The sequence below is a fragment of the Podarcis pityusensis genome (assembly GCF_964106645.2).
Source record: "Podarcis pityusensis genome assembly, chromosome: 12".
NCBI lineage: Eukaryota > Metazoa > Chordata > Lepidosauria > Squamata > Lacertidae > Podarcis > Podarcis pityusensis.
The window spans coordinates 4106745-4162826 of NC_138037.1; the positions used below are offsets into that span (position 1 = coordinate 4106745).

General features: G+C 46.6%; 2 protein-coding genes across 4 annotated transcripts; one reads left to right on the plus strand and one right to left on the minus strand.

Moving 5' to 3' along the window:
• The first annotated feature begins 11802 nt into the window (after nucleotides 1–11802).
• LOC308459059 (zinc finger protein 646-like) lies at nucleotides 11803–21879 on the plus strand. The gene is made up of 4 exons (XM_080974117.1): nucleotides 11803–12093; nucleotides 15718–15844; nucleotides 17469–17582; nucleotides 19077–21879. Exons 1-4 carry the CDS (start codon nucleotides 12058–12060, stop codon nucleotides 21005–21007), a joined length of 2208 nt encoding a protein of 735 aa, XP_080830243.1. The 5' UTR covers nucleotides 11803–12057; the 3' UTR covers nucleotides 21008–21879.
• Nucleotides 21880–27545: 5666 nt separating this feature from the next.
• Nucleotides 27546–40149, minus strand: LOC308459066 (uncharacterized protein). Of its 3 annotated transcripts, none has more exons than XM_080974133.1 (4): nucleotides 39988–40149; nucleotides 33579–34237; nucleotides 30977–31183; nucleotides 27546–29556 (listed from the first exon to the last, which is right to left on the minus strand). In XM_080974133.1, the coding sequence occupies exons 2-4, from the start codon at nucleotides 34045–34047 to the stop codon at nucleotides 28478–28480; spliced, it is 1755 nt and encodes a 584-aa protein (XP_080830259.1). In that variant the 5' UTR covers nucleotides 34048–34237; nucleotides 39988–40149; the 3' UTR covers nucleotides 27546–28477. The 3 variants fall into 3 exon arrangements, with proteins under 3 accessions (XP_080830259.1, XP_080830261.1, XP_080830260.1); XM_080974135.1 differs by lacking the exon at nucleotides 39988–40149 and adding an exon at nucleotides 39688–39881; XM_080974134.1 differs by lacking the exon at nucleotides 39988–40149 and adding an exon at nucleotides 39572–39670.
• Between the last annotated feature and the right edge of the window lie 15933 nt (nucleotides 40150–56082).

Sequence of the window (56082 nt, forward strand, 5' to 3'; positions counted from 1 at the left end):
TCTTCATCAGCTAACTTTTAAGGGGTCGTGTAAGTTTAAAGAATCCGTATAAATATATCCTGTTATTTTCTACGTTTCTCAGAGATAACAACTAAGTGTGGGTAGATCAACGTGTATCTTGAGCTTTTCTGTGCGTTTTCCAAGGTACACGTTGATCTACCCACACTTAGTTGTTATCTCTGAGAAAGGCAGAAAATAACAGGATATATTTATACGAATAAAGCAGAGACATCACCTTGCCAAAAAAGGTCCGTATAGTTCAAGCTATGGTTTTCCCAGTAGGGATGTATGGAAGTGAGAGCTGGACCATAAAGAAGGCTGATCGCCGAAGAATGGATGCTTTGAATTCTGGTGCTGGAGGAGACTTTTGAGAGTCCCATGGACTGTAAGAAGATCAAACCAATCCATTCTGAAGGAAATCAGCCCTGAGTGCTCACTGGAAGGACAGATCCTGAAGCTGAGGCTCCAAGACTTTGGCCACCTCATGAGAAGAGAAGACTCCCTGGGAAAGACCCTGATGTTGGGAAAGATGGAGGGCACAAGGAGAAGGGGACGCCAGAGGACGAGATGATGGGACAGTGTTCTCGAAGCTACCAGCATGAGTTTGACCAAACTGCAGGAGGCAGTGGAAGACAGGAGTGCCTGGCATGCTTTGGTCCAGGGGGTCACGAAGAGTCGGACCCGACGACTAAACGACTAAACAACAACAACAATTTATACGAATTCTTCTAACTTACATGACCCCTTAACAATTAGCTGATGAAGGTGAATACGTCGGAACAGGGCCCTGTCACTATTGATTTGCGAGTAGGGACCACTCCCACTACTGAAACTTACATTGGCCAGAGTATTTGGTGTGTTTTTTTTGTCTTGGTATATTTCATAACAAGAACTCCAACTTATTTGACGGTGGAAGCTTGCAGGGGGTGATGGGAAGGCAAACAACGGATGCAGCAGGCAAAGGTTCAGTGGGTTGGGAGTAGACCCATCTCCTGCAATGTCATCATCCCAAAAGCTACACCACAGCTGTGACAAAATAAAACATCAGGGGTAAATATTGAATATCGGGTGGGGGGGGGAGGCAACTAATAACATTGGGAATGGAAAGTGGGCAGATGTTGAGATGGTGCAGAAAACCCCAAACCTTTTCGCTGCCTCACACCCACCACCCACGCCACCACCCCAAGATGACGGCTGAAGAATTCCCTTTGATGGATCCTGGAAAAACAGCCCGGTCCTCTGGTTTCTGAGCCTTTGTTTTCAGTCCGTGTTTTCAGTCTGGTCTCAGCCACCAAGGGGACTAGCGGCTTGCTTTCCAATGAAACGGAGATCCTCAAGGTTCCCTCTAGGGCAGCAGGATCCCTGTGGGGTGTGTGTGTGATGCACTTGTAGGTTAAATTCCAGTTCTGATTATCTGGGTAAAGCTACAGAAGGGTCAGGCCTCATCTGCAGAATAAATCTGAAGCGCTCTCGGGCCACTTTAATAGCAGTGCCAGACCACTGAATAGTTCTGACTCCCCCCCCAAAAAAAAACCCCTCAGCACCCTTAAGAAACTACACTTCCCATGATTCTTTGGGGAGGGGGGAAATGTGGTGTAAGAATGCTTTAAAGCAGTGGTGTCCAAACGTTTTTCAAAGAGGGCCAGATTTGATGAGGTGAAGGGCCGACCAAAGTTTTTGACCTTTTTTTAGGGTTGAAGGGTTTTTTTAAGGATTTTTACCCCAGGAAATATACTACCACAGGCGCGCCAAATTTGGCCCACAAAATGAACTTTGGACATGCCTGCTTTAAATGTAATAATGCAGATGGGAGCTTTTACCTTGCCTTAAATGAGTTTACACAAAGTTCAAATGATGAAAAAAGCATTGTGCTCATCTGCTATGACTGAAAGGAATGCGGGTGGCACTGTGGTCTAAACCACTGAGCCTCTTGGGCTTTCCGATTAGAAGGTCGGCGGTTCAAATCCCTGCAACGGGGTGAGCTCCTGTTGCTCGGTCCCTGCTCCTGCCAACCTAGCAGTTCGAAAGCAAGCCAGTGCAAGTAGATAAATAGGTATCGCTCCGGCGGGAAGGTAAACGGCATTTCCATGCGCTCTGGTTTCTGTCACAGTGTACTGTTGCGCCAGAGGCGGTTTAGTCCTGCTGGCCACAGGACCCGGAAAGCTGTCTGTGAAGGAAATAAGCAGCTATCTTCTCTTTAAAAGACATCTGAAGGCAGCCCTGTTTAGGGAAGTTTTTAATATTTAATGCTGTGTTGTTTTTAACACTCGATTGGAAGTTGCCCAGAACTCAGCCAGATAGATGGGTGGGGTATAAATAAATTATTATTATTATTATTATTATTATTATTATTATTATTATTATTACAGACTGAGCAATACCAGACAACAAGTCTGGCTCCCTCAGCCTGAAAGCAAGATGAGCGCTGCAACCCCATAGTCACCTTTGATTGGACTTTACCGTCCAGGGGTCCTTTACCTTTTTATAAGAAAGAAGTGTTTATGAGTTGCTGCATTCATGTATGCTGCTGAGGTGAGGGAAACAAGGAAATGATGCACAATTTGTCCCAGTTTGGAAGCCTTTGCTGTTTTAGGTTGTTCTCCTAAAACCAATCTAGTTCACTTATACAGTGGTACCTCGGGTTAAGAACTTAATTCGTTCCGGAGGTCCGTTCTTAACCTGAAACTGTTCTTAACCTGAAGCACCACTTTAGCTAATGGGGCCTCCTGCTGCCGCTGCGCCGCCGGAGCACGATTTCTGTTCTCATCCTGAAGCAAAGTTCTTAACCTGAAGCACTATTTCTGGGTTAGCGGAGTATGTAACCTGAAGCGTATGTAACATGAAGCGTATGTAATCCAAGGTACCACTGTAGTAACACAGCAGGGCACATGGTTATACAGACTTTCTCTTGTTCTGCTGTCTGCCTCTAACCCCCAAATAATAACTTCTGTTTATTAAAAGTCCCATTGATATCACATGTTTAACAGCACAGCCCTATATATAGGACTACTTAGTGATCAGTCCCATTGGGCTCAGTGGGGCTTGCTGCCAGGTAAGTGGGTACAGAATTGCTGCCTTAATTATCCCTCTATTGAAATTAAAAAGCTCGCTCTAAAATAAAACGTCACTTTAAAAGCTGCTGCAGAGAATCCGTATAACATCTTGAGCCTCTGACTCTGCCTGCGCCTCAAAGAATTCTGGGCACTGTAGTTTGTTAATGGAATTATAGTTTGCTGGGGATTGTAACTCTGTGAGAGGTGAACTAGAGTTCCCAGAAGTCTTTCAGGGTGGTGGGAGAACGTGCTTCAAATGTGCAGTGTGTACACGGCCACTTAACTCCAACCCGAAGTCCTCAAATGTTCCGGCCTGAAACTCCACCCGGCCAGCACATCTCCGGTGGGCAAAGACTGTTCCGGAAATAATAATAATAATTTATTATTTTTACCCCGCCCATCTGGGTGGGTTTCCCCAGCCACTCTGGGTGGCTTTCAACAGAATATTAAAATACAATAGTCTATAAAACATTAAAAGCTTCCCTAAACAGGGCTGCCTTCAGATGTCTTCTAAAAGTCTGGTAGTTGTTTTTCTTTTTGACATCTGGTGGGAGGGTGTTCCACAGGGCGGGTGCCACCACCGAGAAGGCCCTCTACCTGGTTCCCTGTAACTTGGCTTCTCGCAGTGAGGGAACCGCCAGAAGGCCCTCGGAGCTGGACCTCAGTGTCCGGGCAGAACGATGGGGGTGAAGACTCTCCTTCAGGTATACTGGACCCAGGCCGTTTAGGGCTTGAAAGTGTAGCACCCTGCTTGTGGTTAACGCTTAGCTGGAATGAAATATTCAACGCAGCAATAGAGAAATTAAAATAATAATTTATTTGTCAGACAAATAAATGATAGGCACAGTGGTATATGGTTACCAAAGCTCTGCCCACTCCAGCCCTGATGGCCAGCACTTATATTTCCTCAGCCCAGCCCCCTTGCTCCTCCTTTGGCTGCCTCTGTCCAATCAGCCTGGTTGAAATTCCTATTGGCTGTTTGCTAGAACCAATCATAAAAGATACACCCATTTCCTATTACCTTTTATGGGAGACAAAGAGCTATATTTCCTTCTATCCATAAATGGCAGACAAGTAGCCATATATCTTACATTTGCCTCGACAAGGCACCTTAATTACCAGATCACCTTTTGCCCTATTGCCCCTCCACTCCAAAACAATTGGCTAAAACAGATGGCTCATGCTTTTAAATTCTATCTTAAACAGAGATCTTGGGTTCACCTTCTCACACACCATCAATGGAATAAGAATCTAACATAAGAATCTAACATTTCTTACTTTCTAACTCCTTTGCATAATTACATTTAAGCCAACAAATCTCATACATTAACATAGCTTTTTAGAAGAAAAGGCCTTTTCAAAGTAAAAAGAACTCAGTAAAACAGCTTCAAAAGCAACCTCTTCAATTTACAACTCCCTTTCCCAGCCAGCTGCTGTTCATATTAGCTCTTGCCCTTTAACCTTAGGAAAATATGACTTGAGTCTAATGGGAGGCACATGGTATTATTTTCGAATAAACAATAAATCTTACTATTTACCAACTCTTAATTAGTGTTTTTGCAGCTTGATTGTATTCTGTAATATGTAGGGTCAGTGTAACCTTTGCTCCCAGCCTGTAATTCCCTTTTACAACTTTGAGAAACGTGTCTCCTGTTACTGCTATAAATCAGGGAGGCCCTTGTCCAGGAGAGCAGGAAGATAAACAACTGCCAAAGTACGTAGCCAGCTGCTTTATGCCTGGCATGAAACATACAAACATTTGCAAATATATTTTTTAAGCTCATTTTAAAATACAGGCCTTGATCAGATGCCTCAAAACTGTCAGTATCTTCAGCCCACAGGCAGAGGTACCTGGCCTCCCCCGAGGCAATTGAGCGAGATACTGTGTGTTTACCGTCCGTCTGCGACCTCCGGCAGGCTAGGTAAACAAACCGGCGATCCTCCTCAAACGTGAGCAGGACACACCCTCCTCCTTCTCTCCCTCCCTGCACTCCCCCAGGGAGGGGAAGAAAGACAGACAGGAGTCCTTTCTACATGTTTTATTCCTGTCACTCAACATTACATAGAAATGTGACTGCTCCCTTCAGACTCCATCAGAAGAGTCTCAACACTCCTCCCCTGTACTTCCAGCACAGGTCAGATGACACACTGAGCTAACATCCGGTGCTCAGTACAGAGAATAGGCTCCACCTTTTCCCCAACAGTACATCTGCACTGTTTTGCATTCCAGCCATCTGGAGCTGGCTTTTGCCTTGGTGCTTTTTCCCAACAAAAACCACATCAGTAGCACAAATTCTCTGTTCAGGTGTAAGTCCAAATGAATTCAATGAGGCCTGCTTAAACTGAAATTGTGTGCTCATTTCACAAAAGTAAGCCCATTGACCACACTGGAGTCTATTTCTGAATAAGCATGTTTAGGATTACACTTTTTGCTGCTTTTGTGTGCGTACTTGCATGCTTGTGGGGGTGGCGAAATATTAACCAAATATTTCACTTCAATTGCTCTTGATATTATTATGATTAGAATATTTATTTATATCTTGCTTCTCCCCCCCCCCCCAGTCTGGGGCTCAAAGTGGCTAGCACAAGAAGGCACAGAGCCTTCTAGGGCTTCATAGGTCATAACCAGCACTTTGAATTGTTACATATTTGAGATATTTATGCAGCTTGTAAAAACCAGCATACTTTTAAAAACCGGTTTATTTTCATTGATACTTACCAGAAGATAGACAAAAGTTTGCACCCAGTACAAAGGACATTTTTATAATACACCAGAGTAGAATAAATACTTGGAAAATCTGATCTTAAAAGGAACAAAAGCAAAAAAAAAAAAGGGGGGGGGAGAGAAAATAAAAGAAAATGGAAGAAGATAAAAAGGCTTCCAATTCTCTGTCTGTCAGCTAAATACAGTATTCACTCATTAACATCCAACTATTCTATTTTCTACAAGCCAACCTTTTTTCAGTCTTCAAATCCAGATATTGCAAGGTCCATTTCCAATCCTTTATAAATGTCAATAAATATTCTCCCCCTCTAATTAAACATGTCGTCTTTGCCCTCTCAGCTAAGTCCAAGGGTCATTTAGTCCAATGCTGTGCAACGCAGGAATCTCAGCTAGATCATACATGACAGATGGCTCAGTGGCGTAGCGTGGGGGGTGCAGGGGGGGCCGGCCACACCAGGCGCAACATCTGGGGGTTAGGGTTAGGGGGCGCAAATCCACGGGTTAGGGGGCGCAAATCCATGGGTTAGGGGGCGCAAATTACTTGCCTTGCCCCGGGTGCTGACAACCCACGCTACGCCACTGAGATGGCTCTCTATTATACATGAAAAATGGTCCATCAAGACTTAAGGTCTTCTGTATCTGAGGCATCTGATCAAGATCTGTATTTTAAAATGAGCTTTTATATATATATATATATATATATATATATATATATATATATATATATTTGCAGATGCTTGTGTGTTTTTATGCCAGGCAAAAGACCAGCTGGCTAAGTGCTTTGGCAGATGTTTATCCTCCTGGGCAAAGGCCCCCCTGATTTATTTATAGCAGGAGCCAAAATTCTCAAAGTTGTAAAAAGGGAATTACAGGCTGAGAGCAAAGGTTACTAGGTTACTGACCCTACAGAATACAATCAAGCTGCAAAAGCACTAATTAAGAGTTGGTAAATAATAGGATTCATTGTTTAACAAAATATAATACCATGTGTCTCCCATTAGAGACTTGAGCCACATTTTCCCAAGGTTAAAGGGCAAAGAGCTAATAGAAACAGCAGCTGGCTAGGGAAAGAGGGGTTGTAAACCGAAAGTGTTTTTATTAAGTTCCTTTTCTTTTAAAAATCTATATATGTTATGTATGAAATATATTGGCTTAAATGTAATTATGCAAAGGATTTAGAAAGTAAGAAATGTTAGATTCTTATGTTAGATTCTTATTTCACTGATGGTGTGTGATGGCTACATCCTGTGTATCTTACAGTGTGGGTACATCGCTTTCCGCTAATCTGTCTTCTTCATATCCTGGGGTTCTTGTGGTTACTTTTATCAGCTCTAAACTGTAAGTTATTAGCCAAGCTGGCATCCGTTCTTAGATGAGAAGCAAAATAAAGCATGAAACAGAGAATCAATGTAAAGATTGCGAATTGCGCCGAGACATCACCTTGCTGACAAAGGTCTGTACCTCGGGTTACAGATGCTTCAGGTTACAGTCTCTGCTAACCCAGAAATAGTACCTCGCGTTAAGAACTTTGCTTCAGGATGAGAACAGAATCGTGCGGTGGTGGCGCAGCGGCACGGAGGCCCCATCACCTAAAATGGTACCTCAGGTTAAGAACAGTTTCAGGTTAAGAACGGACCTCCAGAACAAATTAAGTTCTTAACCGGAGGTACCACTGTATGGTTTTCCCAGTAGTGATATATGGAAGTGAGAGCTGGACCATAAAGAAGGCTGATCGCTGAAGAATGGATGCTTTTGAATTATGGTACTGGAGGAGACTCTTGAGAGTCCCATGAACTGCAAGAAGATCAAACCATTCTGAAGGAAATCAGCCCTGAGTGCTCACTGGAAGGACAGATCCTGAAGCTGAGGCTCCAAGACTTTGGCCACCTCATGAGAAGAGAAGACTCCCTGGAAAAGACCCTGATGTTGGGAAAGATGGAGGGCCCAAGGAGAAGGGGACGACAGAGGACGAGATGGTGGGACAGTGTTCTCGAAGCTACCAGCATGAGTTTGACCGAACTGGGGGAGGCAGTGGAAGACAGGAGTGCCTGGCGTGCTCTGGTCCAGGGGGTCACAAAGAGTCAGACACGACTAAACAACAACAAATGTTGAATAAATAAAGAATTGCTTAGAAGCACTTATTCAAAATCTTGGCCAACCCCAACCTCTCTCACCACCAAAGGAACACAAGCGAATAGCAGAGAACCTGCACAAGAGACGCTGACACAAATCCCCACATATATTAAGTAAAATACAGTGGTACCTCAGGTTACATACGCTTCAGGTTACAGATGATTCAGGTTATGGACTCCGCTAACCCAGAAATATTACCTCGGGTTAAGAACTTTGCTTCAGGATGAGAACAGAAATCATGCTCCAGCGGCGCAGCAGCAGCGGGAGGCCCCATTATCTAAAGTGGTGCTTCAGGTTAAGAACAGTTTCAGGTTAAGAACGGACCTCCAGAATGAATTAAGTACTTAACCTGAGGTACCACTGTAGAAATATCGCCACCCGACCCCACCCCCACTCACCTTTCCCCCCTCCACCTCTTTCCCCCTTTTCTTCCTAATATCTCAACAAATGAAACTGATCTGTTTGAAATGTTACTTGAAAAAAAAAAGAGACATTGCACATACTTTTGGAAACAAAGAAAATCATATATATATATATATATATATATATATATATATATATATATATAAATCTTTATTGTCATTGCCCCCTTCGGGGACAACGAAATTACTTGACTGCTCCATAAAAACACTAATTAATCAATACAGTATAATACAGCAATGGAGATTAAATGACTTTCAAAGTCCGGGCTTCCCATTCAGGGCCGAGATCGCTCTGGAGAAGAAGCTGTTCTTAAGACGGCTCGTTCTTGTCTTCATCGTCCTGTATCTCCGTCCCGACGGCAAGAGCTCGAAGAGACAGTGACCAGGATGCGATGGATCTTTTACTATGTCCAGTGCCTTCCTATGGCACCTTGTGGCATAAATCTGCTCTAAGGTGGAGAGTGGGCAGCCAACAATGCTCTCTGCTGCCTTAACAACCCTGCACAACCCCATCCTGTCCTGGGTAGTACAGCTTCCGTACCACACACATAAGCCATAAGTGAGCACGCTCTCAATGGCACAGTGATAGAAGGCAAGCAGCAGTTTCTGCGGAAGATGGTTTTCCCTTAGTATTCTCAAAAAGTACAGTCTCTGCTGCGCCTTCTTCACGAGCCCCCTTGTGTTGACACTCCAGGACAGATCCTCTTGTAATTCAATGCCCAAAAATCTGAACGTTGTTACCCTCTCCACACAGACCCCATCAATCAAAAGTGGCTGGACGTTGCTCTTCTGTCTCCTGAAGTCCACCACAAGCTCCTTTGTCTTCCTTGTTATTTATGAGCAAGTTGTTAGCTCTGCACCACTCTGTCAGCCGCTCCACCTCATCTCTATATTCCGTTTCACCCTCCCTTTCAGGGATGAGCCCAATCACGGTTGTGTCATCTGCAAATTTGACAACCCTATTACTAGGGTGAGTAGCGACACAATCGTACGTGTAGAGAATATAAAGGAGCGGACTGAGTACGCATCCCTGTGGTGTTCCTGTGTTAGTCTTGAGCATATTAGAGGTATAGGGACCCAACCGAACCCTCTGGGGGCGGTCTGACAAAAAGTCCAATATCCACCCACAAAGTGATAACGGAAGCCCCAGATCTTCCAGTTTAGACATCAGACGTTGTGGTAGAATGGTATTAAATGCCGAGCTGAAATCTAAAAAAAGCAGTCTGGCATAACCCCCCCGCTGCTCCAAATGTGCAAGGACGGCATGGAGGGCAATCGCCACAGCGTCCTCTGTCGATCTTTTCGTTTTATAAGCAAATTGGAATGTGTCCAGTCCCTCCAGTAGGCAGGCAATGACATAATTTTGTACCAGCTTTTCAAAGCACTTCATGATTATAGGTGTGAGTGTTACTGGACGAAAATCATTCAGATCTTCCGAGTTAGATTTTTTTGCTATTGGAACGATAATAGAGGACTTTAGGCAGGATGGAACAACAGCCTGGGCTAGGGATCGATTTAAAATCCCAGTGAAAACTCCTGCTAGTTGATCTGCACAGTCTCTCAATACCCTTCCAGCTACCCCATCTGGCCCTGTGGCCTTCCTTGGGTTGATTCCCTTCAACACCTTCCTCATCTCTTCTTTTTCCACAGAGACTACTGCATTCCTTTGTACTGATGATGGTAATGGTGGTGATGATGGCAAAGCCTTCACAGGGAGTGGTGGTGGTGCTGGCAAAGCCTCAGCAGGTGTTGCTGCAGATGTTACTTCAAAACGGGCAAAAAAGGCATTCAAATCCTCTGTGAGGGATGCCCCTCCCTCGTCTGCCAGGGAGTCCTTGGATTTATACCCTGTTAATTCTTGTACACCTTGCCACCCCTGCCTGGTGTTGTTACTTTGTAGATGATTCTCCAGCCGCTGTCTATACGCCTCCTTTGCTACACGGATACCTCTCTTTAGATCGGCTCTAGCTAAGCTGTACAGCGACTTATTTCCACTTCTGAAAGCAGTATTTCTTGCCTTTAGCAACCCCTGGACCTCCCTTGTCATCCAGGGCTTCCTGTTTGGGTAGATCTTTATCCGGCGCCTCCGTGTTACATTGTCAGTGCAGAACCTAATATAGTCCAACACTTGCTCAATATGAGTCTCTACATCCTGTTGGGCGAATACCTCCCAATCGGTGTCATGAAAACAGTCTTGTAGTTGTCGGGATGCTTCAGCTGGCCATATTGTAATATCCCTCTTTATAGCTGGAGTCCGTTTCCTCAATGGAATATATTCAGGAGTCAGGAGCAGGGACACATGATCAGATTGGCCTAGATGTGCCAATGGTTCGGCCTTATAGGCCTGTTTGACATTTGTATACAGCCTGTCCAGAGTCTTTTCTCCCCTGGTTGCACATTTTATGTGTTGATAGAATTTAGGTAGGACCACTTTCAAATCTGCCTGGTTGAAATCCCCGCATACAAGAAATGCAGCCTCGGGGTACTTGCCTTGTTGCCTGCTGATGGCATCATGCAGAAGACCCGTTGCCTCATTGATGTTCGCATCCGGTGCAATGTATACTATAGTTATCAGTACTGCTGTAAATTCTCGGGGGATATATATAGGTCTGCATTTAAGCGTCATAAATTCCACAGTTGGAGAGCAATAGCTAGCTATCACAGCGTGGTTTGTGCACCAGCTGTTATTCACGTATGCACACAAACCTCCCCCCCTTCTTTTACCAGAGTCCTCTGTTCTATCATGGCGGAACACTGTATAGCCTGTTAGCTCTATGGCTGAGTCAGGAATAATTGGTGTCAGCCAAGTTTCTGTAAGCAGCAGAAGACACCATTCACTCACAGTTTTCTCCGTTGCTATCCACAATTTCCACTCCTCCAGCTTATTCACCAAAGATCTCACATTCGCATAGAAAATGCTGGGAAGCGGTAAGTTATAATGTTGTGTCTTCAACCTTAATTGCCTTAATCGCCTTCCTCCTCTACAGCCTCTCTTCTGTTTATGGTCTCTCCTGTGTCTCTTTACTCCCCAGTTCTTTGAAGTCAAAAAATCTTCCTTGCAGACGCGGAGACGCTCACAATTTGTGCAGCACTCACTCCGTAGCCGAATAGATAACATGCCCTGCCGACTATAAACAAGTCTATTTTGGCAGGACAAAAAAGCCAAATTCTGAGTTGAGGAGCAGCCAGCCGCAGCATCTACACGCGCCGCCATGTATATATATAGGCTGAAGTATGTGCTCAACTAAATGTTTGTATAAAACATCTTATTTTATAAACGACGAAGAGGCAACAATATATTATTTCTCACACTATCCAACCTCTGCTTAAAACCCCCCTTTCGAACAGCAGAAAGTTCTTCCTGGTCTCTAGCCGGAATCTCCTTTCTTGAATCCACTGGTTGCAGGTGTGCGAGTTTGCATCCCCCGCTCGTTTCCCCCCTTTGCACAACGACCCTGCGATTTAGGCGCGGCGGAGGGGACGCCACCGGCCCAAGATCGCGCGCAACGATGGCAGTCAGGGGTTTTGGACCGGAGCTTCCCAGGTCCTTAATCCGAGCGTAAAGCGCCTTCTCCGCGCGTGGCAAGGCTCAGCCAGAAAGAATGGGGGGAAAGAAGAATGTCTCGCCTTCTCCACGCCTCTGAAAGCCCTGGAGCTCCGCCCCGGCAGCCCAGACCGGAGGTGCTGCGAGGAGAAGCGTCCAGAGGCGGCGGCGAGGGGCGCCATGCCTGCCCGGGAAGCAACAGGATGCGCTTCGCAGGTAGGAGCGCAACCGGTGCAGTTGGGGTGCTGCTGGAGAGCCTGCAAAACTTGGGGTGGATCCCTGGATCGGGAAGGTGGCAGTTTCAGGCTACTGGGTGAAAGAGATCCACTTTTCAAGGCTTAGGCCGACCCGGATGCCCTGGCAAGGAGATGGGCTGCCCGCGCGCGCGCGCAGTTTTTGGAGACCTGGGGTGACTTTGGAACCGGCCTCCTTAGCCAGGTTTTTTAAGACCTTTGGAGGCAACCGAGCATTGGGAAGATTGTGGCGAACCACCCGCCCGCCCGCCCGATATGTAATTCAAAACAATACTAAAAATAATTTTAATGATAATTACAAAAGCAGAAAGTTGCTGGGGTCTCTGGTTTCCTCGCCTTATTACAATCTAGGACGCGCGCCCCACCACCCGGTTTAGTTGGGGGAAATAAATAAAATGAGGACGGAAGAATGGGGAAGAGTTTAGGAGTGCAAGGAAGTCATAGCCAAGTTCGGATTTCCCTCCACGACGACTACAAAAATATCAAACGCAAAATTCTTTAAAATAAAATACTTTTTTTGAGGGGTGCGCCCGCATGCTGGTGCTTAAACGCATGTCTGGTCTGCCTGTTGGGCAATTCAGCGCTGCCTTTGCTCATCTGCATATATACTGTATTTCCAAATATTTTGCACTTGGAGCTCCTATCAGCCGCAGCCAGCAGGGCCTTCAGATCTGCTGTGCTGTGCTGTAATTTGAAACTTCCAGTACTGTGTCTACCTTAAAGGGTTAAGGGACCCCTGACCATTAGGTCCAATCGTGGCTGACTCTGGGGTTGCGGCGCTCATCTCGCTTTATTGGCCGAGGGAGCCGGCATACAGCTTCCGGGTCATGTGGCCAGCTTGACTAAGCCACTTCTGGTGAACCAGAGCAGCGCAGGGAAACGCCCTTTACCTTCCCGCCAGATCGGTACCTATTGATCTACTTGCACTTGGACGTGCTTTCGAACTGCTAGGTTGGCAGGAGCTGGGACCGAGCAACGGGAGCTCACCCCGTCGCGGGGATTCGAACCGCCGACCTTCTGATCGGCAAGTCCTAGGCTCTGTGGTTGAACCCACAGCGCCACCCGCATCTACTTTAAATAATAATAATTAAAAAATTAAATGAAGCTCAGAAATGAATAATTGGTAAATCTGCATGTATGCCTTTCTGGCTAGCAAATGGACTCTTCTCTCCCCTAGGGTAGATTTAGTAAGCGGTTTTTCTGGTGACTGATATGTTTCTATGTGGGTGGCGGTTTGGGGTGCGGTGAATCTAGTGTGTTGAGTTTAGATAACATTTGAGGACCTCCTAACGAAGCCAAGACTTAAATGTGGAGCCATGCATGCAAAACACCCGAGCACCTTCTAAACTTGGCATATCAAAGCACTATCATATCCAGCGCTTTTTTTCCTGGGGGCATGCTGGAGTACGCATACCCCTAAACATTTTGTGAATCTTAACGGGAGAAGAAACAAAAAAAATTTTTTAATGGAATATGCAGAAATGGCAAGACTGGCGGGAAAGATCAGAAACCAGGAAGACCCAAGTATTTTTAAAAGACTGGAATAACTTTGTAACATATTTGAGAGATCACTGTACACAGTTGAAATCATTGGCAGGCTGTTTAAGTTTAATAATGATATTGGAAAGTTGTTACTTTCAACTACAAGGAAATTCAGAAGGGAGGGACTAGAGGAAGTCAACCAAGAGGTTTAAAAGGTTGGATTTGTAAAGAATTAAGTTTGTTGTTATTGTTTATCTGTTTATTGTTCCTTTTTTCTTTTTTTGTTCATTGATGTATTTTTCTTTTTTTCCTGTTTTTGTGTGTCATTCTGCTTTGTGGTTTCTGTTGTAATTGTGGAAAATCTAATAATTTTTTTTATAAAAATGAAATCATTGGCAGGAATACAATGACATTTGTAATGTAACATGGATTTTGGATACTATGATTATATCACAGATAGATTACAGTAAATGATGCAGGAATAAAATTTAGAATTGGAACCCATAGAGGGAAGGAAGGAGGTCTCAAGGTTTGAAAGAACCATTTTCTTTTTTAATGTGTGAAAATGTTGTATTTATGGTGTATAACTTTTATGTAAAACTAATTTTAAAAAATGATTCCTTTTTTATTATTGTTTTAGTTTCTTCTCTAACATGGTGAATCATCAAATCCGTTGCTACCCCCGATGGCGGCCTTTTGTCCATTAACTGTATTTATTTCCCCCGATTTGAACTATAGAATGGTGATTTTCTTGAGTCAAAATGAGAGTACCCCTAAACATTCTTTAAGAAAAAAAGTACTGATCGTATCCTAGCGGTTCTCAGCCTGTGGGTCCCCAGATGTTGTTGGACTACAACTCCCATCTTCCCTGAGCTCTGGCCTTGCTAGCTAGGGGTGATGGGAGTTGTAGTTCAACAACATCTGGCGGAATAGCTCTGTCTTACAGGCCCGATGGAAGAAGGTTAAACCCTGAAGGGCCCTAGTCTCATGGGACAGAGCATTCCACCAGGTCGGAGCCATCACTGAAAAGGCCCTGGCCCTGGTGGAGGATAGTCTGACTTCATTAGGGCCCGGGACCTCTAAACTATGGTTGTTCATGGATCTTAAGGTCCTCTGCGGGGCAGACCAGGAGAGGCGGTCCTGTAAATACGAGGGCCCTAAGCCACAAAGGGCTTTAAAGGTCAAGACCAGCACCTTGAACCTGACCCTAGACTCCACTGGGAGCCAGTGCAACTGGTAAAGCGCTGGGTGAATATGCTCCCATGGCAGGGACCCCGTGAGGAGCCTCGCTGCAGCATTCTGCACCCGCTGGAGTTTGTGGGACAGTGTAGAGCGAATTACAGTAGTCAAGCCCATAGCTGTCAACCTCCCTTATTTGGCGGGAAACTCCCTTATCCCAGCGCCGTGTCCCGCTGCTGTCCCTTATTGATGATGTCCCTTAAATTTCCCGGGTTTCAAAGGAAGCAGCTCCTCTCCCTCCATCCCTGCCAGCCAGGGAGGAGGGAGGCTCCAACTGTGTTGCTTGGCTGCGTTGCTCACCCAATAAGGAGTCTAAGAACAACTGGGGGGTGGAGCTTGCATGCCTTGTGCCGATCAAATCGGCCGCGTTGCCTGGGGACTCGCCTTTGCTCAGCGCTTCCCAGCGGAGAGGTGACGGTGGTTTTCCTTGCTGCATCCCCTTTGCCGGGTTGCTGCGCTGTGGGGACCACTGTTTGAGGCTTCGTTTGGCTGCTGGCCGGGCTTTCTGCCTTTGGCTCGGAGGGGCTCAGAAGTCGAACATACCTGTGCCCAGAAAATCCCTTATTTTGGCTGCTCATCCCTTATTTTCGGGGCTGCTGGTCTCTTATTTACAAATCTGTAAGTTGACAGCTATGGTCAAGCCTGTTCTAGTGCAGGTTGTAAACCATTAGTCCAACCCCATGCAATGCAGGAATTGCAACGAAAGAACCCGTGATATCCAACTCTTAAAAAAAAATCCAACGAAGGAGATTCTTCCACTTTCCACTGTCAAACAGCTCTTACCACCAGACAGTTGTTCCTCATGTTTCGTTGGAACCTCCTTTCTCATCATGTGACTCTAAAATGGAAATGTTTCTCATTTCAGGCAACAGTGAGGTTTGAGGACGTCATTCTTTATTTCTCCAGGAGCGAGTGGAAGTCCCTAGCCAAGTGGCAGAAGGAGCTGTACTGGGAAGTGTTGACAGATAACTATGAAGCTTTGCTCACTGCAGGTAAGGAGAATCCCGCGGCTGAAAAAAGACCTCCGCAAATATCACAACTTGACTTTCTATCAATGAGAAAATGCAGATCCATCTTGTTCTCAAGATGTGGTGCATGCTCTAGATATCTCCCGCTTGGACTACTGCCATGCGCGCTATGTGGGGCTACCTTTGAAGGTGACCCGGAAACTGCAACTAATCCAGAATGCGGCAGCTAGACTGGGGACTGGGAGTGGCTGCTGAGACAAACATAACACCGGTCTTGAAAGACCTACATTGGCTCCCAGGACATTTCCAAGCACAATTCAAAGTGTTGGTGCTGACCTTTAGAGCCCTAAACAGCTTCGGCCCAGTAGACCTGAAGGAGTGTCTCTACCCCCATCGTTCTGCCCGGACACTGAGGTCCAGCTCCGAGGGCCTTCTGGCAGTTCCCTTCCCTCACTGCAAGAAGCCAAGTTACAGGGAACCAGGCAGAGGGCCTTCTCGGTGGTGGCGCCCACCCTGTGGAACACCCTCCCACCAGATGTCAAGGAAACAAACAACTATCTGACTTTTAGAAGACATCTGAAGGCAGCCCTGTTTAGGGAAGTTTTTAATATTTGATGTTTTATTCTGTTTTTAAACTGTTGGGAGCTGCCCAGAGTGGCTGGGGAAACCCAACCGGATGGGCAGGGTAAAAATAAACAACAACACAACTACTACTACAGTGGTACCTTGGTTTAAGAACAATCCTGTTTACGAATGATTCGGTTTACAAACTCCGCAAAACCGGAAATAGTGTCTTGGTTTGAGAACTTTACCTAAGAACAGAATCTGAACATTGGTAGGGCACTGGCGGTGAGAGGCCTCATTAGGGAAAGCGTGCCTCAGTTTAAGAACGGTTTTGGTTTAAGAACGGACTTCCGGAATGGATTAAGTTCATAAACCGAGGTACCACTGTATTATTATTATTCCTTAGTTACTTGTAACTAGGGAAGCCATTCCTACGAATTCATTTTGGCTGACGGCCAGAAACCTACTGCTCATCAGGATTTGAAATCTGCGGGACCAGAAATTCACAGAAGACTGGTGTAAATTTACAGACTATTTGAAAAGTAATTGTGATGATCGGTCTACGTTTGTAGGTTTGCAAGAAGTTTTGTGAGGTGAATTATTGGAACTATTGCAAAAATGGATAAAGGGGAGGATGGTTAGTTAAGATAATTAAAGGCAATATGCATTTAAGAAATGCATACGAAGTAGTTAAAATGGTGGATCATCAGAGGTGCTGATGGAAGTCCAAAAAAAAGATTGTATAAGTGGTGAAGTTTTGCGGTATGTATTATAATTTATATGTTAAAATTAATAAAAATTATTATATATAAAAAAGAAACCTGCTGCTCGTCTTCCGCCAAAATTCACTAGTCTCTTTTCAGGCTGGAAAACCTCAAAATCGTTGCCAGTGAATCAGAGTGGGGGTTTTTTAGGCGCAGGTAGCAACAGTAGATTAAGTGGAGTGTCTGAATTCACTTTTTTCTAAAAGAGGAGCTGATGAAGGAAGGGCGAAATCGCAAGCATGCAGAGAACAAGTCCTCTTTGTCGAAATATTGTTTCCGACGCTGTGTTTTCTGTCTCCCTCATTTCCCTCTGTGAGCAGGGCGGCCGGTCACCAAAGCAGAAGTTGTGGCGTGGCTTCAGCAGTGTGAACGTCTGGATATCGAAGGAACCCAGGAATCTAGATTCAGAGACCCTGATGCAAATGTTTCTGCAAGTGAGTGGAAATTAAAAGTGGAATGAGTTGGAAGGGCAGGGTGCTGAGACCCCAAATCTACACAAAAGCTCCGAAAGGGGGAGGACTCAGTTGATGATTATAACTGCGGAAAGAACAATGGCCAGCCGTTAATTTAAGTTAATACATTGCAAGGGGTGTAACCCGACTGGATTCTTACCAATCCAAATGGAAAGCTAGGTAAAGGGTAAAGGGGCCCCTGACCATTAGGTCCAGTCGTGGCCGACTCTGGGGTTGCGGCGCTCATCTTGCTTTATTGGCCAAGGGAGCTGGCGTACAGCTTCCGGGTCATGTGGCCAGCATGACTAAGCCGCTTCTGGCGAACCAGAGCAGTGCGCAGAAATGCTGTTTACCTTCCCACCACAGTGGTACCTATTTATCTACGTGCACTGGTGTGATTTCGAACTGCTAGGTGAGCAGGAGCAGGGACTGAGCCACGGGAGCTCACCCCGTTGCAGGGATTTGAACCGCCGACCTGCTGATCGGCAAGCCCTAGGCTCTGTGGTTTAACCCACAGCGCCACCTGCATCCCTAATGGAAAGCTACACTGCATGAAAAGCTAAGAGGCTTGGGGTTTTCCCCACAGGCCCTGATAGCTGTAGGTTATGAGAAAGCTAGAGCAATAATCTGCCAACGAATTTGGGATGTGGAACTGCAATGCTACGTGAGTGAGATGAATAAACACCCAGCAATGAAAGATAACGGGAGGGGATTTACCCCAGCAAATTATTTGTCAAAATTACAAATACAGATGGTCATTTACCCTCGCTAGGTTCAATGTGCTGGGCAGATTTGAGGGTAGACAATTCGCAGAACGAGTCTGCCCCTGCGGCTTGATGGAGGTAGAAACTGTCTCTCATGTCTTATTACGCTGCTGTTTCTACGGGGATATACGCTCGGTATTTATTACCCCTGCTATGCAAAAATCTCCAAATGAATCCGAACTTCAGTGTCTAAAATCCCTGGTAGAGGACAAGGATCTTGAGATCACGTTAAGGGTAGCCAAATTCTGTGCATTTGCCATAAAACTTAGGGAACAAGCTGTGCTATAATGCTTAAGGTTTTAAATGAGAATTTTAGGTTATATGTTAGTGACTACGTTTTAATTTATTTATTTTTTAACTGTTGCTATATCTGTATTGTCCCCATTATACCTACTAATTGCGAATTCAAATGTATCCCCTATTATGTTTTATGACTTCCTTGATATTGTATGTGGGCTGGAACCGGTCTGTGACCGAAATAATAAAATTCTATTCTATTGCAAGGGGCGCGACTTGATAACTCTTGAGGTCCTTGCCAACTCTACAGTGAAAAATTGCAAATGGAAGCTTTCTTTAAAAAAGGAATTGATGAACCTAAATTAGTTATGCCTACTAATGGCAATGGTTCTGCTCTGAGTACGGACGGATGCGACCCTTTCACCTGTTCCGTTGTCCACAGAGAAATAATTCCACGTTCTCTCTTCCCCTCCAGCAAACGACGGGCCCTCGAAGGCATGTTGTGAAGAACGCACAGGGCAGGCAGGATCTCAGGAGACGCTACGCGACAAGTCTAAGGAGGTAGTGACCCAACGCGGTGATATAGGGGGCACCCCCAAGCAGACGTATTTGTCAGCCGGACCACAAGGGAAGCCTGCAAAGGCTGAGCCTTTTTTGCACATCAAACATGTGCAAAGTCCTGCAAGCCCGGCCTGCTCCCAGAGGCCTGCCGTTCCACCAAAACAGTATAAATGCAGGGAGTGTGGCAAGAGGTTCCGGCTGGAAGGGCTGCTTCGAATCCATCAGGAGATCGCTGCGAGGAAGATGTCCGTTGCTTGCTCTGTCTGCGGGCTGTGCTTCACGAGCCCTTTGTCTCTGAGGATGCACCAGAGAACGCACCTTCCTGCTGTGGCGGACGGGGAGAAGGCCTCTCCCGGGAAGAACCGTCTGAGCGCGCAGCAAGCGCCTGAGAAGTTGCACCAGTGCGCAGACTGCGGGGACCGATTTCGTGGGTTCCTCGACCTCCTCCGGCACCAGAAAAGCCATGAGGAGGCTAGACCCCGGCCGTGCGTCCAGTGCAAGGCCTCGTTCATGCACCGGATCGACCTCGCCACGCACGAGGAGGGCCACTTGGAGGAAGCGCTGAAGAGGCACGATCGGCGCAGGCGGAAGTGTCTCTGCAAGCTCGCCTTCCGGCTGCACTTCGCGTCGCTGCTCGGACGTGGCGTGCGGGGAGACCAGGCCGCCTCGCAGGAGCAGGACCCCGAGCGACTGCACCAGGACGAAGATGTCAGAGGCGAGACGCCGTATCCCTGCACCGGATGTGGGCTGCTATTCAAGTGGGAAGAGAACCTCAAGGTACATTACAGGTACTGCAGTGCGCAGTGGTTGCAGAAGCCTCCGTTAAATGCCTCCTCCCCAGTTGCTCTGCCGGGGGAACACCAGGAAGCTAGCGACAAGCATGGGGTCGGCCGGCCGGCTTCCGAGGGCAGCCGCGGCGACACGGGGCTCCCTCACCCTCCCTCGCAAGCCTCCTCCGCTCAGCACGCTTGCCCGGAGTGCGGCAAACACTTCGCCTCCAAGGGCAGCCGCCGCAGGCACAGGAGGAGGCACAAGGCTGCGTTGCAGCGCCGCCAGATCGTGGCCCACACGGACGGCGGCGGCAGCAGCTCCGGCGGCCCCACCACGGCTTGCGCCACCAAGAAGCTGTACAAATGCCAGGAGTGCGGGAAGAAGCTGGTGTACAAGTGGCAGATGGCTGCTCACCAGCAAGGCCACGCCGAAGGGAAGAGTTTTATATGCCACCGTTGCGGGGAAAGCTTCGGGTTCAAGAGCGGTTTGCAGGAACACCGGTGTGCAGCAGGAGGCGCCGTGCCAGGCGAGGCCAGGCTGCTTTGCTGGTGCGGGAAGAGCTTGTCGAAGCTGTACTTTTTCAAGCATCAAGCCTTCCACGCGGGACTGAGGTATATGTGCCTCCTTTGCGGGAAGGTGTCGAGTTTCCAGAGTTCGGCCATCGCACATCGCCGCGGTCACGTCAGAAGGGGGCAGCTGTTCGCGGCGGCGAGAGGCTCCGATCTCCTTTCCCACACAATAGAAAAGGTGTACATTCCACAGGGGCCGCAGCTGCAGAATCCAGAGGAGACGGGGCAGCCCAGCGATGGGTTTCCAACCGGCCAGGAGGCCCCGGCGGAGGGTGGGAAGAGCCCTCGGCAGAAATGGAAGATGAAATCTCCCCGGTTCACCCTCCCGAAGCCCTTCAGGTGCAGGGACTGCGGGAAAGCCTTCGCCTACCTGGCTCGCCTGCTGTCGCACCGCAAGGAACACACGGGCGACTTCCCCTTCCAGTGTGCCGAATGCGGCAAGGGCTTCATCAGCAGAAATTACCTCAGCCTGCACTGGAAAATACACACCAAAGAGAGCGCGTGACCGCCTCTGGATCAGGGCCACGGCGTCCTCCTGGCTTTCCCAGATTCCACCTCCTGTCCTCATCCCCGACTGGGGCTGATGGGAGTTGGGAGCCCAAATGATATCTAGATTATTATTATTATTATTATTATTATTATTATTATTATTAGTACCCTGCCCATCTGGCTGGGTTTCCCTAGCCACTCTGGGTGGCTTCCAACAAAGATTAAAAATACAGCACATTAAAATGTCACACATTAAAAACTTCCCTTAAGTCATCTTGTGGATAAATATGTCATGAGAAATAAACGAAAACTCTTTGTGGCATTTGTGGATTTAAAAAGTGCCTTCGATTCGGTCGACCGTAACAAACTATGGACTAAACTAGGACACCTTGGTATCGACCCATATCTACTTACACTGATTCAAAGTTTACATTCTAATAACCAAATATATGTTAAAGTATCAAAAGATGGTAGACTTGCAGGTCCTATTCTGAATAATCGAGGAGTTAGGCAAGGCTGTATCTTGGCCCCTACCTTATTTAATTTATTTTTATCTGACCTACCATTATTTCTTCAAAACGCAACCACTCATACTCCTTATTTAAACAATAGCCCACTTTTTTTATTACTTTATGCAGATGATGCTGTAATTATTTCACTCTCTGTTTTGGGTTTAAAAAAATTATTTAAGAGTTTCTCAAACTACTGCTCTCTCAATAATCTCAAAATTAATTATGATAAGACAAAGATTATGCAATTTGGAAAGAGAGGGAACCCAAAAGGCTGTATAATCAATGGACATTCAATACAGGAAGTTCAGCACTTCAATTATCTGGGAATCACATTTAAAAATAATATGAATTGGAATACACATATATGTGCTGCAATAGTTAAGGCCAAAGCCCACCATATTAAATCCTACTTTTTTTCTCCAGTAGGAAACAGCTTTATTCCAGCTGTATTGCAAGTGATTGACATGAAACTTTGTGCCCAACTTCTATACGGCACACCAGTGTGGATTTCAGGTGACCTCAAGAGGTTGGATAAATTCCACGCATCCCTTCTGAGGTCATTATTAGGACTTGCAAACTCTGTAAAATATGAAACAATATGTTGTGAGCTGGGAATATTGCCTTTATCAGTAAGAGCATGGTTGAGGACCTTGAAATATTGGATCTTCCTCCATTATAGAGCCCTATCCCCTAATTCTCTACTTTACGATCTTTTAAGTGATAGTGCAATCTACAATCTATCATTGATTTGTAGGAGAAAACTGGATTCGATAGGGCTCACTCTAATTGATTTTGAAACCTCTGATCCCAAAGACATATGGGAAATTATCAGGAAGACTCTTACAGAAAAAAGTGTTCTCGCCATGCTTGAGGCTGCAAAGCACAGCACTTGCTCTCCTATCCACTTAAATCTTCCTTTGTGTAGAGATTTCTAAAAGGGATACATGACAAATCTGAAGAAACATGAATCGTGTAGGCTGTTTATGTTGGCCAGATTTAACCTGTTTCCCTCGGTGGTAGTGAGAGGAAGATACTTAGCTATCCCAGAATCAGAGCGTCTCTGCAAATGCAGAAAACAGGAACCCGATACTCTAGAGCATATATTCTTTTCCTGTGATTTTGGTAGTTATGCCAGAAAACAATTATTTGAGGCCCTAAAAGTTAATAGACAGATTTTTACTCAACCAACTGTTCAGGACCTGCTGGCGGACAGCGATGATCAAACCACTATAATAGTGGCTGAATTTTTAAGTGCTGTCCATGAAGAAAGAATGGGCCATGATAAAGAGACTTCGTGGTTTTTAATGGTAGGTGATGTTGCTGTGTTGTTGTATTATATGATCTATGTACATCGATTTATTTCTTGGAGTTAAGAATAGGACTGGGATAAATTGTGTTAGCTGAGCCCGTATTTTATACAGTCTGTATATGATGTTTGTTTGTTACTGTGTGGTGTGCTATGCCTAATAAAGGATTTAGAAAACAAAACAAAAAAACTTCCCTAAACAGGGCTGCCTTCAGACGTCTTCTAAAACTCTGGTAGTTGTTGTTCTCTTTGACATCTGGTGGGAGGGCGTTCCACAGGGCAGGTGCCACCACCGAGAAGGCCCTCTGCCTGGTTCCCTATAGTTTTGCTTCTCGCAGTGAGGGAACCACCAGAAGGCCCTTGGCGCTGGACCTCAGCATCTGGGCAGAACGATGGGGGTGGAGACGCTCTTTTAGGTATATCTAGAAAGGACCATGTTGACCCTGGAGGAAGGGAAGTGCTGCTAGCCGGCTGCTTGTCATGGGTGGGCAGAAGAATCTCAAGCCCGGGAACTTGAGAGCAGCTCCCAGAATCCTCTGTCATTGCGCAGGGTGCCTCTGAGCATGCTGTTCCTCAGCGCACGGAAGCAGCGCCCCTAGAGGCTGCTGGGAAAACAGCCCCTCAGAGCATGCAGCGAGTCGGAAAAGGGGTGAGCAAGACTCGAATCCATGCCATGCATTTAGAGGACGTTGCTTCTCCTACAAAATCCCTGGGAACTGTAGCTGATCCTCTGCGGAGCTACGGTTCTCCATGTACGTTAAGTGGTCTTTGCACGTCGGATGCAGATGTGACCTTAGTTAGGTGTCCTCTTTTTCTCGCTGTGTACGAGCCTCTCAGGTCACCCTCCACCCCACATAGACCTCTGGTTATAGGGTGGTATATAAATAATACTACTACTACTGCTGCTAATAATAATAATAATATATATTGCCCTAATGACCTAGATAGAGAAGCAGAGCTATAAATCTGCATCTGCTTTAAAGTAAGATTTCCACTAGTGGCTGATTTATTAATTGGCTTAAGTCATGGCCAAATTATCTCAGGTGATCAATTCTGTGGAATACTTAACTTGGGGTGCTTTGAGATTTTGAACGTTCTTCAATCAAATATGTGAACACAGATCTGCTCTAGATGGTGTGGTTTTTTTGTGTGTGTATGTGTGAATACCAACGTTCACCAGTGCACCCGAGTTGTCTCAATTAATTTAATTAGCAGAATTTGCCTGGAATGGGACAGCAATCCCCACGTGCTGAATTTCATTGTTCACTGTTCAAAGCAGAGGACTTATTAACTGTTTTGTTATTTGTCATTATGTTTTTATTATGCTTTTATTATTGACGTTCTGTAATGTGTTTTTAATGCCGCCCCCCATCTTGCCCTGGGATCTTTTGATAAAAGGGTGGTATGTAAGTTGAATAAATAAAATTAAAATAAAAGGCAAGTTGGGGTTCTCTTTAAATTTGCCTTCAGCTATCGGAACTGGAAATAAGCCAGGATTTTAACCATCCGATGGAGATTTCACTCTGCAGAGCGTTAGGCGTGGCGATGCTGTTATCTTTCACCATCCTGGATATACTGAGTTTCACTACAGTTCCCATCACTGGTGTCCATTTGACATTTTGGCTGGATGCTCATGGGAGTTGTAGTCCAAAGCAGCTGGGGGACGACACCAGGTTGGCTAAAGCAGGCATAGGCAAATCAGCCCTCCAGATGTTTTGAGACTACAATTCCCATCATCCCTGACCACTGGTCTTGCTAGCTAGGGATGATAAGAATACCTTTATTGTCAATGTACAACCTGTGTACAATGAAGTTAACTGAGCCTCAATTGCACTGTTATTTTCCGTTCATCAGCCTAACAGCCCACAGATAGAAGCTATTTTTTAGCCTTTTGGTACGGCTGATTATAGGACGCGGGTGGCGCAGTGGGTTAAACCACAGAAACTAGGGCTTGCCGATCAGAAGTTTGGTGGTTCGAATCCCCGCGACGGGGTGAGCTCCCGTTGCTCGGTCCCTGCTCCTGCCAACCTAGCAGTTCAAAAGCACGTCAAAGTGCAAGTAGATAAATAGGTACCACTCTGGCAGGAAGGTAAACGGCGTTTCCGTGCGCTGCTCTGGTTCACCAGAAGCGGCTTAGTCCTGCTGGCCACATGACCCAGAAGCTGTACGCCAGCTCCCTCGGCCAATAAAGCGAGATGACCGCCGCAACCCCCGAGTCGGCCATGACTGGACCTAATGGTCAGGGGTCCCTTTACCTTTTTACAGCGTCTGTGTATCTGTGCAGATCTTGATGTTCAAACACGCTCCAATCAGTACTTTCAAAACAATCCTGGAGCTGACTGAAAGTTCCCTCTGGCCAGATTCTAACTGTTTTTATAACTGGCTGAATTCTTCTCCTAAGGGGGATATACTTCGGACATAAAAAAAGTGAAGAATGGTCAGATGAACCTAAGTGGGGGAGGGAAATTGCCCTGTATGCCTGCTTCAGACTGGAATACACACGATCCAAAATATTATTCCCTTTAGTAGGGAAATTCACATACTGTTCAAACTTAGGAAAAACTGTCTTCAGGCAGGCCTGATTGAAATTCCTTGCCACAAGGAGGGCATCCTCTGGGTGGATTTGCTGCTGCCTAGAGATGATGTCATAGGGACATGGGTGGCACTGTGGGTTGCACCACAGACACTAGGACTTGCCAATCAGAAGGTCGGTGGTTCTAATCCCCGCAATGACGGGGTGAGCTCCCGTTGCTCGGTCCCAGCTCCTGCCAATCTAGCAGTTCGAAAGCACGCCAGTGCAAGTAGATAAATAGGTACCGCTCCGGCGGGAAGGTAAATGGCGTTTCCGTGCGCTGCTCTGATTCGCCAGAAGCAGCTTAGTCATACTGGCCACATGACCCGGAAGCTGTACGCCGGCTCCCTCGGCCAATAAAGAGAGATGAGAGCCGCAACCCCAAAGTCGTCCGCGACTGGACCTAACGGTCAGGGGTCCCTTTACCTTTAGAGATGACGTCATATAGCTTAGAAAGTGCCACTCTTAATTAATGAATGTTAGAAATTAATGAATGTTAGAAAAATGTTGGAATGAAGTTATATGGCTTTAGTAGAAATGTTATAAGGAATTAAGTATAAATAGATTAATAGACAATTAAAGGGAAAAAATAAGGTTAAAATGTGTTAAGATAATTATAGGATAGAAAACAGGAAGATGGAAAGGAATTGCTGGAAAGGAATGTATTGTTTTTGTATTGTATTGTTTATTCTTTTTTTGTAGTGTTTAAATTGTTGGAAAAGTAATAAATATTATTTAAAAATAATATTTAATATTTTCTGATTAGTTTTCTGTCACATAGTATGCGTTGACGACGAGGTATGACGGAAAAGCAAATAATAAATAAATAAATAAGGAAGGAGAGCCTGTTTCACCTTCTGAGGGAGTCCGTTTCACGGTCAGAACAGATCTTACTGCCATCTTCCTGAGGTTTAGTCGGAATCTCCTGTAACTCGAAGCCATGGGTTCGAGTCCTGCCCTCTGGAGCAGGAGAAAACCAGTTCGCTTCATCTTCCATGGGACAACACCTCGAGATACTTGAAGTTGCCTACGATAGCACCTCCCAGCCTTACTTTAACCAAACTAAACACCCCCAACTCCTTCGACTGTTCCTCATAAGGTCTGGCCTCTTACCATTTCGGCTGCTTTCCTCCGCACACCTTCCAGCTTCTTATTTATTTTTGGAGGGAAAGCTTTCAGCCTTAGGCCTACCCCTAGATTAGGGCAGCCTTTGCCAGGCTGCTTCCCTTGTCCCCCTGATGTTGTGGGTCAGAGTTCCTGTCAGAGCCAGCATCAGACAGCTGGGGCTGCCAAGAGTCGTGTTATGAAAAACACCCCCTTGCTGGAGGCTGGATTAGCCGTGTTATTCCCCCCGCCCTGAGTTTTCCACCATTCTGGCAGATGGGAATTGTGGTCCATAGAAGCAGTATGGCACAGTGGTTAGCGCCAGGCTTGAACGTGGGAGACCCAGGTTGAAATCCCCCCCCCTCGGCTCTGAAACTCGCTGGGTGACCACCACCTTGAGCTCTTTGAAATAAAAGTGGGATATAATTGTGATTAATTAACCGTGTGTGTATGTGTGCGTTACTGGGTTATTGTTCTTACTTTGATTTTATATACAGTCATACCTCGTGTCACAGCCGCTTTAGGTTGCGTTTTTTTGGGTTGTGGACCGCCGAAACCCGGAAGTACTGGAACGAGTTACTTCCGGGTTTTGGCGGTCACACATGCGCAGAAGTGCAAAACCGTGCTTTGCACATGCTCAGAAGCGCTGAATCGCGAACCCGCGCATGCGCAGGTTGTGAGCGTGCATCCCGCACGGATCATGTTCACAAACTGAGCGTCCACTGTATTGCATCCATCTTTTCTGTGAACCGCACTGAGACCTCTGGGTATAGGACGGTGCATGAATTCAGGAAAGAATGATCATAATAATATTAAAAAGTCTAAAACATCTGGAGGGTCCCAGATGTTGAAGCATCATGCAGATGGGAAGGCAAAAGGCACCCCAAGGACGGCAATGTTCTATGGCTCTCTCCACCTCCCAAAGTAAACTCCTTGCCCCAAATCAGAAACGATCGGTTCTGGGGAATTATTGTCCAAAGTGACCTCTGGCACCAATTCTTTTTTTTTAAGGGTCCGCTGAGAGTCTTTCCCCAGTAACTAAAATACACAAGACAAACTGTTCGGCTGGTTGTTTGCTTTTTCTTTCCAAAAAGTGTTTATAGATACATAGGCAAATCAGTCCGTTAAATGAGTTGCAGAAAATGCTTGAAGAACAGCAACTAACCCACAATCCTACTCATACAAAACACGTTCCGCACTTGTCCACACAAACACACATTCCATCACCCGCACACTTAGTGTGTCCTTCCCAGCTAACACCCTTCTCTGCCCTTGCTTACGGCTGCCCTGGTATTAAATCCGAGAGCCAGTTGCCCATCGAATGCCCTGTCCGGCCAGCACCCTCTTCCACTGCTGAGCGCCACTCGCTGGTGGGCTCTGTGTTTCTTGCAGTGTATCGACAATGAGCAGCCTTCTCCCCGCAGCCCATGTTTCGGTATTTGTAGAAGGGACACTGCAGACATTTCTTCCGTGAGGGTAGCCGTACGCCCTTGCTACTTCCCCGCACTCAAAACACCGCCGCATGCATTCATTCGCCAATAGCCGAGCTGTCGTACACAATCATTCGCGATTCCTTTTCGGGTCCACGTACAAAGCCCAAGCACAGTGTGCAACAAAACCTTACACAGTCATACCTTGAAGTTGCTTCAGGTTGAGCATTTTCGGGTTGCGCTCTGCGGCGACCCGGAAATAACGGAACGCGTTACTTCCGGGTTTCGCCACTCGCGCATGATGTCACACACGTGTGGAAGCGGTGAATCGCGACCCGCACAGATGCGTGTTGTGTTCGCTTCCGGATGTGAACGGGACTCTGGAACGGATCCCGTTCGCATCCAGAGGTACCACTGTATATATTCCCACACGTTGTCATCAGGCACACACACAAGCACTCTTGTTCTCTCTGCCCTCCGTTTGACCACCTGGAGGAAATTCCGGAGCTCTGTACACAAACAACGTCTATTTGATTTCGATTTAGGAACTGCCCGCTCGCCCCTAGCTGCTGGGCACAAACATCCTTCTGTGCTTGGACGTGGAGCCGCGAGGACGGCCTCTGCCCCGGCGGGAGACGCCATGGGGGCTCCGCCTCGCCCTGGCTGCCTCTCCCCGGCCGACGCTCCCCGGGTGCGGTCCAGAAAGGCCCCCTTCAGCTTTAAGAGGGAAGAAGAGAGGGGTGCAGTCGGGGGCCGTCTCTGGAGGAGCTGCCTCGGGTTTCGGAGGAGAGGCGGCGTGGGCGACCGTTTGCGACGCCCTCTCCTGCCGGGCCGCGGCCCTGTCTTGCCGCGCCACGGCCCTTTCTTGCCGCAAGTACCGCAGTTCGTCCCGGATGTCGGTGAGGACCCCAAGAAGCCGGAACTGGAGTTCCCTGTCGCGGGCCCGCTCGTCTCGCTGCTGGGCCCTCTCCTCTTGCCACATGGCGAGCTCCTGGTGGTACAGCTGGTCCCACTGGTCTTCCATGTCCATCAGCCGCCGGATGTTAGTCCGCCAGGTTTCCCGGCCACCCTCGCGCCGGCGGGAGCACCCCATCCCTCTGGGCAAGGCCCGTGGGGCGGGAGCCTGGTCTGCGTGAGGCGAAGCAGAGGATGGCAGGGACTCTTCGGTGAGGGCCCCGGTGTGCAGAGGAGACCGGGATTGCTGCTCCTCCTCCTGCTTCTCCCACGCAGGCCCTAGAAGCCCCCGGGGCAAGGAGCCAGTCTCCACGGCCTGGCTGGCTGCCTCCTCTTCCTCCGGCTGAGAGGTGTCGAGGGAGCGGCCCAGTGCGGGGACGTCAGGGCCCCCCTCGTGGTCCCAGTCTGAGTGGGCGTCTGCATGGCTGAGGGCGTCCTCTGGCAGGGAGGCGGCCGACCCCTGAGAGTTGCACCTGCGGATAAGCATCGCAGCCTGCCGGCCGGACAACTTCAGGTCTTCTTCGGCCGACAGCCGAGCTTCCAGCGCCGCTTGGAGACTCATCCTGCCCTCCGCCTCCGGGCCGTCATGATCCTCCTCCTCGGAAGCGTAGGAGACGAGGGATTCGTTTCGGAGCTGGGGGGACATGGCGGACATTTCCGGGGTCCGTAGCTCTGGTCCCGATTCGGCTGCAACGGGCGAGAGAACGACATCAAGGCAGGGAATACAAGCCTAAGACAGACACAGACTCTGACAAGTCACTCATGCACTTTCACGCAGCTGCTGAAAAACTTTCAGTATCTAGGTTTCTAAGAATTATTGGGCAATGCCACATACAGGCCGCCAGCTTGCTACCGTATTTTTTGCTGTATAAGACGCACTTTTTCCCTCCTAAAAAGTAAGGGGAAATGTGTGTGCGTCTTATGGAGCGAATGCAGGCTGCTCAGCTACCCCAGAAGCCAGAACAGCGAGAGGGATCGCTGCGCTCCCTCTTGCTGTTCTAGCTTCTGGCTTAGCCGCGCTCTGTCCTTTCCCCCACGTCCCGGAAAAGCCCCCAAGAGCCGCACTCCCTTTAACGAGCCGCGTGGAGCGTGTGTGCGGCTCTTGGGGGCTTTTCCCTGAGGAGGGAGAAGGGCAACCCATCAGCGATGGGCTGCCCTTCTCCCTCCTCGGGGAAAAGCCCGCAAGCATTGCACACACGCTCCACGCGGCTCGTGAAAGGGAGTGCTGAGCAGAGCCTGGGATGCACGTAGGCTCTGCTCAGCGCTCCCTTTAAAGAATATTTTTTCCTTGCATTCCCCCTCTAAAAACTACGTGCGTCTTATGAAGCAAAAAAATATGGTATATATTTTGGGATGTTTGTCAACTCACTATGTACTAATATATCGTAACCAATTTTTGCACGGTGGTCCCAGGGATGAAGGAACAGGTTTCCCTCTATGTTTGGGTACTACCAGACACCATTATGAACGAAGGTGGTGGAAGGAACCTTTCAAAAGGGCATCGATTTTTAACTGCTGGATCTCAAAACGGCATTGATCTCAAATCTGCCGAAATCAAAAGCAATGCTGGGAATGAGACTGAAAGTTCATTCATAAACCGCTTAATTTCCCAAGTGGTGTGCAAGTATCAAACATAGTGGAAAATACGCAACATGGATTTATTCTTAGCCTCTAGTCTGAACCACCCACCACCTCCTCAGTTTCCCCCATCAAATCCAAGAGGTGGGCAGTTAAAAGACAGGCACTCATCCTGCTCAAAAGAACGAGATCAGACCGGCTGCAGATTTCCACACCCCAGGATTTTCCAGTGGGGAAGCTTTCAAGCTCACGGGCAGAGAACAAGCTCTGCAGCCAGTGACCCCACGACAGGGCCTTCTCTGTGGTGGCTCCCTGTTTGCAGAAAGCCCTCTGACTCTTAGAAGACACCTGAAGGCAGTCCTGTATCGGGAAGCTTTTAATATGTGGTGCTTTTCTGTGAGTTTATAGTTTGTTGGAAGCCGCCCAGAGCGCCTGGAGCAGTTGGATGGCATATAAATGTTGTAATAAATATTATAATTGTTGTTATTGTTATGTCCAGGCCGTTTGCAACGGCGCCAGCGATACCCACCTGAGCTGCTCTGCCCTTCGCCTCGACTGTATTCGCAAAGCATAGAGGAGGGGTCGGGGCTCTGGACCCCCACGCGAGGCACCAGGGAGCCTTCCACGTCAGGGAGGGAGGAGGGCTGCCCGTTGGTGTCAATGTAGATACTGGGGTGGTTGAGGCCCGGTTGCAAAGCTACAAAGGACTGCTTGAACGCTCCAGGGAAGAAAATCTCTGCAGGGCAAGAAAACAAGCAAAGCGTTGCATTATCCCTTGAAGTCAACGTCAGGCAGCGGTCAATAGAGGGAGGAGTCTCGTAGAAAAGGTATAAAGTAGGCTGGATAAAAATCAATGTTGGTTTTTTTTTAAAAAAAATGTTTTAAAATGAATTTTTAAAAATTTAAATCAGATTTTTAAAATTTAAATTGGATTTTTAAAATCAAATGCTTTTGGAGGAAAACTCTTTCTAAAGATAGTTTTCTATTTAAGTTACATTCTAGTCCAAAGGCTATTCATCAGGAAATAAGGATTTGTTTCAAGTTTTTCATGTGTGTTAAAACTCAGTCTGTTTTTTTTTTTAAAACTGTTTAACCACATCAGTTAACAAACATGGATACATGGACACAGGGCAGCTAACATCAGGTATAAAAACCATTGATTAAAATACAACTTAAAAACAAGATTAAAATACTACGTAAAATGCAGCCTCGTTTCAATGGAAGCCCAGATCAAAATCTGTTTGGGGGGAGAAAACGTCAAATCTTCACCAAGGCCAACTATCCAGACTGGTCCTACGTGGGCCAGAAAAGCCAGGGAAGTCCCTAAATAGGAGTTCCATCACAGAAGGAAAAGGAAAGAGGGGGAGGGGATCAAGTTGATTCCAAGCCAAAGGCCAGGCGGAACAACTCTGTCTTACAGGCCCTGCGGAAAGAAATCAGATCCCGCAGGGCCCTGGTCTCATGAGGCAGAGCGTTCCACCAGGCCGGAGCCATCACTGAAAAGGCCCTGGCTCTGGTTGAGGCTAATCTGACTTTCTTAGGGCCCAGCACCTTTAGGGTGTTGCTATTTATGGACCTTGAGGCTCTCCGTGGGGCATACCAGGAGAGGCGGTCCCGTAGGTATGAGGGTCCTAGGCCATGAAGGGCTTTAAAGGTCAAAACCAGAACCTTAAACCTGACCCTGTACTCCACCGGGAGCCAGTGCAGCTGGAAAAGCACTGGGTGAATGTGGTCCCATGGAGAGGACCTGTTAAGGAGCCTTGCCGCAGCATTCTTCACCCAATGGAGTATTGCGGTCCCGAGCCATTTAAGGCTTTATAGGTCAAAACCAGCACTTTGAATTGGGCCCGGAAACTAATCGGCAGCCAGTGCAGTTGAACCAGGATGGGTGCAAGATGCTCAGACAGTCTTGCTTATATATACTTTATTTTTCGCTCTATAAGACGCACTTTCCCCCTCCTAAAAAGTACAGTGGTACCTCGGGTTACATACGCTTCAGGTTACAGACTCCGCTAACCCAGAAATAGTGCTTCAGGTTAAGAACTTTGCTTCAGGAGAAGAACAGAAATCGGACTCCCGCGGCGCAGCAGCAGCAGGAGGCCCCATTAGCTAAAGTGGTGCTTCAGGTTAAGAACAGTTTCAGGTTAAGTATGGACCTCCGGAACAAATTAAGTACTTAACCCGAGGTACCACTGTAAGGGGAAATGTCTGTGTGCATCTTATGGAGCGAATGCAGGCTGCGCAGCTATCGCTGAAGCCAGGAGAGCAAGAGGGATCGGTGCGCACCGATCCCTCTTGCTCTCCTGGCTTCAGCGAAAGCAACGCAAAGCCTCCTGGGCGCAGCGAGAGCACTCCTGCCTCTTCGCGCAAGAGACTTTGTGTTGCTTTCTTGTTTCTTGTTTTCCTCCTCTAAAAACTAGGTGCGTTGAGGCGCTCCCAAAGTAAAGGAAGGATTGAACTCTGATTAATAAGAATACACACAGAGGCTTGAACCAGCAAGACTCTGGGAAGGGTGCGTATAATAATCTCTGTCCCCCTCCGGCCCAGGTCGTTTTATTCACAAAAGAGCTTTTTACAGAGTGTTCCTAAGAACCAATCAGATTTCTTCTGAGCATTTCAACAAACCCCACGTGGGGACAAAATTAAACTACAAACACTAGTTAAGCATGCATACTTTTGGAGTAAATAAATAAAACTACAAAGGAGCGAATACAGCAACCCCGGAGGTCATAAACAAGCAATACACATGATAAGAAGGATGGCCAGGAGGACAGCGATCATTATCACCTTTATATGAAACCTGTTTCCTGGCCCTAACATTAACATCCTAAGATTAACATATCAGAAAAGCTACATCAGCGAAACTGCCCACTGTCTTTGATGACCCAGGACGCCTGGCCGGTCTAAGTGTGTACGTGACTTGTCAAGAAAGAGAAATGGAACAGGGATGCAGAGGTGTGGATTGATCAAGAATCATATCAAAATAGTTTAAACCCAGTCAACGCAATGCTTTCATTGCTGACACAGATGGCTTACTCTATATTTGTTATAATTCCTCATAGCAATCCCACCTGATCACTACATCGCGTCTTATAGAGCGAAAAATACGGTGATAATAAACGAAAACTCACCCGGGTCCAAGACGATTTCTGGCTCTGAGTCATGCGTGGGCTGCAGGAAAGTGGAGGCCACCATTTTCTCCAGGGGCGTGAGGCGGGGTTTGTGGGGCGCCCCTGGCCGGTGCACCAGGGGCGGCCTCTTGGCCGTGATCTTCTTCTTGACGTCCAGCCTCAAGTCTCGCCATTTGTGTTTGAGATCGTCGATGGAGCGCTCCGTGTACCCGAGAAAGTTGACGCGGCTTTGGATCTGCGTCCAGAGCTGCTTCCGGCGGACAGGGTGAGCCCGGAACGATTCCGACCCATATAGAGCACTAAAATGGCGCACTACATTCCAGACCAGGGTCTCCGTCTCGTCGTTGGAGAAGTTGGCTTTCCTCTTCCGGCCTGTCGCACTGGCCTGGGCTGCGGCGGCGGCGGAAGTGGAAGGGGGAGAGTCAAAGCGAGGTCCCCATTTGTCCCTCTCGGCCGCGGAGGAAAACATTGGAGTCCACGAGCCAGCGAGAGCGGGAGGAAGCAGGGGCCAGAGCGGCTGGGGGCTCCGCGGGGGCAAGGCTACGGGCCGAGGCTTCTCCCACCCCGCGAGGAAAAGCTGGCGGGATTCTGCGGGTGGCGTCAACCGAATGAGGACTGGAGACTCGCTCCGGAGTCATGCAGTCTCATCCCAAGGGCACCTGGAAGGGAAGGAAGAATGTGAGATGGAACAAGGGCAGAATGCTGTAGCATAATAATAATAATAATAATAATAATAATAATTTATTATTTATACCCTGCCCATCTGGCTGGGTTTCCCCAGCCACTCTGGGCGGCTTCCAACAGAACACTAAAATACAATAACCTATTAAACATTAAAAGCTTCCCTAAACGGGGCTGCCTTCAGATGTCTTCTAAAAGTCTGGTAGTTGTTCTTTGACATCTGGTGGGAGGGCGTTCCACGGGGCAGGCGCCACCACTGAGAAGGCCCTCTGCCTGGTTCCTGTAACCTGGCTTCTCGCAGGGAGGGTTGCCAGAAGGCCCTCTGCGTTGGACCTCAGTGTCTGGGCAGAACGATGGAGGTGGAGACGCTCCTTGAGGTATACAGGACAGAGGCCGTTTAGAGCTTTAAAGGTCAGCACCAACACTTTGAATTGTGCTCGGAAACGTACTGGGAGCCAGTGTAGGTCTTTCAGGACCGGTGTTATGTGTTCTCGGTGGCCGCTCCCAGTCACCAGTCTAGCTGCCGCATTCTGGATTAGTTGTAGTTTCCGGGTCACCTTCAAAGGTAGCCCCACGTAGAGCGCATTGCAGTAGTCCAAGCAGGAGATAACCAGAGCATGCACCACTCTGGCGAGACAGTCTGCGGGCAGGTAGGGTCTCATCCTGCGTACCAGATGGAGCTGGTAGACAGCTGCCCTGGACACAGAGTTGACCTGCGCCTCCATGGACAGCTGTGAGTCCAGAATGACTCCCAGGCTGCGCACCTGGTCCTTCAGGGTGCTGACTGGAGTAGTTTGCTCAGAGATATGCAATGGTGGCTCATCTGCTAACAGGCTAAGTTCAAGGTATTACTACAGTGGTACCTCGGTTTTCAAACAGCTTAGTTCTTGAACTACTTGGAAACCGAACACTGCAAACCCGGAAGTGAGTGTTCTAGTTTTCGAACTTCGTTTGGGAAGGCCGAATGTGCTCCATTTAGAGTCTGAGCTTCCGTTTTTAGTGTTGCGCTGCTAATTCTTCCGTTTCTGATTGCGGTGTTCTGAGGTGATATTTGGAGCTTATGTTTGGTGCTTTTGCTATTTTTTTGTGGGTTTTTTAGTGTGGCTTTTCCCTTTTTGTGGCTGTGACTTGCGACTTTGTTTTCGGTGACTGCGTGGAACTAAAAGCAGCGAAGGCAAAAGAACCATTAACGTTGTTTATTGCTTTCGTTTTATGGATCAGTGGTCTTGTTAAGTACTAAAATTCATGTTAAATTTTTGTTTTAGGGGTTGCTTTTAATTGTCTGGAGCAGATTAATCTGTTTTGCATTACTTTCTATGGGAAAGTGCGCCTTGGTTTTGGAACGCTTTGGTTTTGGAACCGACCTCCGGAAGAGATTAAGTTTGAGAACCAAGGTACCACTGTATTAGGGTATAAAGCCCTGAACAATCAGGACCTGTTTACCTGCGAGACCGCCTTACCCTATACCTGCCCATTTGATCTCCAGCATCACCTTGCCAACAAAAGTCTGTATAGTAAAAGCTATGTTTTTCCCAGTAGTGATGTATGGAAGTGAGAGCTGGACCATAAAGAAGGCTGATCGCCGAATAATAGATGCTTTTGAATTCTGGTGCTGGAGGAGACTCTTGAGAGTCCCATGGACTGCAAGAAGATCAAACCTCTCCATTCTGAAGGAAATCAGCCCTGAGTGCTCACTGGAAGGACAGATCCTGAAGCTGAGGCTCCAAGACTCTGGCCACCTCATGAGAAGAGAAGACTCCCTGGAAAAGACCCTGATGTTGGGAAAGATGAAGGCCACAAGGAGAAGGGGACGACAGAGGACGAGATGGTTGGACAGTGTTCTTGAAGCTACAACATGAGTTTGACCAAACTGCGGGAGGCAGTGGAAAACAGGAGTGCCTGGCGTGCTCTGGTCCATGGGTCACAAAGAGTCGGACACAACTAAACAACAACAATCAGGACCTGAACCCAAAGCCTTGTGGCTTCCAGCAGGTGGTATTCCGAAGCATTTTTGCCTCTGACTGTGGAGCCAGAGCATAGATATTCTGAGTAGTAGCCCCAATAGCCCTCTCTTCCTCCATGAATTTGCCCAGTCCTCTTTTAACGCCATCCAATTTGCCAGCCATCACAGCTTCTTGTAGCAAGGAGTTCCAGAGTTTAACTAAGCTCTGTGCGAAGTAGGACTTTCTTCTCTCAGTCTTGAATCTTCCAACATTCGTATGTCCAGAAGTTCTAGCATTATGAGAGAGAAACAGATGCATGCAACACACTTAGAAAGCACAGGTGCAAGCAGTTTTCAGTTTGCCTGCCCCGGGAAAACCCTCTCTTTTACCATTGAATCGGGACAGGTGTCAATCTGCAGAAAACCCAACTGACGTTTGCTCCGATTCAGCAGTAAAGAGTGAGTTTTCCCGGAGGGAAACAGCAGGAAGGGACGATTTCCTCATGCACCACTGATATCTGGCACTCATTGCCACAGCGACCGCAATGTATACAAAATCAGTGGTAGGAGAAAAGCTCTTTCTCTTTTAAACTATTGGACTTTGGAAATGACAGAGAGTTCTGAGGAACTCGGAGCCCTAAGCCGTTTTTCTTACATTTTAGGCATTTCCACAAAAGCTTTTAAAACGACCGCTCTATTCCTCTGCATGTATGAACGCCATTAATGGCCTCCAGTCTGCAGCTGTACTGGAATGTTTTAAAAAGGACGTTTTTATTGTTCTTTGTTGTTTGCCACCCTGAGTTCCTTCAGGAGGAAAGGTGGGGTAGAAATTCAATAAATAATAAATAGCCAGAGCCAGAGTAGAAGCAAGTGAGGGCAAATTTCATATCATGGACTACTGCAATGCGCTCTACGTGGGGCTACCTTTGAATGTGACCCGGAAACTGCAATTAATCCAGAATGTGGCAGCTAGACTGGTGACTGGGAGTGGCCGCCGGGACCACATAACACCGATTCTGAGAGATTTGCATTGGCTCCCAGTACGTTTCCGAGCACAATTCAAAGTGTTGGTGCTGACCTTTAAAGCCCTAAATGGCCTTGGCCCAGTATATCTGAAGGAGCGTCTCCACCCCCATCGGTCAGCCCGGACACTGAGATCCAGCGCTGAGGGCCTTCTGGCGGTTCCCTCATTGCGAGAAGCCAAGTTACAGGGAACCAGACAGAGGGCCTTCTCGGTAGTGGCGCCAACCCTGTGGAACGCCCTCCCTTCAGATGTGAAGGAAATAAGCAGCTATCCTATCTTTAAAAGACATCTGAAGGCAGCCCTGTTCAGGGAAGTTTTTAATATTTAACGCTGTATTGTTTTTAACACTTGATTGGGAGCCGCCCAGAGTGGCTGGGGAGACTCAGCCAGATGGGCGGGATATAAATAATAAATTATTATTATTATTATTATTATTATTATTATTATTATTATTATATCAAGCGCCTGTGGTAAGCCAATATACAGATTTTCCATTCAGATGTCAGATACAGGAAAAACACAGAGGAAGTCTGCAAAGATTACACACTGGCTGGAAAGTTAAGACCCAGACAGCCCAGCGGGACTTGCTTCTGAGCAAAAGTTACGACAACACCGGCTATTTGATGAGAATCCATTTAGATTTGTTTGTGGGGAGATTAAATGGCTGCTTCAAAGGCAAAGGGCCTCAGCTCAGGGGCCTTGCGTGCATCGTCTCTGGGCAGGACTGGGGAAATTTCCCTGCCTAAAACCCAGGAGAGCCACTGCCTGTCACAGAATCGCAGAGTTGGAAGGGGAGCCCGGCGGTCATCTAGCCCAACCCGCTGCAATGCAAGAATCTTTTGCCCAACAAGGGGCTTGAACCCATGACTCTATGAGTAAATTTTAGACTCCTGGGGTAGCTCAATCAGTAGAGCTGATCTCCCCCCCCCCCACATCTTTTGGGGGAACAGTTGCAAGACCTCCCAGCCACCTAATAACTGCACCACCAGAATGCAGAAGCTAGACTGGTGACTGGGAGCGGTCTTGAAAGATCTTCATTGGCTCCCAGTATGTTTCCAAGCACAATTCAAAGTGTTGGTGCTGACCTTTTAAGCCCTAAACGGCCTCGGTCCAGCAGACCTGAAGGAGCGTCCCCACCCCCATTGTTCTGCCCGGACACTGAGGTCCAGCGCTGAGGGCCTTCTGGCGGTTCCCTCCCTGCGAGAAGCCAAGTTACAGGGAACCAGGCTGGACCTCAGTGTCCGGGCCTTCTCGGTGGTGGCACCCGCCCTGTGGAACGCCCTCCAATCAGATGTCAAAGAGAAAAATAGCTTTTAATGTTTAATAGGTTATTGTATTTTAGTGTTTTGTTGGGAGCTGCCCAGAGTGGTTGGGGAAACCCAGCCAGATGGGCGGGGTAATTATTATTATTATTATTATTATTATTATTATTATTATTACTACCACCAGAATCTTCTGGCATGTGATTGAATCTCAGCTGAAAACAGCACCCCAGGCCTCCTCCTGCAGCAACCCACAACCAGCAACTGGGTTTTGTGTTTACACTCCAAAAAAACCACTTGGGCCTCACTGCCTCCTCATACAAGGGGAAGGGGAGGCCCAAAACTCCCTGAATCCGGTTTAGGCCTCCCCTCTGCTTCCCAAAAGATTAACAAGGAAACAAACATCTCCCCGCTGGAGAGGCGTGTCCACTCCGGATCCAGATTTAATTTTGCTGTCTGCACACACGTGTCAATTCGGATTCACTCCCGGGCGCTCGAGGGCCAAAACGGTGCGCCACCGTTTCTTTCCCCGCGTGGCACTGGCCCCGGGATCCTATTGTGGGGCTGGCCAGGAAGGACCTCCAGGATCGGATCGCGCTGTCCTTAAGCGCAACCGGACAGAAGCCGTTTGCAGTAACTCAACAGGAAAAAAGCTCCTTTGTGCGGAGTTGCGCGCTAGCCTATCCCTTTCCGCAGAGAAGGGAAATCGACGGCAATAATGGCACATGCAGAAATTGAGAAGATCTCCATTGCAAGGCTCCCCTTCGTCGGCTACGCGGAGCCCGCTCAGCACGCATCTAATTCGGATTTAAAAGCACCCAAGCCGGAGAGGGAAGCGGGGCAAGGGGCGCAATCCGTCCGGGTTCCAGCGGCCTGGGGCATTTCAAAAGGTCCTTCAGCCTGCAGAGATGACCACCGAAGGACAATAGGCGCCGCCACAGCTTAGCTCAGCGCCTGCGGAAGGGCGCGCGCGCGCGGAAGGGGGGGATGGGTTGGAGTTGTTTACAACTCTTGCCTGCCCGATCCGGATCCCACCCCCAACTCTGCACCAGGGGCTGCATGCAAGACCCGCGATCCCGCCCACCTTTGGGATTTTGGGGAAATCCAACAACGAAAAAAGGAGAGATCAAACCACGTCGCGCGTCTCCAAAAACTCCCGGCTCTCCCCGAAAAGGCCGCGGATCCGGTGCGGAAACTCACGCGGGAGCGAGCGAGCAGCCCGGCCCGGCCCAGGGGCCTTGCTTCCGCGGAGGCGCGCGCGGGGACCCCAGTCTCCAGCGCAGCGCGCGCGCGAACAAAACCGTGCGCTCTGCGCAACGCGGATCCGGGCAGGGGCGGAGGTTGCGCAGGGGCGGAGGTTGCGCAGGGGCGGAGGGAGCGAAGGAAGAGGAGGTGGAGGAGCCGCCCTCGTGCTCGCCTCTCCCCCGGCCCCGGCAGCAACTCCCCGGCCCCCTGGGCGGCGTGGGAACCGCAGCCTTCCCAAGCGCCCCCTTTCCTTACCCGCGCGCAAAGCTGCTTGTCTCCGCGGGCGCGCCAGCTTCCCCTGCGCGTCTCCTCCTGCGCGCCCCCAACGCTGGGCGGAGGGATGCGCGCGTCTCCCTTCGCCCGCGCCGCCTTCTTTGGCTCTCGCCTTAATGGCTCCTCCCGACTCCGCGCGACGAGGAGGCGCAGGAACCAGGCGGCGGCGCTTCCTCCTGCGCCCAGGCGCGGCCGCCACTTGCCTCTGCCCTCTGCTGGCTCCGGAGGGGCCTGGAGGTTTCCGCCGATGCCTCGACCCGCACCCCCCCCACCCCCTTGGCACCCGCACTCTGGGTGTCCGAGGAGGCTTCACACGATACGCGGGTGCGCGGATCATACACGTGAAGATTCGGAAGGGACACCAAGGGTCATCTAGTCCAACCCTTTGCAACGCAGGAATCTCAGCTAAAGCATCCATGACAGCCTGGATAGCTTAGAGCATGGCGCAGATAACGGCCAAGGTTTGCAGGTTCGATTCCCGTATGGGGCAGCCGCATATTCCTGCATTGCAGGGGGTTGGACTAGATGACCCTGGGGTTCCCTTCCAGCTCCACAATTCTACGATCTATGACATGTGGCCATCCAACCTCTACTTGAAAGCCTCCAAGGAAGGAGAGGTCGTCACTGTTCCTTCCTCAAACAGCTCTTGCTGTAGTTCTTCCTGATGTTGAGATGGGATCTCTTTTCTTGTCACTTGAAGCCATGGGTTCGAGTCTTGCCCTCCAGAGCAGGAGAAAACAAGCTTTCCCCACTCTTCCACAGCACGGATGCTGGATTTCCTTTCTTTTTATTGTGTGTACAGTGGTACCTCAGGTTACATACGCTTCAGGTAACAGACTCCGCTAACCCAGAAATAGTACCTCGGGTTAAGAACTTTGCTTCAGGATGAGAACAGAAATCGTGCTTCGGTGGCAGCGGGAGGCCCCATTAGCTAAAGTGGTGCTTCAGGTTAAGAACAGATTCAGGTTAAGAACGGACCTCCGGAACGAATTAAGTACTTAACCTGAGGTACCACTGTATTGTTTTTAATGTCATACACTGTCCTCCGATATTTTGAAAAAGGGCAGTACAGTGGTACCTCGGGTTACATTCGCTTCAGGTTACATACGCTTCAGGTTACAGACTCCGCTAACCCAGAAATAGTGCTTCAGGTTAAGAGCTTTGCTTCAGGATGAGAACAGAAATTGTGCGCGGCAGCAGCAGGAGGCCCCATTAGCTAAAGTGGTGCTTCAGGTTAAGAACAGATTCAGGTTAAGAACGGACCTCCGGAACGAATTAAGTTCTTAACCCGAGGTACCACTGTGTATAAATTGTATAAATAAAGAATATAAATAACAATGCTAGAAGTGTCTGAGTCCAGATGGGTGGACTGGAGTGTTTGGTCTCAGAGGACGGCATTGAAACAGAGAACATAACAGAATCCTGGTGGAATGGCTAGTGTTACAAGAATTCTAAGGTCTCAGATACAGAATAAATGTTCATAAATGGACAAGGCAAGCACGTACATAAGTATATAAACCATGTGTCTGAAATAGTACAGGAAGAGTATGAGACCAACCGAAACAAAAAGTCTATAAGGATTGGGGAATCTTTAAAGAATATTTAGAAAACTATGGAATAAAAGGAAACATCTTGGCAGAATTAGACCGATCCCTATATTGTATAAATGTAAGTTCATAGGGAGGTAAAAAGAAATTCTATAAGAAATATGTAACTGTATAAAGTAATGGATAGATAAAGTACAGTAAGATTAATTGTAAGTCAGTTTTAAATTTATAAGTTTTATAATTGTGTTCAGTATCAGGAGTATATATGATGATAATTATATTAATCTTGTATCTTATAGTGTGGTGGTTTGTTTGATTTTTCTGTTACCGTATTTGTTTGTTTGATTGTATGTTTGTTTACTTGTATGTACGTCTGTTTTCTCATAAATGTATTTATTTTAAATTAATAAAGATATATTAAAAAATAAGAAATAGTTCTGGAGAACAATCCTGAAGCCATTTTGACTCTCCCAAATTGACCTCAAATATTTCTCTACAAGGAGGAAGGAAATGGGAAAAGCTTTCCAATTGTCTTTGGACTGTAGGGGCTTACACCTCCCTTTCCGAATACAGTCTGGCAAGTATCTGTTAAGCTGAGCAAACTATCAGTATAGATTCAGGAACTAAAGTATTTACCATCTCAAAGGAATGGCGAAGCTACCCCAGAAAATGCAATCAAGTAAGGCATTTATCAGGTATCCTGGCAAACAGGAGAGAAGCAACACACTCAAATTTCTGCTGGAGACTGCCTCCTCCTGCGATGTATGTATGATGTTTTGAGGTGGGGTGGTCTTGGGCTACAGGGTGGGCAATTTCAAAAGTCTAAATAGGGGCTTGCGCACTATTGTTTGGGGTCTCTCCTCTCTCCTTAATGTGGTGAGTGGGGACCCTATTGCAACAGTTTATTTGCTTTAATAAAGATCAGGCTTACTAGGCGTTTTGCTTTCAATATACTCTGGTTGACTTCTGCTTCCTCTAAATCTCCTGAGAGACTCTATACGGGCTCTAGATACCCCATAACAGGATTAGAACTATTTTTCTTATAACACAAGGAAGGACATGTCATTTTCTTCAGTGAGAGGTCATTAAAATATGTTTTTGGGTGTGTGATAGGAATTTTGAGGTCTTAAAAGGGAAAGGGACCCCTGACCATTAGGTCCAGTCGCGGACAACTCTGGGGTTGCGGCGCTCATCTCCCTTTATTGGCCAAGGGAGCCGGTGTACAGCTTCCGGGTCATGTGGCCAGCATGACTAAGCCGCTTCTGGCGAACCAGAGCAGCGCACGGAAACGCCGTTTATCTTCCTGCCAGAGTGGTACCTATTTATCTACTTGCACTTTGACGTGCTTTCGAACTGCTAGGTTGGCAGCAGTTTGAGGTCTTAGATATATGTTAAATGTTCATAAGTGTACCAACCAAGCACGTGCATAGATCAGCATGGGAAGACCGACCTGAAACCATTTTGATTCCCAAACTGAGCAAATGTTTTCTCTCAAACTGAGCAAATGTTTTCTCTGCAGGGTTGAAGGAAAATGGAAAAGCCTCCCCATTGTCTTTTCCTTCACAAATCCTGTCTTAAGGGTATGTCTGTCTTTGAATAGGGTGAGCCTGTGACCTGGCCCAGGAACGAAGTATTTATCATTACAAAAGACTGGCCAGGCTCCCCAGGCAATCCAATCAAGTGACCATTAAACAGGTAACCTGGCAGACAAGAGGTAAACAACGCACTCAGATTTCTGTTGTAGACTGCCCTTTCTGTGATGTATGTATGATGTTTCTGGGGGTGGTCTGGATCTCCAGGGTGGCAATTTCAAAAGTCTTTATAAGGCCTTGCACGCCATTGTTCTGGGTTCCTCCTCCTTTCCTGCGGGTGAGGGGAGCACCCTGTTGAAACAGATCAATAAAGATCAGGCTTACTAGCTGCTTTGCTTCTCAATACTCTCTGGTTGGACTCTTGTTATTTTCTCCTACCAATAGGGAACCTACGTAAGGACTCTATATGGGCTCTTGGATACCCCATAAGGGAAAAAAGGGCAGATTTTGTTTACAACACCATCCAGCCATCTTAGGGACTCTGGATTTGTGTAGGGCATGGGTAGGCAAACTAAGGCCCGGGGGCCAGATCCAGCCCAATCGCCTTCTCAATCTGGCCCGCGGACGGTCTGGGAATCAGTGTGTTTTTACATGAGTAGAATGTGTGCTTTTATTTAAAATGCACCTCTGGGTTATTTGTGGGGCATAGGAATTCGTTCATTATTATTTTTTCCAAAATATAGTCTGGACTACAAACCACATCGCCCTCAGCCAGCATGACCAATGGTCAGGGAGGATGGGAGCTGCAGTGCAGCAACATCCAGAGGACCAAATGACCCCAGAACCTGATTTATTTATTATTAAAATAATAACAAACCTAGACAGCATCTTAAAAAGCAGAGACATCACCTTGCCAACAAAGCTCCGTATAGTTAAAGCTGTGGTTTTCCCAGTAGTGATGTATGGAAGTGAGAGCTGGACCATAAAGAAGGCTGATCGCCGAAGAATTGATGCTTTTGAATTCTGGTGCTGGAGGAGACTCTTGAGAGTCCCATGGACTGCAAGAAGATCAAACCTCTCCATTCTGAAGGAAATCAGCCCTGAGTGCTCACTGGAAGGACAGATCCTGAAGCTGAGGCTCCAAGACTTTGGCCACCTCATGAGAAGAGAAGACTCCCTGGAAAAGACCCTGATGTTGGGAAAGATGGAGGGCACAAGGAGAAGGGGACGACAGAGGATGAGATGGTTGGATAGTGTTCTGGAAGCTACCAAACTGTGGGAGGCAGTGCAAGACAGGAGTGCCTGGCATGCTCTGGTCCATGGGGTCACGAAGAGCCGGACACGACTAAACGACTAAACAACAACAAAACTTCAATGTTGTCGCTTTCTAGAATGACCTCCAGGTGTCGCCGTAAGCCCACCTCTTAAACGGAGCTTCTGTCAGGTTGCCAGCTGATTTTTCCAAGCTGCGCAGCTGTGCTTTTAACAGCTGCACAAGAGGGAATCCATCTTTGCCCATCCTAATGTTGCACCTGCCCAAATTCCTCGTAAGTGCTAGGCTTAAAGAACGAGAGTCTGCATCATCTTTGAAATGGAGAATCAATACCAAAGCAAAAACCATCCGGGTTATATAGACGAGCCGGGGGCTTGTATGTTAGTGGAAGCAGGTTGAGTTGGCTGTTTTTTTCTCCCTGCCACCTCCCCAGAAATTGTACTGAGACCTCATGCCTGGCAAGAGTCAAGCCATGGATTAGAGCAAAGCAGAAAATCACTCTGCGCTTTCTCAAAGGCCCAGGCTATAACAGCCAAGGTTTGTACCCACCGCACCCCCTAAACAAAATGTTGTACTTTACTGCTCTGTATTTCACAAAATCTAGGTCAAACACACATTGGAAATGCAGGGAGGTAGAAGGCACAATGGTCCACATGTGGTGGAACTGCAAAAAAAAATCAGAGAATTTTGGGAGACAATATACAACGAACTTCAGAAAATGTTTAAATGTTCCTTCCCCAAGAAGCCTGAAGCCTTCGTCCTAGGAATAATGAGCAATGAAATCCCAAAGAAATTTAGGAGAATTTTCATGTATGTAGCAGCAGCAGCCAGAATCTTAATTGCAAAGGGTTGGAAAGGAGATTCTATCTCATCAAAATTAGACTGGCAGGTGAAGGGAAGCAGTGGGGAGGAGAGGAGGGTTAGGTTGAATTTGGGAAATACAGTGGTACCTCAGGTTAAGTACTTAGTTCGTTCCGGAGGTCTGTTCTTAACCTGAAACTGTTCTTAACCTGAAGCACCACTTTAGCTAATGGGGCCTCCTGCTGCTGCTGTGCCGCTGGAGCACTTTTTCTGTTCTCATCCTGAAGCAAAGTTCTTAACCTGAAGCACTATTTCTGGGTTAGCGGAGTCTGTAACCTGAAGTGTATGTAACCTGAAGCGTATGTAACCTGAAGCGTCTGTAACCTGAGGTACCACTATAAAATAATATATGGGACAGCAAAGGTTATAATAGATTCTTATAGAATAGTAATACATTGTAACCGGAATAGAAGTTTAAAAGGGGAAGTGAATGTATTTTTAGTATTTTAGTAATCGTTATTATTATTTCTTATTGGTAGAAGGCAATGTTAATTTAGGCTTCTTCATTTTGCTGTCTGTATAATTTTCTTAAGACAATAAACAAAACAAAAAACAAAATTAGACTGGCAGAACAAAATGCGAGAATATGTAGAACTAGCTAGATTATCAGCAAAATTCCAAAATGTCACTGACCAAAAATATGATAGAGAATGGGATGTATTGTTGTAATGATAAATACTTAGTTCCTGGGCCAGGTCACAGGCTCACACCCTATTCAAACACAGACATTCCCTTAAGACAGGATTTGTGAAGGAAAAGACAATGGGGAGGCTTTTCCATTTTCCTTTGACCTTGCAGAGAAAACATTTGGTCAGTTTGGGAATCAAAAATGGTTCCAGGTCGGTCTTCCTGTGCTGATCTATGTATGTGCTTGGTTGGTACACTTATGAACATTTAACATATATCTAAGACCTCAAAATTCCTATCACAATATACAGAGTGTATCCGAGGGAACATTGTAAAAATGTAAATCCTTTGGCATGCCTGGATTGACTTTCTGCATGAAATAAAGAGCACCTTACAAAATTAATGTAACGGAAACAACTTAGAGGAGATAAAGCTTAGTGTGTAGTTAAAGAATCTAACTTGGGAATCACAATGGGGTGACCGGCGGTCATGATCACAAAATGTCACATACAGTAAGTATTAAGTTTGGAATGAATGTTTTATTTCAACACCCCCCACCCCCGTTGATCGCTCTGTGTTGTGTTGTTTTTAAAATCAATAAAGCATAATGAAAAAGAAAAAGAAAAGAAACCACTTTAAACAGTCACGGCTTCCCCCAAATAATTCTGGGAGCTGTAGTTTGTTGAGAGTGCTGCAATGGAGACCCCTATTCTCAGAGTGGATAAATACTTAATTGTTTTTCGCTGGGAACTCTGGGAATTGTAGTTCTGGTAGGGGGGTAGGGACTCCTGACAAACTGCAGCTCCCAGAATCCTTTGGGGGAAAGCCATGACGGTTTAAAGTGGGGTGGCAGAGCTTTAAATGTATGGTGTGGAAACAGCCGACTTCCCTGCGATAAGAATTTTAAGCTCTTGGATATATAATAAACGTACCAACCAAGCATGTACATAGATCAGCACAGGAAGACCGACCTGAAACCATTTTTGGCTCCCAAAGTGACCAAATGTTTTCTCTGCAAGGTCAAAGGAAAATGGAAAAGCCTCCCCATTGTCTTTTCCTTCACGAATCCTGTCTTAAGGGAATGTCTGTGTTTGAATAGGGTGAGCCCGTGACCTGACTCAGGAACTAAGTATTTATCATTACTGAGTGCTCACTGGAAGGACAGATCCTGAAGCTGAGGCTCCAAGACTTTGGCCACCTCAGGAGAAGAGAAGACTCCCTGGAAAAGACCCTGATGTTGGGAAAGATGGAAGAGAAGGGGACGACAGAGGACGAGATGGTTGGACAGTGTTCTCGAAGCTACCAGCATGAGTTTGACCAAACTGTGGGAGGCAGTGGAAGACAGGAGTGCCTGGCGTGCTCTGGTCCAGGGGGGTCACGAAGAGTCGGATACGACTAAACGACTAAACAACAACAAACAACAAAGTATTTATCATTACAAAAGACTGGCCAGGCTCCCCAGGCAATCCAATCAAGTGACCATTAAACAGGTAACCTGGCAGACAGGAGATAAACAACGCACTCAGATTTCTGTTGTAGACTGCCCTTTCTGTGATGTATGTATGATGTTTCTGGGGGTGGTCTGGATCTCCAGGGTGGCAATCTCAAAAGTCTTTATAAGGCCTTGTGCGCCACTGTTCTGGGTTCCTCCTCCTCTCCTGCGGGTGAGGGGAGCACCCTGTTGCAACAGATCAAGAAAGATCAGGCTTCCTAGCTGCTTTGCTTCTCAATATTCTCTGGTTGGCCTCTGTTATTTTCTCCTACCAATAGGGAACCTACGTAAGGACTCTATATGGGCTCTTGGATACCCCATAAGGGAAAAAGGGCAGATTTTTGTTTACAACACTGCTCTTGCTTTTCCCTGCTCATTTCCTCGTCACGTTCCTTATTGCAAAAAGTTACCGTATATATTTTGCAGAAGCAGCTCTGTTGCCAAATCAGCTTTAACGGCATAACGTGAATTTGCCAGTGATTGAACTTTGCTCGGAAACAGAAGTCACCTGGAAGTACCTGGAAGGGTGGAACCAAACAAAACGGAACAGCGTCCAAGTAAAATTTCATTAGTTCATTATGTAAGGGTTTGGAAAAGCGATGTCGTGTCACTGTTTCTGTTATGTACTGAAGTTCTCACCCTGGAGGGAGAAGAGTTGGTGGAAGAAGACTGGAAAAAATTTAAAGTATATTTACAAAAACATTGCAAAATTAATGAATGTTAGAAGGATGCTGGAATGAAGCTATATGGTTTTATCAGAAATGTAATAAAGAATTAAGTAAAAGCTGATTGATAATGGGCTAAAATGAAAAAAATTAAGGTTAGACCGTTAAGATAAATTATAGAACAAAAATTGAGAAAGATGGAAAGAATTTGCTGAAATAGTGAATTGAACTAGAATACAAAAAAGGGAGGTGTGAGGAGGTCGATGAAACAAGTAAATGAAAGGTAAAGATATGGAATACTGGATGTGTTTTAGTGTTTTGTTTTGTTTTTGCTGTATTGTTGTATTGTTTTTTTATGTCTCTCTTTTTATTTAGTGTAATGTATGTTCTGTTAATTTTTTTTTATTATTTTCCTCTTCTCTTTTTTTTGTAATCTTTAAACTTCTAATAAATATAATTTTTTTAAAAAAATGAAGTTCTCACCCTGTGCCAGCAGGGGGATACTGTAGATAGTTTTCACTCAGGTCCACATATGCAAATAAGGGATTGAAAGTGACGTTCAGTGATTGGATAGTTACAGAAAGTGGTTACTGTTGCCTTGTAGTGGAGCTCTATATAAGCAGGCTGGCTGAACCCTTCAGTTCAGTTCTGTTCTGGCCTGTGAATAAACAAGAGCTGTTTGAAGAATCGCTGTGTCGTCTGATATGGTCACCCACAACTTAACAGTTTCTATTAGCAATTTTTAAAAAAGTAAACAACAACAACAACCCTAAGTTGTTTAAACCAGACAGGCTTTTTCTGACGCAGCAAAACATTCAGTTCCAGGAACAGGGAAATGTAATAAAATTATTTTAGTTTTTATCGGAGGTTTTGGGTTTTATTATTATTTTTATTATTTATTATTTTATTATTTTTATTATTATTATATGGCTATCTCTACTTTTATGTCCACAACTTAATATCCACCTGGAAATAAGGATGCGGCTTTGACATTTTCCTTTTTTTAATTTTTTTGAAATTCTTTATTGATTAAACATTTACATATCTATACAAACATTATATGCTATCTCTTTACATATGAAGAAAAAGAAAATCATGTAGAGAATAGAAAATTTCTAAAGGAACAAAAAAAGAGGAAAAGAAAAAATAAAGAAATAAACATACGAAGTAAAAAAAAAATCAAAAGAGGAAAAGAAAAGACATTATTTACACAATAAAAGTGTTCATTGACACAAACCTTCCCATCCTTCCCATTATACTGTAATAGAAACTTTTTTAAAAACACAGTTTTGTATTGTATAATATCATTTCTTTCTACTTTGTATACATTCCTCTAATCGTTTTCTTTACAAATATCACTCAATTTCTGCTAATACGGAATTATTTGTACAATCAAGTTTCATATAGTTCTGGAATATTATCCATTCTCTAGTTGTTTTTTGTTTCGATGTTCCTCTAACTGATCCCGTCAGTTTTGCTAATTGTAGATATTTTAACATGAGTATCTGCCAGTCAGTAATCTCTGGAAGTGTGTCATTCTTCCAGTTCCTTGCTACAAGGATTCTAGCTGCTGTTATACCATACATAAACAATGTTCTTCTTTCTTTTTTTAATTTAGGCTTTGACATTTCTCATATAAAATAAAAGCCAGGGGGGAAAACAGTGTGCTTGGGGGGGGGGGATAGATTATATAATGCATAGAGAACTCTGCACATGCTCAGAGAAAGGCCTCACACTGGTTCCACCCCCCCGACAGATAAAATACACTGTGGCCTTCTAATAGAGCGTAGATATTTTAGCAATGACAAGCCTAGACAGCATCTTAAAAAGCAGAGACATCACCTTGCCGACAAAGGTCCGTATAGTCAAAGCTACGGTTTTCCCAGTAGTGATGTATGGAAGTGAGAGCTGGACCATAAAGAAGGCTGATCGCCGAAGAATGGATGCTTTTGAATTCTGGTGCTGGAGGAGACTCTTGAAAGTCCCATGGACTGCAAGAAGATCAAATGCATCCATTCTGAAGGAAATCAGCCCTGAGTGCTCACTGGAAGGACAGATCCTGAAGCTGAGGCTCCAAGACTTTGGCCACCTCAGGAGAAGAGAAGACTCCCTGGAAAAGACCCTGATGCTGGGAAAGATGGAGGGCGCAAGGAGAAGGGGACGACAGAGGACAAGATGGTTGAACTGTGTTCTCGAAGCTACGAACATGAGTTTGACCAAACTGCGGGAGGCAGTGGAAGACAGGAGTGCCTGGCTTGCTCTGGTCCATGGGGTCACAAAGAGTTGGACACGACTAAACAACAACAAATTTTAGTTCTCCGAATTTTGTTCGACTTCAACTCCCACCCAGTCTGAAATCCTGGAGAGCCTCTTTGGGTCAGAGGTTGGACGATACTGAGCTAGATCGATCCAATATCTAATTTTGTATAAGGCCCGTGCCCACTTTTGGAAAAGTTAATTGAATACAGACTAGGTACAATATGCCCCGAATTTGTTTGTGAAGCCAAGGCTCGGCTATGGAACACGAGAGGCAATGACAAAGAGAGTGTCGCTGAACATGTGCAGAGTGTGGACACTCTGCCTTTTTTAAAATATAGCAACTTTTTGAATATTTGCATCAGCCACCAGCCATAGCAATAAAACAAAATGTCTTTACCCAGGTGTGTGTGCAAGGGGTGCGGGGCACCTGGGCGCTGAATTCTGGGGGGTGCCAAATGTATACCTACCACAGGTATGAAGTTTACGGCATGTAATGCCCTAAGAGAGAATATTATAAAAATGATATACAGGTGGTACATAACCCCAGTCAAGCTTGCAAAAATCTATCATTTGCCCGATAATAAATGCTGGAAATGTAAAGAAACTGAAGGTACATTCCTTCACCTTTGGTGGACGTGCCCAAGGATTAAGGCTTTCTGGGAAATGATATATAATGAACTGAAAAAGGTATTTAAATATACCTTCTTGAAGAAACCAGAGGCCTTTCTCCTAGGCATAGTTGACCAATCGGTGTTAAAGAAGGACAGAACTTTCTTTATGTATGCTACAACAGCAGCAAGAATACTTATTGCAAAGCATTGGAAGACACAAGATCTACCCACACTGGAGGAATGGCAGATGAAAATGGTGGACTATATGGAATTGGCGGAAATGACTGGCAGAATCCGAGACCAGGGAGAAGAGTCGGTGGAAGAAGATTGGAAGAAATTTAAAGACTACTTACAGAAATATTGTAAAATTAATGAATGTTAGAATGTTGACGGATTGAAGTTAAGTGGTTTCTAGCAGTAATGGTTAAAAGAATGGAAAAATTGGTTTTTAATAGGTAAAAATTTAATGTTATAATATATTAAGATTAAAGATCAGGATTAAAAAGGAGGGAAAGAAATTGCTGGACTTACAAACTGAATTGGAATACAAAAGAGGGAGGTATGAGGAGGTCCGGGAAACAAGTAAACGTAAAAGAAGTGGTGAAAAGACGGAATTGTTTTTAACTGTTTTTTCTTTTTTCTTTTTGTATTTTGTATTGTGTATTTTTCTTTTTATTGTTAATTTTTTTTTTTATTAATGTGATCCTTTTCTTGTGAAACTTTAATAAATATCATTTTTTAAAAACCCAAATGTATACCTACTGTATACCGGTTCCTCTTAATCGGTGGCAGTGAAAAGCAATGGAGTGAAAGTCCTCCCCCCCCCCCCACTGCCGCTCTGTTACTGTGTAAGCATGGAACAACATTGCTCCGTCCCTGAGGAGAAAAGCGCCGTCGTGTGAGGAAGAGGGAGGGAGAGGGAAAGAACGCACGTGCTGGCGATCCATGCGGCGATTCCTGGACCGTCTGTGGGCCGGATCTACAAGGCAATTGGGCCTGATTTGGCCCACCGGCCTTAGTTTGCTGACCCATGCTCTTATGCATATTGATAGTGTGCTCAGCTTAACAGATACTTGCCAGACTATATTTGAAAAGGGAGGTACAGTGGTACCTCGGGTTACAGACGCTTCAGGTTACAGACTCCACTAACCCAGAAATAGTACCTTTGCTTCAGGATGAGAACAGAAATCGCGCAGCAGCGGTGTGGCGGCAGTGGGAGGCCCCATTAGCTAAAGTGGTACCTCAGGTTAAGAACAGTTTCAGGTTAAGAACGGACCTCCAGAACAAATTATCAGTCAATCTTTATTACCGTCCAGAGACCCAACAAACCGTTACAAAACAATGCACACCTTACATTAAAAACCTGACAGTACCAAATTATCGAAGGTTATTCACAAAAGCCAGACTAAACGTCTTTCCTTCCGCAGTGTTGGATGGCAGGTTGAGAGGAGTTCCCTACCAGGACAGACTTTGCTCGTGTGCCCAAGACATCGATTCTATAAAACATATTTTGCTGCGCTGTGCGAAATACGAGCAAGCCAGGGCTGAACTGATACTACCCTTGCTGCTACCTTTCTCGGGAAAATCAGAGGCTCACTATGTCAGGTTCCTATTGGAAGACCGGACAAACGCTAGAACATTAGCAGAACGAATTAAGTTCTTAACCCGAGGTACCACTGTATGAGCCCCTATGTCCAAAGACAATTGGAAAGCTTTCCCCATTTCCTTCCTCATTGCAGAGAAATATTTGAGGTCAATTTGGGAAAATGGCTTCAGGATTGTTCTCCTGTACTATTTCAGACACGTGGTTTATATACTGATTATGTCTTTGCCTTGTACATTTACGAACATTTATTCTATGTTTGAGGGACACGGGTGGCGCTGCGGGTTAAACCACAGAGCCTAGGACTTGCTGATCAGAAGGTCGGCGGTTCGAATCCCCGCAATGGGGTGAGCTCCCGTTGCTCAGTTCCTGCTCCTGCCAGCCTAGCAGTTCAAAAGCACGTCATGTGCAAGTAGATAAATAGGTACCACTCCAGCGGGAAGGTAAACAGCGTTTCCGTGCGCTGCTCTGGTTCACCAGAAGCGGCTTAGTCATGCTGGCCACACGACCCGGAAGCTGTACGCTGGCTCCCTCGGCCAGTAAAGCGAGATGAGCGCTGCAACCCCAGAGTCAGCCACGACTGGACCTAATGGTCAGGGGTCCCGTTACCTTTACCTATTCTATGTTTGAGACTTTAGAATTCTTATAACAAATACATAAAGGCAGGGCCCAAAGGCGACTGTCTCCTGGCACGAAGTTTCATCTGGTGGGGGTGTGTTTGATGACCTGAAGAATGTTCCAGAAAACTATCCACAGCCAGGTGCTTCCCTGACATGGTTGCAAAATCCTATTCAGTTAGTGGGTTATCCCACAGAACAAAGCCCGCTCTCTCCATATTGTGACGGTTTGGAAGGAGAAGTCCCCGTTCCTCTTTGGAAATGTCTCCAACGATATCGACAAGCAATCGTTTGGCAGAAAATCCTTGCGACAGGATTGCAAAGGGAGGGTGGTTGGTTGTGGTGAATAAAATGTCAAGTTTGCTGCTGACGACCCCCAGCAAGCAGCTCCCTATACCTTTGAGCAACAAACCGGTTATAAACTGTTTCTTTCCGTCGGTATGCTGAAGGGTTGTACGACCTTGCTGGATCGAGTCTGGCATCCCGTTCTCACTGTGGCCACCCGGATGTCCATTATGGGAAACGGGCAAATGGGATTCGAACACAAGACCCGTCTCCCCTCCTGGGGTTTCCAGAAATTGGTATTGAGAAGCATGGCCGCCTATGACCGTTAGAGTAAGATAACTGCAGAGTTGGAAGGGACCCTGAGGGTCATCTAGTCCAACCCCTGCGATGCAGGAATCTTTTGCCCGAGGTGGGGCTCGAACCCACCACCCTGAAATTAAGAGCCCCTACTGATTGAGCTATCCAGGATGAGGCAGAGAGCATCGTCATCCTGTCTAATACTCATACTAAGCCGTTAAACTGATGACCATTTACTGTTCCCAACCCTAACCCTGCAGAAAGCCATCTAATTAGATTTTAATTTGATCCTTGTTTTCAGGAGTTAATATAATTATTGTTTGATTTAATCCAATGTTCTATATCTGAAGGAGTGTCTCCACTCCCATCGTTCTGCCCGGACGCTGAGGTCCAGCTCCAAGGGTCTTCTGGCGGTTCCTTCCCTGCGAGAAGTGAGGTTACAGGGAACCAGGCAGAGGGCCTTCTCGGTGGTGGCACCCGCCCTGTGGAACGCCCTTCCACCAGATGTCAAAGAGAACAACAACTACCAGACTTTTAGAAGACATCTGAAGGCAGCCCTGTTTAGGGAAGCTTTTAATGTTTGATGTTTTATTGTGCTTTTAGTGTTCTGTTGGGAGCCGCCCAGAGTGGCTGGGGAAACACAGCCAGATGGGAGGGGTAGAAATAAATTATTATTATTATTATTATTATTATTATTATTATTATTATTAATATATTTGAATGATGGGGGGGGGGGGAGACGCTCCTTCAGGTATATTTTTCCAGGCTAAACATACCCAGTCCTCCTAAGGCTTGGTTTACAGACCCTTGATCATCTTAGGTCTGTAAAGATTAAAGATTTTCTTGGGTTACACAAGTATATGCATTGTCTCTATTTTCAGATCATAAAGTCCTTTCTACGGATCAGTTATCTTCAGTGGAAACCCCATCATTTGCCAAGCCCCATCCAGCCGAGCAGAAACCTCCATCTATTTACCGTGACTTCACTTTCGTTGAAAAGTATTCATAAAGCAACTTCCTCATTCCCTCCAAGGTGAAGACCGTAATAAAATGCCCACAAAGGCATTAACTGATATGAAACAAAAAGGTGGCCTCAGGTAATCCCTGCCATGGCCTTCCTTGTTGACTTAATCTCAAGGATTTAAGAGAAAACCCCAGTCACGAATGCCCAGCACCAGGGGAAGAACAGGGCATCTGATTAGGCAACAAAGCAGCTTGTTTTTCTGATAGAAAAGTGGAATTTTTTTGGGTGGGGAAGTCATTGTGATAATGTGTATGGACTTGGGAAATGATGGCTTGGGGGAAAGCCCACCAGGGGCTGAAAAATTGCACTCCTGCTGCCAGAGATTTTGTAGTAACTGTGTTCACGTGCCTTCAAGCACCTCTGGCCAGAAGAATGTGTTCCTGGGGCTGGAACGATTTTGACTGCATTGCAGAGCCCAGCCCATGAAATGATGGATGAGGGGTTTGGAAAGGCCAAACATGCTCTGGGAAAGTTCCAGAAAATAAACACCGGCTAGCGGGGAAAGGTCTCATCTCCACGTTCACATGTGAAATATGCGGAAGATTGGGATTTATGCAAATCTGGTTGAAGGATAGGGTACATTCCCATCAAACCCTTGAGAGAATTGCAAGTTCCTAAAGGTGATTCTGAGAGCCATGTAGGAATTCTGTATCATTTTGCATTTTTGTGGTCTAAACCACAGAGCCTAGGGCTTGCCGATCAGAAGGTCGGCAGTTCGAATCCCTGCGACGGGGTGAGCTCCTGTTGCTTGGTCCCTGCTCCTGCCCACCTAGCAGTTCGAAAGCACGTCAAAGTGCAAGTAGATAAATAGGTACTGCTCCGGCGGGAAGCTAAACGGCGTTTCCATGCGCTGCTCTGGTTTTGAAAGAAGTGGCTTAGTCACCCTGTCTGCGGACAAAATGCCTGCTCCCTCGGCTAGTAAAGCGAGATGAGCACCACAACCCCAGAATCGTCTGCGACTGGACCTAATGATCAGGGGTCCCTTTACCTTTATCCTTTACATTTGAAGGATGCGGGTGGCACTGTGGGTTAAACCACAGAGCCTAGGACTTGCCGATCATAAGGTCATTGGTTTGAATCCCCGCGACGGGGTGAGCTCCCGTTGCTCAGTCCCTGCTCCTGCCAACCTAGCAGTTCGAAAGCATGTCAAAGTGCAAGTAGATAAATAGGTATCACTCTGGCGGGAAGGTAAACGGTGTTTCCGTGCGCTGCTCTTGTTCGCCAGAAGTGGCTTAGTCATGCTGGCCACATGACCTGGAAGATGTACGCCGGCTCCCTCGGCGGTCAGGGGTCCCTTTACCTTTATCCTTTACATTTGTACAGTGGTACCTCGGTTTACGAACAGTCCTTTTTACGAAGTATTCGGTTTACAAACTCCGCAAAA

What these genes read in the sequence shown, in the direction of transcription:
- LOC308459059 (XM_080974117.1), top strand. Translation starts at nt 12,058, where the DNA reads ATGCCTGCCCGGGAAGCAACAGGATGCGCTTCGCAG. An exon ending in TGAAGCTTTGCTCACTGCAG is followed by an intron (nt 15,845 to 17,468) that starts GTAAGGAGAATC and finishes CTCTGTGAGCAG; the next exon opens with GGCGGCCGGTCACCAAAGCA. An exon ending in TGATGCAAATGTTTCTGCAA is followed by an intron (nt 17,583 to 19,076) that starts GTGAGTGGAAAT and finishes CTTCCCCTCCAG; the next exon opens with CAAACGACGGGCCCTCGAAG.
- LOC308459066 (XM_080974133.1), bottom strand. Translation starts at nt 34,047, where the DNA reads ATGTTTTCCTCCGCGGCCGAGAGGGACAAATGGGGACCTCGCTTTGAC. An exon ending in AGAAATCGTCTTGGACCCGG is followed by an intron (nt 31,184 to 33,578) that starts GTGAGTTTTCGT and finishes CTTGCCCTGCAG; the next exon opens with AGATTTTCTTCCCTGGAGCG. An exon ending in CGAAGGGCAGAGCAGCTCAG is followed by an intron (nt 29,557 to 30,976) that starts GTGGGTATCGCT and finishes CGCCCGTTGCAG; the next exon opens with CCGAATCGGGACCAGAGCTA.